The sequence below is a fragment of the Ochotona princeps genome, chromosome 13 (genome assembly GCF_030435755.1).
Source record: "Ochotona princeps isolate mOchPri1 chromosome 13, mOchPri1.hap1, whole genome shotgun sequence".
In the NCBI taxonomy this organism is placed as follows: domain Eukaryota; kingdom Metazoa; phylum Chordata; class Mammalia; order Lagomorpha; family Ochotonidae; genus Ochotona; species Ochotona princeps.
The window spans coordinates 40,112,708-40,184,796 of NC_080844.1; the positions used below are offsets into that span (position 1 = coordinate 40,112,708).

General features: G+C 45.3%; 1 protein-coding gene across 1 annotated transcript; it reads left to right on the forward strand.

Moving 5' to 3' along the window:
* The first annotated feature begins 14,026 nt into the window (after positions 1-14,026).
* Positions 14,027-48,411, forward strand: LGI1 (leucine rich glioma inactivated 1). The gene is made up of 8 exons (XM_004580055.4): positions 14,027-14,518; positions 14,969-15,040; positions 30,315-30,386; positions 30,478-30,549; positions 40,662-40,733; positions 43,257-43,426; positions 44,341-44,505; positions 47,218-48,411. The coding sequence occupies exons 1-8, from the start codon at positions 14,304-14,306 to the stop codon at positions 48,051-48,053; spliced, it is 1,674 nt and encodes a 557-aa protein (XP_004580112.2). The 5' UTR covers positions 14,027-14,303; the 3' UTR covers positions 48,054-48,411.
* The last annotated feature ends 23,678 nt before the right edge of the window (positions 48,412-72,089 follow it).

Genomic DNA, 72,089 nt, shown 5'->3' on the forward strand with positions numbered 1-72,089 from the left:
CCACACCACTCTAGAGAAAGGGCAAGAATGAAAGCAAGGTCACGGTGAATGGTCACTGCTTTCACACTACTGTAAAGTTGACAAACCACAAGTTGAGCCATCACAAAGATCAAAGATTGTCTGTACCACAGACTAGCTGGCTGGCTTACACAACAAAAATTCATTTTCCCGGTGTTGTGGAAAGGCCAAGTGTTCTGGTAGTCCAACATCAAGGTGTTGACACTGTTGGTTTCTCCTAAGGCCTTATGAGTTGGCTTATCAACATTTTCTCCCTGTGTTTAACAATGACCTTGTCTTGTGCATGTATGGGCCTCTGGCATCTCTCTCTCTTTTTCTTTTTCTTTTTTTTTCCCCCCTAAGGACAGCAACCCTATTGCATTAAATCCTGCCCTGCAACCTCATTTAACCTTAATCACTTTTTCAAAGGTCCCCTCTCCAAATACAGTTTCATTGGAGGTAAGAGCAATTCATGAAATTTATATCTACAGTTTTAATTTTTATCTGTATTTATCTTGAAGGCAGAGTGATACAAAGAGAGAGAGAGAATTTTTTTTCATCCATTGGTTCATAGTCTAAATGACTTCAACTGTCATGGCTGGGCCAGGCTGAAGCCACGATCCAGGGACTATATCTCCCATGTGTGTTTCAGGGATAAGGAACTTAAATCATTGTCTTCTGCCTCCCAGGAAGCTGGATGGGAAGCAAAGTTGGGTCTTAATCCTAGAAATTTTGATACGGGGTTCCAAGTGGTGTCTTAACTCATGCTCCACAAAACATGTTCCTCAACAAATAAATTAGAACAGGAATGCAATTCAGTCCATATTGTTTATTTGGCACTTTCTTACTGCTAAGAATTTCTCAGTGCTAAGACATACAAGTGTCTTGAATACTTGAATCTTCCAATCTGGAGAGATGAATGCATTTCACAGGTGTGACTCGGGGGTTTATAGCTGGCCAAGATCACCACCCATGTAGCAAGTGGCAAGGCTGGTATCTGACTCCTGGGAGACCACATCACCAGCAGTCAAAAACAAACTGGGATGTTCATGGAAGTGCTTGGGAAGGTTCCACACCCTCAACACTCACATTCCTTACACACTCACACGGGCTATTGGTTGTAATCCTCTGACCCTTAAGATATAAAAGGGCTTAGGATATTGCCTTCCAGGACAGCATCACCTGGAGAAGCCATAGCAACAGAGACACAGGTGCAGGCAGTGTTGTACGAATGAGGGTTTCAGGGTCCAGTGAGAGTGGTGGAAATCAGTTACCACGCTGTAATGTGGGAGAAGGGCACAGGCTGCAGGCCTGCGATTGAGGTTGATGGGGGAAAGCCTGTAAGGGTTCTGATAAGTGGGAGAGAGTCTGAAGCACTTTCTTCATTCCCTCCATTCCTCATACTCTCACTCCTTTAACATTTATTGAGCTCCTTCTGTTGAGAGCGCTGTCAGCTTCTGGCAGATTTCTGACTCCTAGCAAGGATCTCTTAGGTTATTCTACTGAAAAATGTCTTACTGGAAATAACCGCATCTCCCACTCTTGTCTCTGCAACAAGTGCCCTTGGTAGGAAATGACTGCGGGCACTATCTTGTGTTCAAACACTACTGCTTTTGGCATTGGCTAGGTTGATGACCTATTTATTTCACTTCTGCAACCTGTTTCCTCATACAGAAAATGGACGTATCCATAATGCCTGCCCCACAAAACCTTCAGGAGAAGTAAAGGACACAGTGTAATATTTGTACAAAGATTCCTAGCACAGTGCTTAACATGCACACACACCCCAGGCAGGCATGGCAGCTTCTTCTTGTTTGTCATTGTTTTCCTTAGATGTCATTTTCAAAACACTTGGTCTTGTTTTGGGGAATTCCTAGAAAGCACACAAGAGTTTTCCCAGCTTCCTTGGGGAGGAGGAAGTTGAGGTGGGACACCGGTCCTCCTGCTGTCACCTGACACATTATAGGGAGGCTGTCCAGATCGATCCAGGAAAAATCGGAGATCTTGGGCTTTCCCAGGCAGTTTCCCAACACCTGCATCGTGACACTGTGCTTCTGGAGCTGTAGCTACCGCTCCCCCGCCTGACGACGCCCTTCAACACACGTGACTTCCATTTGGTTAATTGCTCTTTGCCATCAGACGATGGAAAGATTGAAGGCAGGAACTCCCTGGGTCTCATGCCCGGTGTTGCCCCATGCTGCACATAGAGGATGCATTAACATCTGTTGAATGAATGAACTGAGGCAATTCCACAAAGTGCAAAGTAAGACTCAACTTGTTCAGTTTAGAAACAGATTCAGAGCTTACTTAGCTGGGTGTTGAGTGCCATAGTTACAGGCACAGGTGGGATGATGAACCCATATCCATAATTGTTCACTTTGACCTTGGCTCAAAAGTTCAGGACCCGGGGGATGCTGTCTTCCCCTGTGGGCTTCAGCTGAGTGTGGAGGCTCTCATTCTGGAGCCCCTCTGAGGCCAGGCTGCACCCCAGAAAAGGGATGGAGGAAAACACTGTCCCACATTGTGTTTCTCCAGATTTGCCTCACAGCACAAGAAGAGTGCCTACTGCAGAAACTCAGGCATCAACAACTGGATCCCACCCCGGCCTAGTTTCTCCTCCTACTTCCCTCCCTTGGTTGTTCAAGCATCTTCTGGAGAGGGCGCTGATGTCACAGGGGGCTGTGAACAGCAGCAGACAGGTTGGGATAACAGTCACTATGTGTTGTGCTTTCTTACATTATCTTCAAGGCAATCTCTTGAAGCAAGCACCCATGTGACCAACCTCCTTGCTATCCATGAGAAATTGAGGACAAAAAAGGGATAAAAACTCGCCCAAGGTCACTCAGCGGTTACACGGCAAATCTGGGGCTTGTGCTGAAACCCCCACACTCAGCTACTTTCTCCGGGTTGTGGTGAGCCAAGCAGTTCCCCAGGCATCCCCACAGAGAGCCTCTGGGGCCAGAATAGGACTGGCTTGGCATTTCCTTGCCCCAAGCATCATATAAACAAAGCATACTAGACAGACATTTCAAAGGACGCTTGCTTTACATGGAGAAGGCCGCCATAACTGTCTGTAGATGTATCCACTTCAGAAATAAAGAATCACGAGATGAGCATTTGGGAAACAGAGAGAAGTGGGTTTGAAAACAGAATATATGGTCTTGAGCAAATCATCCAAGCTCTGTAAGTCTCCGTACAGTTGAGAAGACATGAAATGATCAACCGAGACAGTGTCCGGAGGTCCTGCAGGTCTCATTCAGCCCCCTCCATCACTCTGTATCTGGGAATAAAGGGCAGTGGGGTCAGCTGCGGGGCTGGGGCAGAGATCGGATGCCTCCCCAGCACCTCACACCCAGCCCGGCCCCAGACTCAGAAGCGCTAATCCCATGCTCATTACCACTTCTGTCATCTCTTGGCTATTTTCTGGGGTCAAATTCCTAGCTTCATTCCTCCCCAAATTAATAGGCGCAATGCAGGTCACAAGTCATGGGCAGCAATGGAAAGCTCTTAGTTCTTCCAGAATGAGAGTAGAAGCTAAGCCAAACAAAATAGAATCCTTCTAAAGGCATAGGACAAAAGCCAAAAGCCTGAAATTCAACATCATGGAGTTCAAGTTTCTGAAGCATGAGCAATCTGCATGATTTTTCATTTTTACTTTCAGAATCTTAAACCATAAAACAAAAGAAGAATGTAATGGTCCTAAAAGAATTAAGGCACATTCTTTAAAAAAAGAAAAGAAGTGTCCAAAACTATTTTGGGAATGAGTCAAGCATAAAGTAGAAGAAAAAAGAGTAAAAAAAAATTAATATTATATCTCGAAACTAAGCCCAACTTGAAGGTAATGCCTCTTAGAGCACTGTCCATGTGGGAAAAGAAGATCAAGTTCCTCCTGGGTCCTGACCCCTGCCTTCCATCTGGCCCAATCCCTGCAGTGGGGTTACAGTCATCTGGGCGGGAGTAAACCAGAGACAGAAGCTGTGTCAGTACCCACCCTGTGTGTGTGTGCGTGTGTGTGTGTGAGAGAGAGAGAGAGAGAAAGAGAGAGAGAGAGAGAGAGAGAGAGAGAGAGAGAGAGAGAGAGAGAGACTGTCTTTCAAATAAATAAGTAAATCTTCAAAAAAAGAATCAGGTCAAGCATTTGGCACAGCAGTTAAGACACCACTTGAAAAACCTGCATCCCATTTGGCAATGCCTGGTTTGAATTCCAGCTTCCTGCTTAAGCACCCTTTGACGCAGCAGATGACAGCTTGGGTTCTTGAGTCCTTACCGCACATGTAGCAGGCATGATTTGTGTCTGGGATCCTGGCTTCAGCCTGCCCTAACCCTGGGTTTTTTTCTTTTTAAGATTTATTTATTTAGGCAGATTAGATTTACAGACAGAAAGATCTTCCATCCACTGGTTTTCTCCCCAAATGGCCACAATGGCTGGAGCCCATAATCCAAGGCTGGAAGCCAGGAGCTTCATCTCGGTCTCCTAGCGGGTACAGGGTCCCAAGACTTTGGGGCCATCCTCTGCTGCTTTCCCAGGCCACAAGCAGGGAGCTGGATGGAAAGTGGAGCAGCCAGGATATGAACTGACACCCATACGGCATCCTGCTGTTTGCAAGGTGAAAACGCAGCCATTGAGCCATTGCGCTGGGCCCCAACCCTGGATTTTGCAGGCATTGGGGGAATGAACCAGCAGATGAGGATTTCCAATGAAACAAACAAAAAAAGAATAGAAATTAAAATTTATTTTAAAAATCCTGGGCTCCCTTGATTCTATATACTTTTTATTTAAACCTCATGCTCTACCTTTTGGTTAACCTTACTTGTGTTTTGTGTCCGCTTTAGCAGAATTCGGCCTCCTGGAGCTCACTGATTAGTTTGCAGAACAATGCACATGGGGCCTGCTCTGTTCTCCACTGTGAACACTTCTCTAAGTGGAATCCCCGAGCGTTTGGGACAGCTTTCAGTGAGTGCAGAGGTCCCCAAGGGAATGGCAGGACATTAATGGTTTCCAGCCTGACAAACTCAAGTAGCACTTCCTAGCAAGGATGATGAAATGGTCCACTGTGTTTCTGAGCAACTCCCAAAAAGGCTATTCTGCCAGGAGCTGCTATCCACAGCATCTAATTGGGATTCTGGGCTCAAAGCAATGACAAGCCCTCACCCTCCTGCTTTCTCTGGGTTCCGCTCCGATGACACTTGCTCCACTAATTTTTCCTTCCTTCTTTGGAAGGTTCCGTAGGCATCTAGGAATAGTCACAAGTGACATTTATCTATTCACCAGCCGCAGGGTTGTGGCGCACGATAAAGTAGGAGGCAATGAGCTTTCCGGTTTTTCTGCCTCTATAGCTCTACCTTCCAAGTAAAATAAATTTTTTTTAAATCCCACCCCAGATCAATTAAACCAAAATGTCTAGGAAGATGACCCAGGCATGAGGTGTTCTTTTACATTCCCGAAGTGATTCCAAAGTGGATCTAAATTCGAGAATTATACTGTAAAACACACGTATTGATGTTTCACTGTACATACGTAGAAAAAAAGTCTTTTCAAGGTGGGCATTGTGGCACAACAAGCTAAGCCACCACTTGTGACGCCAGCATTCCGTATCAGAGCAGTAGACTTTGGCTGCTCTGCTCCCATGCACGTTCCCACTGATACACTCGGGAAGGTGACAGGTGGTGGCCTAAGGCTTGCACCTGGCCACCCATGTATGTGGCCACCAGGATGGAGTTCCTGACTCCTGGCTCATGCCTGGACCAGACCTGGCTGTGCAGTCATTCACAGAGTAAACCTGCTTCTCCCTATTCCTCTCAGCCTTTCAAACAAATAAATATTTACAAAAACTTATTTTCCATTGTAATCTTCAATATTTTCCTTTCAGTACTGAAAATATGGAAGAAATTTTTTAACTAGAATCATATCATTTTCACTACCTGCTGCATTTACAACTGCATTCATGCCTCCATTGTATGATCATCCTTTAGGAAGGTCAGATTTTGCCATTAAATTGATTTATCCTAGACCATGAGGAATGTTTGGCAAAGAAGGGGTTAAGATAATAACCAGTCTAGCTGCATGTTGGGAGTTGTAGTACAACCCTGATGCCTAGCCAGGGAGGCGCTATTGGCTGCCAAAGCAACACAGCGTAGACCACATTCCACAGACCTATGAGAAAGGTAACGTACAGCAACATTTAATGCTGCTGACGTCAGAGTCAGGATACCTGGATGAGGTTCCGGCATCCACTCTGCTTTTGGCAGCTGTGCTAAACTTTCCTTGGAGGAACCCTCCCTCTCCTATCACATCCCTTTAAATGGCATCACCAGTTAAAGTGCCCTGCTTTCTCACAGAGAACGGGCAGGCATCTGGCCCAGGCTCAGCCCACCAAACTGCATTCTTGGGGGAATAAATAAGGGATGAGAATTGGTTGGACTGAAATTTATAAGAAAAAAAATGAAATTCTACCATTTGCAGCAAACGGATGCAACTGAATCTGGAAAGACAACCACTGCACATTCTCTTTTACATGTGGGAAATTAAATTTTAAAACCAAATCAAAAAGAAAATAAATGCCTGTGTGTGTATCAGTATTGCTGCAAGTATGGCTTTGTAAAACGTTATTTTGTGTATTTGTTCAATCAGTGATTAAGAATGTCAAGGATCTGTGATTAATTTGAAATTTACTGTATGTGGTAAAATGGCCATTTTTTCAACTCAACTACTGTTCATAGGCATGATGTGTATATCCACTAGACTAGAGTCTTTTTGCCTTGTACTTGTTAGATTTCTTTTCTGGTGTAATAAGCCTTTTTACTCTGACAAAAATTTACAAAATCTCACAAACTGATGAAAAAGAAAGAAATGGAAGGCGGATGGGAGGGAGGAAAGGGATGAGGAAGGGAATATCACTGTGTTCCTAGGATTGTCTATACATGACACTGAATATGCTAAAAACTAATGTTACGATAAAAAAGGACATTGGAAAAAGGTACCATTTGGTCAGGATTCATCTGTGGACACTGTCCATTTGCTGCAACCACCTGGTGACCCTGCTCTCCTGAGTTCCTCCATTCCTAAGTCTTGGCTTATCCTTCCTTGGATTCCGGAGTCATTCCATCACCATGACAACAGTTCCTTTTAAACTTATCTTGGCACAATTTGTCACGTAAAGGCTCCTAAGGGACAGCCACGCCTAAGTAATATTTACTTGAAAGCAGAGTTACAGAGAAGGGGGCAGTGGGGAGCAGGGAGAGAGAGAAAGGGACAGTTTTTCATCTGCTGGTTCATATCTTAAATGGCCACAACTCTCAGCCCTGGACCACATGGAAACCAAGAACCAGGAGCTTCTTCCAGGTCTCCCATGTTGATACAGGGACCCAGGCATTTGGGCCATCCTCTACTGCTTTCCCAAGTGCATTAGCAGGAAGTTGGGTCTGAAGTAGAGCAGCCAGGACTTGAATTGTTGCCCATGTGGGTTGCTGGCACTGCGGGTAGTGGCTTTACCCACTACATCATGACACCAGCCCCGCCCCCCAAGTAATCTTAAAAATCTGGTCCTTTGCTGTTTGTCCTTCCCACTATATTCTATGGAACTGCCAATAGGCGAGTGCTTTCTTTGTGACGTATCTTCCACATGCATGATTACTAATCCTAACATCAACACAAAGATGACATTCGCAAGTCTGCTTAATCAATGAGGCAAAAAAAGACACAGAGAAGCCAAACAGCTTGCCCAGGCACAATAATATTCTGATAAGTAACAACAGAAACAACAGTACAACAGATCTATTCGCTGCTGCCAATCCACAGTTACTGGAGTCAAGGTCCCTGTGTCCCTGATATTTCAGACTTCTTGGGAAGGTGAAGATCTTCAGCACCTTCCAACGTATTTGCCTTTCTTTGTTTATTTTTCCAAGGTTGAGGCTTATAAATTAATAATAAGAAACAGTTACATTACAAGCAGGTATGCACGCACACACTAGAAGAATGAAAATAAAGGTGACACAGAGCAACAGCATACTCATAGGGCACTTCATTTCATTTAAAATGGTTTCATTTTTTGTATAAGAAAGATTTATTACATTTATCTGAAAGGCAGTTACAGACAGAGAAGGAAAAAGAGAGGGAGATCTTGTATCCACTCCTCAAATGCTGCAATGAGGACTGGGCCATGAACCTAGAACTTCCAGCCTCTCACCTGGGCACAGGTCTAGGCACTTGTCGTGTTCCATCGCTCTCCCAGGCAGGTCAGCAGGGAGCTGAGTGTGAAGTGGAGCAGCCAGCACTTGAACCAGGGTCCATATGGCACGCCGGCATTGCAGGTGGTAGCGTTACCCACTAAGCCACAATGTGGATTCCTGAACAGTTTCATTTTCAAAGTTGTACTTGCACCCACTACACTGACTTCCTGTCACACATTTGCATTTGACCATCAACTTCACACACCCTGTTCCAAGGGTGGGTGCACGCCCTAGCAGGCAAAGTTAGGATGCTGGCTACAATGCCAGACCTATAGTTCCTGGTTTCTATTCTTAGTTCTGGCTCCTGACTCCAGCTTGTACCTGATGCAGACCTTAGGAGGCAACAGTGATGGCTCACAGCTTTGGGTTCCTGCCACCTGTTAGCGTTCCTAGCTCCTGGCTTTACCCTGGTCTAGCTCTAGCCATTGTGGGCATCTAGGAGTGAGCCAGTAGGTGGGAGCTGTATTTCTGTCTCTTTGCTTGTCAAACAAATAAAAAAAAGTATTTTAAAACCCTGATTTACTGAGAAAGCTGCCTAAAATGACGCTAATTTGCATGCCTGTGTGTTTGTAAAAGGAGGTAAGGCCAAGCTTGATCTTTTTAGCCTTGTAATAATGATTTGTTTACTTACACAGTGTGTGTTTCCTAGGCCACACCGGCCTGCAGGAGAAACACTGGAGTCAGAACCGCGGCACGGGCTGTTCCTCTCATTCTGCTTTCAATGACTTCTGCAGAACCATCAGTGCCTTCTCCGCCAGGCCTTGCTTCCCAGTGTCCTCACAGTGCTTCAAATATTCCCCTACACTCCTCAGATTACTTTCCTACTGCCCTGATTCCCAGCTGGGAGCACAGGATGGTCCCTCTGAGCTCTGCTGGGCTGTCACTGCCACATGGCCACCAAGGCTGCGAAAAAGAATTCCGAAGACTTTGCCGATGTCTGAGCCTGGGGTCAGCATGGGGACACTGTTTGGCACATCTTCACAGCAAATCCTGAAGCCACCAGGGTGCGTAGTGTGTCCTGAAAGAGACACACACGCAGTGCAATGGTACCCAATGATCAGAGAACTTGCTTTGTATAGAGATGTCAGTCTAGACTTTCTGAGTCCCCCCTTCATTTGTTGATGGCCAAGGGCAGGCAGTGGTCTGAGAGAAATCTCCATCCTGTATTTACAACCTTCCTTTTCTTATTTTGATTCTTGGACTGATCACTGGTGCTCTCACTTTTACCGTGACTGGCGAGCTCCCTCTTTCTCAAGAGGCCACCTGCTTCTTCTGATGGCTAGGCTCTTGGCAATACCAAGCCACCAGCCTGCTTCCTAAAGTGGACATAGACTCTAGCTAACCTCATTTCTATTTGAGAATGCTGCTTTCCAGGCACCGGGAGTCACACATTCAGAATTCAAGTCCTGTTGGAACCACCATGACAGTGAGGAGGAGGAGGAGTGAAGGGGGGAGAAGGAAGAGGAGACATCTTTCGCATGTGTCAGACCCCATGCCAAACACTTCACACCCATTCTTTCACTTCCTTCTCTCAACAAGTCTATGTGCTATGTACCGTTACCATCCTCACTTTACAGAGGAGAAAATGGGGGGTTAGCAGGCAAGCTAGGCTTGCGGTGACTTGGCTGGCAGGGTGCAGAGCCAGTCCTAGCTGTTGCACAGCTGCTGCTACAAGCTCAGCCAAGCCTCCCAGCACTCCTGGGCCTCCTTCCAGCTCAGCTTCCGTGCTTTCTGGGCTGCTCTCCCGAGGCCCTGACCATTATCCACAGGTGTACTGCCAAAGCTTATCTAAAGGTTTCCATGTTGACGCAATGCTCTCAGTCCCCACCCTCCCACATCTCAATCTGTGTGTGCTCCCTGGGCTTCCCAGCCTCTGCCTCCTCTCCTGGCCTCTTAAGAGCACCACACAACAACCTGCCCTTGCCTCCTACACCCTCTCCTCAGAACCATTCCCAGAGCCACAAGCAAGTTTCTGGTCCCCAAAAAGAGGCCAGCACCCCACATGACATGGTTAAACTTTGGCCTGACCTTAGTGGGTGTTTTGACTGAATAAAGAATTCAAGTCTGGGCTTTGAATGCCATAGAGCAATAAAAAGTTACTGTCTTTCCAGAATGGCCATTGTAATCTGACCTGAACATCCAGTCCATCCATCCTGCCCTCTGCCCCCTCCCCCTGAGAAATTCCCCCCTGAAAAATTTTCCACTGACAAACTGAATTATGGTTCAACTGTGGCCAGATTTCTTACCCTTATCCATTTGCCCTCTCAGCTTTACCAAGTTAAGACTGAAAGAGAGGGGCCAGTGCTATGTGCAGGTTAAGCTACCATCTGCAATGCCAACTTCCCATACCAAACGCTCCACTTCTGATCCATTTCCTTGCAAATGTGCCTGGGAAAACAGTAGAATGTGGCCTGACTGCTTGGGACCCTGCACTCATAGGGGAGACCCTGCTAGAGTTCCCAGCTTCAGCCTCGTGTAGGCTGGCTGTTGTAGCCATTTGGGAAATGAACCAGCAGACAGCAGATTTCTCTCTCTCTCTCCTCTTCCTTTCAGGGAAATAAAATAGAACTTTTTTTAAAAAAAAAGATTTGTTTATTTTTATCTGAAAGACTTTTACAAAGAAAGGAGAGACAGAGAGAGAGGTTTTCCATCCACTAGTTCACTCCCCAAATGGCTGCAGTGGTCAGAGCTGAGATGATCTGAAGCTAGGAGTCAGGAGCCTCTTCTGGTTCTCCTATATGTGCCATTGCCGCTGCTTTCCCAGGCCATAAACAGAAAGCTGCATCAGAAGTGGAGCACCCAGTGCTCTGCCTCCCTTCCAGCTTGCTACTTGTGGCCTGGGAAAGCAGCAGAGGACGGCCTAAAGCCTTGGGACTCCTGTGCGGGACCCCTGGAAGATGATGAACCTGCCACCATGACACCCCAACAAATCTTTTTCAAAGTATGTTTACTAAAAAAATAAGAGTCCTAGACTGCTCACTCTTCTCTGACTTGTGTCTACATAGCACACAGCTAAGGGCTGATCAAACAATTTGAATCTGGGGCACACATCTCATATCCACGTGCCCGGTTCAAGACCCATTCCACTCCCAGTCCTAACTTCTTGCTAGTGTGTGCCCAAGAAGGCAGAAGGAGATGCCTCAAGTAGCTTTTGCCTCCTAGCTTTTGCCTGGCCTACCATCAGCCACTGCAGGCTTTTAGGGGAGTTAACCAGCAAATTAGAGGACTCTGTCTCTCACTTTTTCTCTTTTTAAATAAATTTCTTTTTATTTGAAAGTAATCTTCATAATTTGATATATCTGAAAGTGCAGTGGAGGGTATGCATTATTCTATTGGACAGTACTGCTCACTGTGACCAGGTATCTGCCACGGTGTCTCCCACGCAGGGTGACGGCTCTGCCACTGATTGTACCACCTCTACGTACCTCAGTTTCCCCATTTGTAATGTGCAAGGATTGGATCCAAGATCTCTGAGGTCCCCAAAACTTGTCAGAGTTTTTATCCTGAAAACACAAGATGCATTGTTTACAATTCAGACAATTCAGGCAGTAGCTACTTGAGTGAAGAGGATCCCCGGTAAAATTCTTACCCCCTCATTCTTTTATGGAGCAAGTCTGCACTGTGCACTTGAAGCAGAATCTCATTTACAAGCGTCTGCCTTGCAGCCAGCATTCAGTGATATTTTCACTGTTTGAAGTGAGGCTTGACACAGGTCACAGTCCATCATCACCAGCACGGCCTCCCTGCTCCTTGGAGTCCTTGCCAGCAAGGGAGTCATGGAACCTGTTTTAAACCTGCAAAATACATTCACAACCCTTTGGAAACTGGCCTGGTGTTAGCAACTTACAAGTCGTTTGGAAACACAAAGTAGTGAGAGGACTGCTTGGCCTGAACCTTGGCTAAGGTACCCCTTGCTCCCCACATTGAGGGCCAGCCTCTGTGCCTGCTCTTCCCCCACCTGGTACATGCTCACCAGTTTCCTGTGTCATCCCTCCCTGTAGGGGGACTCAGGTTGCCCCCTGCTGCTTCAGGGCATTGTCCCCTGACTTTTCTTGACCAAGCCATGGCTCTGTGTTACATCACCAAGATGCCAATTGCAATTCCCTTGGACAGGTATGTGGCTACTCCGCACAGCACTCTGTGCACCTTGCTGGTCCCTTGCATGCTAGACTCCATCCAGGTGCTGGGTTCCTTGCAGTATCTCCACCTTCCTGGAAATTATAGTCTTCTTGGGTATGCAGACTATCATGAAATAAGGAAGGAACATGACTCCCACTGACTTGTCCTCACAGAGCTGAATAGAGAATCAGACCCAGGCGAAGGTTAAGTATGAGGCCTGGTGTCAGAAACACAGGGTAGATGGCAATGTACCAAGTTCCAGAACTGGAGGAGTTTGTGTTATATGCACACATTTGCCCAAACAACCCTAAAATGTTCATCCAAAGAAGCAGGAGGAAATGAGGCTGGCTCAGGGGGCTGGCCAGCTAAGCCTCTGCCTATAGCAGTAGCATCTCATATAGGCACCGGTTTCAGTCTTGGATGCTCCACTTCTGATCCAGATCTCTGTTTATAACCTGGAAAAGCAGTGGAGGAAGGCTTAAAACTTTGTGTTCCTGCGCTCACATAGGAGACCCAGAAGAAGCTCCTGACTCCTGGCTTCAGACCAGCTTCACCATTGCAACCATTGGGGAGAGTGAACTAGTAGATCTCTCTCTCTCTCTCTAACTGTACCTTTCCAATAAAAATAAATAGAAAGTAGGAAGAGGAGCATAACCGGCTCTCATCCCTGCCTGGCTGTGCCCCTTCAAGGCTGGCCTCCTTCAGCAAGGACCAGTGTCTGCCACTCTAAGGGTCTTTTCATCCTCCTAGACTAGATCAGTCCCACTGCAAGATCAGGGCCTCTTGGTTTTTGCTTCTCTGAACGCATCTCCTTTTCCAAGCATGCAGCCTCCTTCCAAACACCGTCTCAGTCATGTCCCCACACCTCCATCCCAGCCTCTGTCATTCTATTAACATCCAGAATAATCACAGCCCATCACCAGCTCACCTCTCACAGACAAGGGAGCAGGCTCAGCTAGTTCACAGCACAACTGGGACCTCAGAGCCAGACCTCCAGTTCTCAGTCCACCACTTTCCCCACTATCTCCCAGCCCCTGGAGGCGAAGGCAGGCCCTCTTCAGAGCCCCTGGAAGCCGAGGTTGGCTGTCTCCTGCTGGCAGGGCATTCCTTCCAGCCTTGGGTGTGGCTGCCAAAGAGGAGAGGACGAGGAGGGGGCGGGCACCTGGAGGGGCTCAGCATCTCTCATTTCCTCCCTCCCCATGCAAGGAAGAGATGGATTACACGTAGGGGAGGGAGAGGATTATGACAATCAATAATTCGTGTCAGCTGATAAGTGTCAGGAGTGTATTCACTCACAGGCAGTCCCTGACAGTCACATTCTCCATGTGTTCCTGTTTCATTTTTTCAACGATGGCATCAGCCAGGTGGACTCAGCAAGCAATCCCGAGGTTTCAGCCAAATGCTTCGGAGAGTTTCATTGAACTTCATTTTTGCAGTAGGGGCTGGCTCTGATGCTAGTTTTCCTTCCTAGGTTGTTTGCTACTCGGAAAGCAAATTCCCAGAGGTTTCTGCGATTGCCGACATCCAATGCAAGAAGACTGCTCCCACCCACCCACCCACCCACTCACTAATAAGACATAATGCCGTCCTATTTTTGGTAACAATGAAAGGGCCTCCCGGTGCAAGCAGCGAGCTGTTTATCTTCTGTTACATCACTTTGCCTTCGAAGGCTGGTCTGGGCTCAGTGTTTTCGTGGTGATGCAAGCCGGCTCACTCTCACTTCAGCCGTTGGATCCCTCCCATCCCACAGCACCTCACAGGTCTCTTCCCCCGAGCAGTGCATTGCTGGAGCGAGGAGCAGCTCACGAATCAGCTCCAGGTCCCCGTTTTGAAAAAAGCAGAGAGACCCAGAGGCAGCGCAAAAGGGTGGACTCCAATGTGACCTGGTCGTAGAGCAAGACAATCACCCTCCGAATTCCAGAAGCCCTGTTCATGTTTTGGGAGCTTTTTTCGGCTGCATGGAATCAGAAAGAAGCCAGAGGATGGGAAATGCCTGCATCCCCCTGAAAAGAATTGCTTATTTCCTCTGTCTCTTATCTGCGCTTTTGCTGACTGAGGGGAAGAAGCCAGCGAAGCCAAAATGCCCTGCCGTGTGCACTTGTACCAAAGATAATGCTTTATGTGAGAATGCCAGATCCATTCCACGCACCGTTCCTCCTGATGTTATCTCATTGTAAGGCCCGTAAGCATTTTGATATCTAATTTACGATTGAAAGATTCCAGCTGGTGTATTTGGGGCTTTGTATGGCTTGGTGGAAGGGCATGGAGAGAGAGAGAGAGAGAGAGAGAGAGGGAGAGAGAGATTCCTCCTGCACGCTTGGCCATTTGGCAGAGCTAACATTCTGCTGCATTTAGGAATTTTTTTTTTATTATTATTTATTACCTGCTGCTGAACACGCTTCAGAGACTGCCCCTCCCCCCAAGCCCCCGAACATTATCATAGGAAACCTGTGGCAGATTCGTCTCTCCCCTTCCTCGGGGAGGGAGCAGTATCTTACTTCATAAAATAGTGCCAACATAGTGACTGTTATGCTAAACCGGATTAACATAAGGTTTGTTCTCTCTGTGTGTGTGTCTCTTTGTGTGTGTCTGTCTGTTTTGTTTCTTTTTTGTTTTCTTTCAGATCCTTTGTGAGATCTGGTTTTACTGAAATCTCAGAAGGGAGTTTTTTATTCACACCATCGCTGCAGCTCTTGTGAGAAACATTTATATCATGACTATTTTTAATATGGCATGTATTCGGATAAGCCCTCTAGGAAAGCGATCTCAATATTCCTTTCTGTCAAATGTGATTCTGTGGCCGAAAGGAAAGAGGGTGGCAGGAAAGTGAGAGGGAGATGGGTTTGCTTGCGACTTCACCCCAACGGTGCAGGTTGATTCTTGCAATGGTAAATTGACTAACCTGTTATGCTGTCTGCGTGAAGGGCTATTTGTGAAGTTGTTGAAATATTGCAACCAAGATCGCAACGCTACTCAACTCTTTTACTTTCATTTTTAACTTGGGAACTTTGGTTATTTCACCCTGGAGTTTCAGAACTAGTCAATACAGAGCTCGGCTAACAAATGCACTCAAGATGTTGTCTCCGGGGACTGGAGGCAGGCTGCTACTCTGTATGATTTACCATGAGGTAGGGCAGCAACGTGATTCTTTCTAGGTAATTCTTTAAAACACTAATTCTCAAGGGATGCTTTTCTGATCTCATCTAATTTATAACTAGTCCCTATGATCAGGAGGTAAAGAAAATATTAACATAGAAAGGCGGCAGGCATTACTCTTTGCTCTCTGTTTAAAGCTGACCACAGAAGAGTCACATATTCCACATTCGCCTGAAAATGTTCTGAAAGATAATATTTGATGAAGAAATGAGATCTCGTCACAGGTGTAATGGAACAGGGCTCTTGTTCTCAGATGTGTAAGGTTCGGCAGCTGGGGCTCCGGTTCTCAGAGCGGTATCATGTGGGGCTGACGGAGCTCTATGGGCCCAGGTCTCAGACAGACGTAGGGTGCCAGGGACTGCCAGGCAACTGGGCTCCACTTGACTGTGATGGAGGACCCCCGATTATGCTTGTTTGGTTTTCTGTTTCTTGCCTTCTGGCCATTTTGGCTGTTTGAGATTACGGATGCATAGTCGAACAGCATGGGACAGAAACTGGAGAGGCTGTTGTTTAAATCTTATCCCACTAACCACACATGAAAACCTACATAGTCTTGTGCAAATTACTAATCTGACTGAGCCTCAGTCTACTTATCTGTAAAGTGGGACTGACAAAACATGCCTTTTCTCCAAATTTCTTGGAGATAAATCAGGTGTAGGCAGATGCAACATGGTGTCCAGTATGGCAAATGCTGTAACATTTTATAAGTGGCAGGATTTTAAATGTTTACCAATAGTTAAAAAGCTCAGTTACTCAATCTGTTGCTTTGCCTACATGAAATCCCAGAATAGGTTTGACTATTTCCCTGAATTCACAAACTTGATCAGGTGTTTTGACATTATATAACCGTGTTGGCTCATGTCCTTCCACTAGCTAACACCTTCAAGTGATGAACAGTTCCTGCATCATTCCTATGGAGGATATCTGTTTGACTGATTGGCCACTGGGGTGATTAGGAGATGTGTTAGCACATCAAACAAATCCCCAAAAGAAAACTCATCCACACAGAAAAGGGCAAAGTTTTAAAGGCTGGGATCTTTCCACAGGATAAGAATTTGCTGATTCTGGGAATGTGGCAAAATGTGCTTATGCTCTTCATTTGTTAAATAATAAATGGCTCTCGTTTAAAAGGCATTGCTTTGATGTGCTGAGACACCCCACTCCCCTAGGACAGTGATACAGAACAGTCCTTCAAATTTGAGAAGCCACAGTCACACAACTACTCAGACACTAGATGGACATTGGCTGGGACACAGAAAGTCTGGATAGATCAACCACAGGGGTTACCACATCTCCACTTTGTGCTTTGGGTGGGCCCGGCCACAGCAAGCACAGATGCAGAGCCGTGTTATAGAAATAGTTCCCGGCTGCTGCAGGATAATGTGATTACACACATTTAGAATACTGAGGGAAGCCAAGGGATTGGTTTTTAAATAGCCCACACCGAGTATGTGCTATGCCCATGTCCCATGCTCTGAGTTCCTATGGAACATTCCAACCCTTCTAAAAGCAGCTTAAGTTTCAGAAATAACCAAAGGGCAAGTAATTCTTGCCCTATGTGACCTTAGTTATATTACTCACGTTGGCTAACCTCTGTGCATACACATCTATGCCAGGCTGATCTGCAAAATGGTCAGGGCTCCAAGTTTGGAGGCTCCAGGACACTGTTCCTGAGGACTTTGCTCTCGTCCTTCCTGCCCAGTGCTCTCTGCTTCTTTCCCTGCTCTTACCTAAGCAGGAAGTGGATGAGAGGGCTCTGAATGTGAACTGTGTCGTCATAAGAGCAGGTGTGCGGAGGCATGGATTAGTTCAGAAAGAGTTCTGCTGTGGGATGGGGTCGTCAGTGGCCTGGAAGCCCTGCATGGGCTGCCAAACTCCCACTGGGACTCCAACATGAATGGGCCTGCCTTCGGCCACCCCCTGAGGCCTGCAGGACACCAGCCATGACTTAGGGTTTGCAAAAAAAGTTCCAGCAGCATTTGTAACCATGGACTTTTAAACTGACCCATCCTATCCCAACAAGAGACCTTTCAGAGTCCGTTGTGCATGGTTGGTACATGAAGACAGTAGTTTCTTCCTGTTACTGACAGCAGATTGCCTGACTCTAATAATTCATCTGGGGCCCTGCCTGCTTTTTCAGACCTTCTATAGGGGCAGGATGAGCGATACTTTGGGAAATCTTAGCCTGGAATACCGAAGAAAACAGATGCTGCCCAAGACCTAGGAGTTACCTGCTGTGTTTGGGAAAAGGTCATGGTTGGCAGGCTGTGTTGGCAAATAAGATAAACCAAAGACAGAGAGAAAATAAAATGATCTGGTGAGAGCTCACTGGATTAGTGGTACACAATAGGTTTTAAATCTCATTGAGGGTTTTAAACAACAAGAAGAAAACCTTTCTTAAGCAAGTTATTTGTGTTTTCTGAAGGACCAGTTTTGTGAAACACAGCCAAGGAGAACAGTTATGTGTTCGAGTTTGCTGTAGTGGTAGGGAGTGGTGCTTTTAATGAATGCAATCTAGAGGGAGGCATTTTCACACAGGACAGCCCTGATTCCTTCTCTGCTATAGAGGGAGACCCCCGCGACACAGGCTCATGGCGTGAATGAGATTGAAATTTCAGAGGAGAATTTGTGCCTTCATCACTATTGACTTACAACATATTTTAATGAACTCAACCACTACGATTCCTAGAATTCCTTTTGCTGGGAGTGAATTCCAGGGCTTTTTTTTTTTTTTGTATCATGCTGGAAAAGCAAAATCTAAACCCACAATTATATGTTAGAACTCAATATGACAAGAAATCAAATTATATTTACTCCAAGGAGAGTTGGTCTTGTTTGAAATACAGAATTGAATTTTCCAGGAGAAAGCAGTATATTAAAAAAAAAATCCACCATCAACATAGAAATACATAGTCCATAAGAAATGAAAACCTGTGGGAGCTGGCATGGCACAGCCAGTCACGCTGCTACCTGTGACACCAGCATCCCACAGGAGCACCAGTTCAAGCCCTAGTTGTTTTGCTTCCAATCCAGCTTCCTGCTAATGTACCCAGAAAGGCAACAGAGGAAGGCTGAGGAACCTGGGTCCCTGCCATGCATGTGGGACACCTGGATAGAGTTCCACGCTCCTGCCTTTTGCCTCGCCCAGTCCCAGCTGTTGTGGCCCTTTGGGGGAATAAACCAGCAGATGAAAAATCTCCCTCTCTTTCTCTCTGTAAATCAGCCTTTCAAGTAAACAAATAACATTTAAAGAAAGAAAACTAAAAATGAATAGCATGAATGAGAGAAATAGTATATCATCTTTACTGAAGCTGTAACATTTAGCCATTTAAAAAAAATACTACTTTTCAGGAAAAAAATGTCCAGAGCCTACACTATGTCACTGTCCTTTTCACTTTTTCCTATTCTTCCTTACATTACAAGAAAAAAATAACAATCTTCACAGACTATTCAAGCCAGGTCTATTAGCTCGGAGGGCACTTAGAGGGATTATTAACTGGTCATAGACAAGCAAGTTCTGATTTGTGTTCACCTGATGTCCACACAATGGGTAAAGAACTTTAAAAGTGCGTTTCCTTGGCTCTTTACCATTTTTCCAGTGACACATAGATCTGCTTTTTAACTTTTTAGCGAAGTCATTCAAACAAATGTTTTCTCTGAAAGTATATATTTCATCCTTTCAGTTATTCCATTTTCAGGGTCATTGCCCCTTCTCCCTTGCTGTTTGCTTTCAGTTGGACAAATCTGCCAGCATCTGTGTCTGCCCCTGCTCTGCGCCCAGCTCTGTGCTCAGCCCTGAGGCTCCCCTCCTCCTGAGGTGTGGGTAGGCTGCTACTGCAGATGCTGCAGCCCCACTCGCCCCATTTCCAGTTCCCATTCCACCTGTCTCCATTCCTGCTATATTCTCCTGAAACACAGCACTCCGTGGCACACCTGGGCTTGGAACCCTTTAATGGTATCTCAAAAATGGGAAGTTTTTTAACACCTGGTTGGAGATTATAGCATTTGGTTCTTTCCTGCTTGCTTAGAGCTATAACAAGCAAATAAGAGTATCAAGGATGACATGAACTTTTTTCTCTGTGTGTCCATATCTCATTCTCTCTCTGTCCCTCTCTCTCTCTCTCTCTCTCCTCTCTCTTTCTACACAAACACACACACACATCCTCCATCCAGTGTGTCCTCCCAGATTCTGTAGACTTCACTGGTCTCTCCAGGATTGTGTGCTTTTAATGAGGGTTGTTTTCACTATTTGTGGTGGGCAATGCTGTCCACCATAGAGGATCAGAAAGAAGCCATGGTTCTGGGGCAGAACCTGGGAATTAAGCCCAGATGATCTTCCCCATAGACAAGCATTTTGGCACTTCCTTCCATGCTTCCACTGATTTCAAACTCTTTTGTTCCTAGCTGTCATGGTCATGTTCACACTCTTGGGCTTGGCACACTCTATGTAATTTCACATACAGCAATGGTATAGAGGTCTGGGAAGTGACCTGAGCCAAAGAAATATGAAGAAAGATTTGCTGTTGAAGTTACAGCTTCAAGCTTTTCCAACAGAGATTTGAGCATGATAGTGAGAAAGCCTCTAAGCTTTCTTTCCCTCCTGTCCCTTGACTGCTCTGAACTCCCCTGGCACATCCTGGCTTTCTGGTTGGCCTCCCAGGTTCTTAGATTGAAGGCAGACACTGTCCAGTCTCTCTTCTATGAAGTATAAAATTCTGTTTTGTCCAGTTTGATAGGACATCTAAAGAAAAATGTTAGTGAAGCATTAGCCAGGCAGAAAATGTTCATAAACAGAAAGATAATATCCATCTTGACATATTTGTATCTGCTTAGCTAAAACAGATGTCTGTGTGTTATCTAGTTGCAAGCAGTAATAAAACACATCATTTCAGCAAACACAGGTTGGGGTTCTGCTGGTGGTAGACACAGTGTTGGGCTCTATGAGGCACACAAACACAAGCGACCTGTTGTACTTCCCCACCCCGATGTGGCATCTCTGCACTGGTTATGGCTTATAAGAAGGTAAATTATGCTGTGTCTGTCTTTGAATGTATTTTGAGAAGCTTTCTCTTCATGTTCAAAATAGGACCCAGTTGGTCAGGGATGATGGCGATGCCTGCCAGTGTCGATCCCATGGCTAACATGAGCCTCACAGTGATTTCTGGGGCTTTCCCACATCAGCCAGGCTATCAGAAGAGCTGACCCTGGGGAGCTAGCAAAGAGCAAAAAGCACAAGGTTTGTGGTGAGACCAGTGTGGATTCAAATCTCTACTCTTTTGCTTCCTAATGTTTTAGGGCAAGTTCAATCAAGCTTTCCTATCTCTATGTGCAGAATGTAGAAAACCCACAGTAACCATTACATGGGATTACAGGATGGATTAAAGGAAACAATGTATGAAAAATTCTTGGCACAGGTCCTGTCACTGGATAAACATTAGCTTTTATTATAGAATCTGAAAAATTCACTTGAATTTCAACTACTGTAACATCAGATTAGCATCTGATTGTATAGTCTTGGTTTACCTACAACCCTGGTTTTAAAATTTTGTGGTTCTGCAACAGGTCTGTATCTGAACCTGCTGAGAAAACTTTCTTTCAAGGACTTCTTCTGGGAAGCATGAACTATTTACCTTTCAAAAAAAAAAGTAATCTTTTCAGACACTCCTAATGAATAAAACAACTGGTACCACATTTTGTAAACATGTCAGATTTTGTTTAAAATCATTAGTGCTGGTTATATTCAGATGAGTGGATAGAATGAAAATGGAACTGAACTGGAGTTCAGGACACAGAAGTGGAAAATCTAGTTTGACTACCCAGGGGCCGTGTAACCTTGACCAGGTCATGAAATATCATTAGACCCTAGATGTTGTATGCATAAAATACTAGAGATAAACTAAAGTATAGCTTTCAAACTCAAATGCTAATATGGATTGGGGTAAGGACATAAATGAAGGAAGTAACTGAGTAACTTATACACATCAATAGGGAGTGGTGGTGACTAGGGTAACCCAGAGAAGCAATGTCGTGACATCCTCAGCTCGATTGACTTGTTGATGACAAGGAGCCAGCATCTTCCTAATGTTGAGAAGATGGCAGATTTTAAGTAGACTAATATCAGTTGACATTTCAAAATCTTCACATTCAATTACAGAAACTCTGTTGTGTTCCAGTCTACAATAGAGTTAATGTAATCTGATATAATACAGAAAATGGCCTTGTTAAAGAAATGGACTATTTTATTAATTCTAACAAGCAAGTAAGTTAGATTGCTAATTGAAATAAATCGAAATGAAATTGAAAAAATGAAATAAATTGAAAAAGCCTCATTACATGCAATTGGCTATTTATTATTAAAAATTATTAAAATTATTAAAATAATACAGTAATTTTCAATCTCCCAAAGAGGTCTAAAGAGACCTTACCAGGCCCTTCGCATGGTAGCTGATGTTTCAGTATGCTTCCCTTAGGGCAAGGATTGTAAATTAAATGTTGGATTCACTTGTCCAGCTCAATGGCAGGTGTTTGTATAAAATGTAATTAAAAAAAAGGGCAGTGACTCTTTTAAAATATATATGAACAGGATAAAATGTGTAAGTGCAAATAACTCTGGACCTACCAAAAATGTCTTGTGCTTCTACGGCTGAAGATTTTTGGGCCTTTCTTCAAGAATGGTTCTCACTGTCAGTTTACAACCTTGCAATAAAACCAGGCAAGGTTTTGCTCAGGTCATCCATCAGTTCTGTACTGTCTGTGGCTAAGGACTTTGTAGCTCCCAATGTTTTTACTTCATCATCACAATAATCTTCTGAGAAAGTCATGGTTCTTTCCATGTTATACATGAAAAACAGTTCTAGAAGTTAGGCACCCTCCTCAATGCCACATCCCTGTTAAGTAGCAGAGATGAAGCTAAACCCTCATCCTCACTTTTAACTACTTCTGCTTATTCCTCTCTGAATGTGAATCATTGGGCTTGACTTTGCATCGTTTTGTTCCCAAAATCAAATCGAAAATCAAACCTCTTAAAGGGTCAACCTTTGCCATTAAAGAGGATAGTCAAGGGGAATGTGTCCTGGTTCCTGGAGACAATAGCTGAAAGTGAATTTCAAAAGTGCTTTGAAAGAGTGGCAGCATTGCTGGCAAGAACATCAAGTTCCCCTAGGTTTCAACTCTCATTTGTATGTGTAAGTACTGGTCTCCTTGCTTAAAAAAAGAGAAATACAGACAAAGCAGGAGAACAGAAAGAGGAGGAAACTGTCTTATTTATTTTAAAGTTACACCTGACTCTGAAGTTTTGAAAAATCGTGTCCCGTGGAGCAGTTGTCCTGAAAGAAAAAGAGTTCTGTGCTCAACTTCAGGAAAACGCATGTATGCTTTGTCCCTGGTTGACTAGTCACAATGCACCATGACACAGAAACATTTTCAGAATTATTTAAAGTTGTTTCACCTTTTCTTTTCCATCATCCCACAGAATCCTGGTTCTATAGAACCCACCTGAGTATGTGTGCATGTGTCATTCATTGTATCTTTTCCTTTAGTTATTTGTATCTCACTTTGGCCTAGAGAGGCTCGGGATGCGGATCAGAGGCAGGTGGGAAGAACACCACACTAATGGATACATTAAGCCAACTGTTTCCATGTAAGGACCAACTTGGGAAGATTTTGCTAGTATGTACTTGTTAGTGTAATGCTGGGGCTCAGGCCTCTCCACCAGGCTGTCCACGTGGTCTGGCAGCTTGGCACATACCTCTTTTTAGGGATGTTCCGGTATTGGCCCCTTCTTTTTGGAGGAAGTAAGATGACCACTTGCAGCCCAGTCAGCCTGAGAGAGAATCCTCAGAGTACTGGGAGCAAGTTTCTTCGCAGCTGTTTTTCACATGGCTAAATCAGCATTTCCCTGAGTATGCTCCATGGGCAATGATTAAAGTATTCCATTATCAATAAGCTTTGGAATTGCTTGTAAAGGATCTCCATTTACTTAGGAGAGATTCACATGGAAAAGACTGACCCACTTTTTCTAAATTTATCTCCACATTGTGGTTTCTTTTTTGGGGGTGTGTGTGTGAGCTTCCCTGATGTTCTTGTGTTCTAGAGAATACACTCTGGGATATCCTGGGCAAGGCTGTCCTAGGTTTGCAGCAGATCCTGGGCAGAGTCGATAGAACTACAAAGAGGAAGCTGGTTTTGCTTAAGGCCATAAGTGAGTCCCACTGAAGACCAGGCCTACGCTTGGAACTCCAGCTCAAAATATCTTCTCTGTCTGTATGCTTTACATGAAGAATACAAGACTTATGTTATTGTGCTCATTTGAAAATGAAAGTGAGATACTGAGCTGGCTGCTATAGATGAGATTTGGCAGAGAATAGGAAATTAGACAGCATTTAAGTCCCTTCTCTTTGGTTTGCAGGACCAGGAGATAAGTGATGATTTTATAGAACCAAGAAGAGGGTGGAGTGTTCACTATTTGTGCCAATTTTTAAAATGCAAAACTTTGTACTGGAGGAAGAATAATGCATCATAAAATGAAGCACTGGGGTCTCAGTCTTCACCAGTGTGCATGCCGAGGGCTTCCCAGCAAATGTTAAACTTACATGTAATCCTAGCTCCGCCACTGACAAAAGACATGGCCTTGATCAATTCACTTACCCTCTGCCAGCCTCAGTTTCCTCAGTGGTAAAAAGGGGAGTTAGACTACATACCTCTCTGGAGTATCCTCCCACTCCTGAATTTATGTGGAGCCAAACTGAGGCTCTGCTCAGTCAACGCCGATTGCAGAGGTGGTAGTCTACTTAAGGATCTACTGAATTACACTGAAAATGTTTTTCAAGGATGAGAGTCAAAAATAACTGTCAAGTGTACTTGTGTGATACTTCCCACTTTAATGCCTTCCTGTCTTAAGAGCTTATTTTAAAATATTCAAATGTGAATTATTCACATGGTACATGTACTTAGAATGTGTGCATTTAACTACCATGAATCATCAGCCTATTATTAATTATCACTTAACCAGCTTTGTTCTTTTGGATAGATAATATTAGGCACAACTAGAAGAACTGAATCATTTATGCAAAGTCAGCTCCATACAAGTTGGCAAGCCCTTTGAGCTGTGCCCCCTTATCTTCCAACAGATGTAGCCTGTGTGTTTCGCATTCTCAAAGAGTTCATGGAACTATGAGAAGTACTAGGCATGAATTTCACAAGTTTTTGCACCAAAATAAATTTATCTTTAAATTTCACGTTCTATGACCTTTTTGAGGTGCCTTCCACATATTTATCCATCTACACACAAAGCCTTATACATTTGGAAGTATGCACACTACATGGCTGCCTGTTATCCTGGACAATGGCCATCCAAGTCATCATGGACTGGTGACACCCTTCCTGGGTCTAAGTTTCCCTAAGCAGTAAAACTGAGCTCCTTTGCTGGGTCAGAGTCCTTCCAGCTCTTACATTCTCCGCTGTGTTCTTCGCTTAGCTATTTCTTGGTTGAAGCACTGGAGACATGGTTCCTATACATTATGTCACATAATTCTTAGAATCCTCCAAGAAGTCTTTTTGTTATTCTGAGTCCTATTTCAACAGCTGATGAAACAGATTCAAGTACTTAATGCATTGAGTGCACTAACAAGCAGCAGCTACCGGCCTGGAAACCCAATTCTCTGGTCTCTATCCACTCAGTGTAGTCTCAAATGACAGCCTGGTACTGGCTGCTCATTCTCCAAGGTGATGCTCACAGGAAAGGTTATTGGATGGCAAAGCTCCCTACATCATAGTCATGGGAACATGCTCTGGGCTAGAAGATGGAATAGACGCCACTCATGGGCAAAGTAACAATTCTGATGCCAGTCAAGTTGTTGCAAGTGACTGGAGGGAATTAGAAGTGTCATTGGATCCAAGGGACTTGGCCTAAGGCCAGATAAACAGTCTGGCTTGAGGCATTGGGAGATTTTCTCAGTAGGGGTCACCTTCTGGCCACCATTAGCCATCTGCACCACAGCTTCCCTGCTCCATCCCCAACCCCTCAAGCCTACTCTTGCATGAATGAAGACTGCAACGCTGCTTAGCATAAACTTTTGTATCTTTAGACCTTAAAAAGATCTCAAAAGAGATCTCTATTGCAGCCCCTCACTCAACAACCCAGGGAGAAGTGAAGTGCATACTCAAAACCACACAGAAGATTTATTGCCAAATGGGCATCAAGACTCGGGCTTCATGGTTCTCCCTTCAGTGTGCTGCTCCCCTGGCCCCTGACAGCAACTTGAAGCCAATGCAAAAGATTGCATCAGCAGCATTTTCCAGCCTAGATCTCTCACTCTGATGCAACTGCCTCAATTGCACCTGGAGCAGGACTTAGCCCCTTGTAACCACATCTGCCTCCTTCAATCACCTGCCCCTTCATTCATCTCTTTGAGGCTGACCCTAGTCTCCCTCCCAATTGGAGCTCCATACTAATTCTGTCATCCATTTTTGTGTTCCTTTTGAATTCAGTTCTGCCAGTCCTTGGTTTCAGTCCAGTCAGGTTTCCTCTAACATCTCAATGGTCTCGGTGCTAAGGTGTTGTTGCTGATGAAGAGGTATGACTCACCCTACAGGCAGCTGGAAGGAGGAACTGGAGCTTGGGACTGGCACATGTCTCACAGGTCATGTCCTCTGATTATATTAATAATAAAATTATGGGACCCGGTGGCGTGGCCTAGCAGCTGAGGTCCTCACCTTGAACGCGCCGGGATCCCATATGGGCACCAGTTCTAATCCCGACAGCTCCATTTCCCATCCAGCTCCCTGCTTGTGGCCTGGGAAAGCAGTCGAGGACGGCCCAAAGTCTTGGGACCCTGCACCCGTGTGGGAGACTCAGAAGAGGTTCCTGGTTCCTGGCTTCGGATTGGCACAGCACTGGCCATTGCAGCCACTTGGGGAGTGAATCATCGGACGGAAGATCTTTCTCTCTGTCTCTCCTCTCTGTAAATCTGACTTTGTAATAAAAATGAATAAATCTTTAAAATAATAATAATAATAAAATTATGAACTGATTTTTTAAAAAATCATCAAAAGGAAATCTCAAAATTCTTTCAAATTCCTGTTGAATTTGTTAGAGCTGTATTATTGAAAAATTGTCATGAAGTTTTCATGATAAAATAAGTCACTGAAAGGACCCCAAATGATATAAAATTATTTTCTCGATTTTTATATGAATATATTATATATATGAATATATACATAAATATAGTACATATTATGAACATCAGAGAATTGAGTAGTATGACTACGGTGATCTTTATTTTATTCTTTAGCTTTTCTGTGTCTTCCAGATTTATTACTTGTACACAGAATACGCCAAGCTGCATTCAAAACTGGAAACTTTTTACATGTTAAATGTAGAGATTGATAATGATCTTGGTGTCACTTGGAGGCTGCTTGCATTGATAAACTTTTTAAAAGAAGTTATTATTTAATCATTATGCCATTGTATGACCTGAGTCTATACTCAGAGGTCACTGGACCTTAGGACCTTGGCAGAAGCCTCTGGCTTCAGTTGTCCCTTCTGTCAAACATGACGTCTGCTCTGCCACATCCACAGCATTGTTCCAAACACCAGTAAGAAGCTCTGGGCAAAAGGATATGCTATGTGGGCTCTTGTGAAAGCAATAATGTCATCTAAAGAATGAGCTAGTGCTTCCCTGGAATTACCTGCCAGTCTGCACTCTTTCTAAATATCTCTCCTGCAAGAAAATAAACACCTCCTTGGTCACAGAGGAAACAAACCTGAGAGAGGAGAGAGCATATATTCTATCCCCTGGTCCATTCTCCCAAATGCTTGTAGCAGTCAAGCCTGGGCCATGAGATCAGAACTTTAACCAGGCCTCCCACATGGATAGCAGACTCTCAAGCACTTGAGCCTCATTTGCTACTGAGCTGGGACTAGAACCAGCACTGTGTTGTGGGATTCAACTGTCTCCAGTGGCTGTTTAACACACTGTACCCCTAAGGAGTTTTACAATAGTCCAGGCCACATTTCTATGTATGGAATTTAACCAACATCCTTTAGGATGGAAATCCAATACCAGTATGTCAAAAAGTCTGTGAAAATTGAATTAAAACATACGTTTATTTAGGCACAAATATATTAAATCCATGTATACAAGGAGTCTTCAGAAAGGTCATAGAAAATGTATATTATGAAAAACCTCATGGATTTGAAATGTAAGCTAAAAAAAATACAAAAGGTGTAATACCATGGATAACCCACTCAGCTATATTTAGAATGCTAGTGCAATTTTACATATCTCATCCATAGGAACTATGAATTTAGAATGAAAGGATTATGGTGTTCCAGAGATATTTTTTAGCTTTTGTAAACATTTTTTGAGGTATAGAATACATAAAGGCATTCATATCTCAAGTATTTATCCCAACTTCTTACAAAGTGAATAGCGTTGTTAGACTTACCCAGGTCAAGAAGTCAAACAGGAGTAGCTGGGAGTAGCAGTTTTGCTTAGTGGTTAAGGTGTTCACATCCGATATCAGAACCAGGGTGCCTGGGTTCAAACCCCAGCTCTGGAATCCAGCTTCTTGCTAATGCAGACCCTAGTGGGCAGTGGTTGATGGCTCAGTAATTAGGTCACTGCCACCCACATGGTGGACGTGGATTGAGAACTTCCTGTCTTCTGCCTCCCACTAGTGCAGAAATCTGAGGAGTGAACCAGCAGAACTCCCTATCTTGCCTTATAAAATAAATGATAATTCAAAAATTTTATTACGAGAGAAAGAAACCAAACATTATTCTCACCCTAAAGGCACCCCTTTTGTTCCCTTCTAGTTACTACTGGCCCCCAAGTACAACCTCTTTGTTGATTTCTGCCAGCATAGATTAGTGTTCCTACTTTTTTATACTTCATAAACATGCAATCATATAGGTTCTATTTTATCGTGTTCTGGCTTTTTTCCCCTTAAATAGTCATCTTTATTTTTGCACATAGCTATGTTCCTAGCCAAATATTTTAGTTCTTAAAAATCTAGTTCAACATTTTTCAACCAGGAAGTGTGTACTCAGAGTTGGAGACACAAAATCAGAAAAAGTTACATCCTTGTTGTAAGAAACATTCAATCTACTAATCTGGCAACGATCAGAACTTAAGTCAAGTGAATTCCTCTTTGTTCAACAAATACTTACTCAGTTTCTACTGAGAGATTGTTGCTGTCACAAGTGCTAGGGCTATGTAACGAACAAGCAGACAAAGTTCTAGTGCAAATACTCTTGTCTATTTCCATGACATGTAGGCCCATCTATTTTGCACTTTGGCATCTCACTTAACATCAAAAGAACTAGGAATGGAAGCTATTTCTTCTGGCAAAGTGTCTTGTGTGATTATGGAGCCATCAGTCTAACTATAGGGCAGTTTGCAAAACAGTGATCACGGGAATCACTTCTCTGTACTTGTTTTTGCCTTATTCCAGTCTCTCCATTCCCAATGCTGCCTATATAGATGCAATAAAAGTCTAAGAAGACCTTTGGAAGTGGTTTATCTTAGAGTAAGGCTGCTGCTTTCCAGAACGATGAAATCAAGAGTCAGTTTCCAAAGATGATGGAAATCACAAGCTTTAAAATGTGTTAGAATGACCGTGGAACTCTAATACTTATCACTAAGCCTCCATGTATAAAGCCATAATTTTGGAGAGGAGAAAGAGTACAAAAAAGTTCAACAGGATTGAGGGTTGAAGAAGAAATACAAGAGATCATCTCATTTTGTTTTGTTTCGTTTTTTCTTCACTGTTACGGAAAAGTAGTAGAGAAAGTAGTATAATTCACTCTCATGCATTTTTCTTTAAAATGAAAACTATCCACTCCTACCCGATTCATCCTTATCCCGTTGCTGCACCCCTCCCCTGATTCTTTTGAAGCAATCCAAGATGCCAGATAAATTACTCATAAGTAATGAAAGTGAGATCTCCTGGATTAAAAGTCACTAAGCAAGTTAGAAGCAGTTATTTTTAATCCCTACATCTACAAAAGCAAAAGCCACAGGTTTAACAGGAAGATTATTTAATAAGAGTTATTATCATGACACATGTTATTAAAATTTTAGGTATATGTTTTTACATTATTTAGTCTCTTTTAGGCCTCTTAGCAGACAGCTGGGAAACTCTTCAAGGACTTCAACAGGGTGTGGGGGTAGCCAATTGATGTTCTGTTTCATCAGTAATTACAAAACCAAATCTCTATGGATTCTAAACTTTCAAATAAATTTGTCAAAGTGCTTTTCCAAACTATGTTTTAATGAAATGGATCTGAGACTCATACTAAGCCCCATTGTTTCCAATCTTCATCCTGTTCTGTTTTCAAAGAAGCTTGGTTGATATTCCCTGAGCCAGTGTCAATGACCTCTCTGCTATATCACAGCACAATCAGGGAGGAAACTAAACTTTTCTAGGTTTTCCAGGCTGAAAACCCAAAAGTACCAGTCAGGAATGTTTCTAGCGAAAGCAAAAAAGTATGAACTACTAATGTCTCTGTTATGAAAATGGGGGAAATGTTGGCTTTTATACCTGTACTGGTTGTCTCTCAAAAAGTTACGCAGGACATGTGACAGGCATCATGGTGAGGAGAGAGGCCTCAAAGCACTCCACAGGTGGATGTCTGTGAGGAGAGACTCAGGAGTAAAAAAGCTGTAAAGATTTTCTGAGCAAGTGGTACTGTGGAAGTCTGGTAGCCAGAGTTTGCTGTCTACAACCCCTGCATGTTCCTCTGAGCAGTAAAAGAAGCAGCTCTTTGGCTTGTCAGTTTAACCATTTTCCTTGTGTATTTTCCTGGGCAGGTTGTTCACATCGAACTCCTTTGATGTGATCAGTGATGACGCTTTTATTGGTCTTCCCCATCTAGAGTATTTGTAAGTAGAAAGAGTTTTTCACATGTTGATTCGGGGAAAGAGTGCTCCGGTTCCGGCAGCTGTCTGACAAAAATATCATAACCTATTGCAGATTCATAGAAAACAACAACATCAAGTCCATCTCAAGACACACCTTCCGGGGACTGAAGTCTTTAATTCACCTGTAAGTATGGATGCTACTATTGTTTCATAAAGCCATTAATGGGCAATGTAGTTTGATCACCAGGGATGAAAGTACCCACGAAAGTTGAAGAGACTCAAACGACTCTTCTCCATGCAATTATGCCATCTCTCCTTGTTATCTGTCAGTGATGGGTTTCAGAATTGAGTATTATTAATATTTTTAACCTATACCAACATCCCCTAGCCACTTGCATATAAGTGTAATATTTATTATGTGCTCAGTGGGGGATTAGAACTGCAGCAGTAATTCCACAGAATTGCTACAAGTTTGCCTCCCAGAGAGCATTAGGACCTGTCTGGAGAAAAGTTTGGTTGTCACAACTGGGACACAAAACTGACTTCCAGTAAGTAGCAGGCAGAAATGTTCCTATACATTCTGTAATACGCAAGACAGCCCCACCTGCAGCCAAGAATTTTCCATCTCATTGTGGTGAGGTTACGAAATCCTAACAACAGGAGCAAAGCCACCTGTCTTCTCTAGCTTCCTCATTGTAGCGTGCGCGCGCGCGCGCACACACACACACACAGTAATTTTAGGAAAGCTAACAGAGCATGGGAAGAAAAGGCACTAACATTTATTAAGGGCCTGCTGTTATGTTGATTGCTGTGCTTTACATTATTTTTCATTTAATCCTCTCAATAATCTTGCCAAAGCGATGCAATAATCCTCATGTCAGAAGTGAGGAAACAGAATCCCGGAGGGGGATTATACGTGGGATTATGAGAACTGAGTTGCACTGGCTCTTGCGCCATTCGGTGACTATTCTTAAGGGCCTGTGTCTCATTAACATCAGGTAAAAATGCAACAGATCTAAGTGTCATGGTTGTTCTTTGAGCTTGAACTGGGACCCCCACCACCTCATTCCCAGTCCTCAATCCCAGGATAAAGCAGAGAACAACCAACCAAAAATGCCTGCCCTCTGAGCCCACTTTCTACTTTTTTTTTAGTGGCTCAGCAGGGGAGCTCTCTTTAGTTTTGATAATTTTTACATATTTGATTAGGATGTACAGGGTCAAGGGTTAGAGGAAGGTGGGTGAGACCATTGTTTCGGCATTCTCTCTTTTCCTTCCCGGGGTGGGGAGAGATAAGGGGAGAAGCCAACCCAGCCTCCCAACCATCCCAGGGTCCCTGATGTGGGGCATGCTCTGAGGGTCCTGTGCAAGTGGTTTGCCTGCTTTCTGTTGTAACCCCATGCTGCGTCACCAGGTCCCAGCCTCTCTTGCTGTGTGGTTTGCAGCAAGGGAAATCTGAAAGCCAAATTTATTTTATAAGATCACAACTTTGAAGGCTTCTTGTACGATTATTATAATAATAAACCCTGATTTACAGTGCTACTCTTCCTGGTGACTGTGTACAGAATGAGAGTTACACATCTGTCACAGAACCCAGTACTCCTGAGATTCGTGTTTCAGACAAAACTAAGTATGATAAATACACATAGTCAACATAGACGGTAATGACCTCAACATGAGCGCCATGCAACTCACGTAGATCCCACTCAGCGTGGTTTTTGTCCAGCACGTCATGAGGCGCTGGAGTCGGAAGGTAAGACTGAGGCATCCTCTTTAAGAACCTGGGATTATGCCTTGTGGTGCATCTCCTCTCCAGCTTAGAGGGCTGGCGAATTACAGAACAGGGGAATGTTATCCCTACCTCACAGGAATAAAGGGAAGGAAGGCTGGGGCAAGACACAGAAGTATGTGAGCACTCAGTAAAGAATATTAGTTTGGTTAAAGCCTAATATGTCCATCTAATGAAATGGAAATTTAAATTCAGAGCATAGAAAAAGCCCCTTCTTTTTTATTTAAGATTTATTCTTTTTTTAATTATTATTGGAAAGTCAGATATACAGAGATGAGGAGAGACAGAGAGGAACATTTTCCATGCGATAATTCACTCCCCATGTGGCTGCAATGGCTGGAGCTGAGCCAATCCAAAGCCAGGAGCCAGGAGCTTCTTTCTGGTCTCCCACATGGGTGCAGGGTCCCAAGGCTTTGGGCGGACCTCGACTGCCTGCCCTAGCCACAAACAGGGAGTGGATGGGAAGCAAGACCGCTGGAACATGAACCAACGTCTATATCGGATCCTGGTGCTTGCAAGGCAAGGACTTTAGCCACTAGACTATTACACCAGGCATTAAAAGCCCCTTCTTTAGCAGTATGAAAGTGTTTAAGTGGTATAAACCAGTAGACTGCTCTAGCATATATTTAATATCTAGAAATGTTCAAGGTCAAGAGAGCACCAACAGCAGCCTTCAGAGAGAGAGGTAGGAGTGTTAAGGGCCATGCAGTGAAAGGGAGGTCCCCACTGAACTGGTGCTGGAAGTGGGAAGGAGGCTAACAGAGCAGAAACATGGGAATTTACAGCTGCTGAATGAAGAAGCCCCTTAGGCCTCCTGCCTTTTTATCTGACAGTGATTTGGTTGACTCATGGGACCATTGCTAGCATCAGACTGCTTTCTTTTTTGGGTTATGGTCCATCTTAACTAATTTCAAGGGTGTGATGCATATTTACAAAGAGGAAGGCCCACAAAGAGGAGCAAGATACAGCTCCACCCCAGAAGCACTTATTCAAGTACAACAAATCAGCCTGGTGTTTCTAAGAGCCTGGGTCCCAAGTCGTGGTTTCCTAGATAATCATGCTTTCCTTCAAGGAACTTTCCCTTCCTTTCTGTCTTGTCCAAGAAGAGATGGGGCAGAGAGGATTTGAATCTCAATGTTTCTCAGCCTGCTCAGTTCATCAGGTTCATTTTTGCAGTATTTACTGTTGATAGTCTTGCCATTTGCTGGCGCCACCCTTCTTCTTTTTAGATTTATTCATTTTTATTGCAAAGTCAGATATACAGAGAGGAGAGACAGAGAGGAAGATCCTCCGTCCGATGATTCACTCCCCAAGTGAGCACAACGGCTGATGCGCACCGATCCGGTGCCCAGGTCTCCCACGTGGGTGCAGGGTCCCAAGGCTTTGGGCCGTCCTCAACTGCTTTCCCAGGTCACACACAGGGAGCTGGATGGGAAGTGGAGTTGCCGGGATTAGAACAGGCGCCCATATGGGATCCTGGCACATTCAAGGCGAGGACCTTAACCACTACACTATCGCGCTGGGCCCCATGGAGCCACCCTTAAGACTTGAGGCTTCCAAGAGTTCCCACCCCAGAACAATTCTTCCTAAAGGCAAACATGAACATTCAAGCTGTGGGGAGTTGGCCTCTCTCCCTCATCTACCTGCCCAATAGGAAGCATTTTAAAAGCCTTCTCATGTCCTTGACCTTCTTATTGGCTCCTGGATCCCTGATCAAAGAGACGGAGTAGCAGTCCCAAGGTTGCTGGTGAATGAGAACAGAGAGGTTCTGAGCTCTGTTCTGAGTTTAAGCTGCTCACAGTCAGCAAGCATTAGATCCGCAAAGTGCCCCAGGTCCCTGATGAGACACCTAGTGCTGACTCTGCCTCTTAGAGCAGGACCAGAAAGCTTTTCTGGAACTGGTCGAAAACTCCCACGAAATGTGATTCGAGGAGCAAATATGACTCAACAAGAAAGAGAAGTTCCTGAAGAAAGGAGCCCCAGCCTTGCTTTTAGCCTTCAAATGCAGACGGTTGGGACTGTGCGTCTACATTTAGATCTGGCTGGTTCTCATGCAGGCCTGACATTAAAACTGCTCCAAGGGGCCTCTTCAGCATTTCTACTAATTCAGTTGTTCCTAAAACAGGAATGACAGTTTATCACCTTCTTATCTGTCTACTCTGGCAGACTTATCTTCTGAAGATGTATCTGCAGACAGTTTGAAAATTACTTTCTATACCTATTAGACAAAACAGCTTTAAAGAAAGGAGAGAGGAGGGATGGAGCTGGAGGATGGGGAGGAACAAAGAGATCCGTACAGAGCCTGTCACGTCCTGGGTCCCTCTCTCAGTTACTGTATGACAATTCCTGTCCCAAGGTTGTGCTTGCTTAGCTTCAATGTTTGTCTAGTTTGCATATTTCAGCAAGATTTGAATTTTCTGATAAATGCATCTGATATAATATATATCAGCTTATGACCAATAATGATAAAATCTCTTGACAGTATCTTTCTGTCTCTGTTAATACCCATGAGCTTTTGGATAACAATTCCCTTGATATCACTGTGGCTAAAGTCCAGGGGAGCCAGCACTGTGTGCATGTTTATATAAACATATTTGGGGAAGAGTGCCATCAATCTATTTGTCTTGTGGAGTCTTTTCTGCTTGCTTAGCATTTTGGGGACACAAAACACTTAGGTGACAGCCCCCAAATTCAGGATGCCCATGTGCCCCCAACCAATCCAGCATCATGTCTTTATATTAGCCTCACATGTATGTAACGAGTTATCGTGATGTAGTGGGTAAAGGGGTGATGTCTACTGCTGACTTCCTGGGTTCATGGTCTGACTTTGTCCCCTAAATGTTATGGGACTTTGGTGGATCATTTAGTCTCACTCAGCCTCACATGGCTCATATGCAAATTGGAAATCTCTGAAAACAGGTGTGACAGATAAAAAAGAGTATCTGTCTCCTGTTTTCATATCGAATGTGTTAAGAGCTGTCAAGGGCTTAAAGCCAAGCAGGGCAGGTAGTAAGCCCCATGCTTACTAGGAATAAACCCAGGAATAAACTCAGCCTCACTACCTAACCTTTCCTCATGCTGATCAAGAGTCCAAATGCTGCACTGTACTTCATCCCCTTTCAACACTTCATATGAAATTAAAATAACTGTACTTGGAGCACCACAATTTCAGTGAGACACAAACCCAAGCTGAGAAGTTGCATGTAGGGGGGCTGGGAGCACCCCAGATGGCTGTGGGTGTTGCTTTTTTAGCAGCAGAGTCCCGTGGCGCTGAAACAAACGTGCTGTCTGAGCTGAGCTGGTCTGCTTTAGACAGAAGACCCTGATTATTGGCATTCCACTCCTGCAATGCTCTCAGGTAAACCATGAGATTGCCAAGGTGGAGGAGTGGTCGGTGTTCCTGTTGGGACGGGGTGGCTATGTACCGTTGAGTAGGACGGATGCTCCTCAGCTGGTTTCAAGGCAGCTAGATGTGGCATTGGGCAATATCCTGGGTGTTCAATGTTACTGAAGCAGGCTCTGAATCAGGACCTAGTGGAGAGTATTTGGTCGGCGATGGGAATTCACAGGGATCCGTGTTTTCTCCCTAACTCAGTGCCTTGCACAGCGATCTGACAGAAGCATTCCCTGCTGTTCTCTTTGTCTAGATTGGTGCACTTTCTTTCATCCATTCCAGATCACCTCGTTCATTCATTCACTCACTCATTCATACAAAGTATATATTGAGGATTTATTTTGTGCCAGGCATTGCATAAATCTATCCTTCCAGCTATTGGTAAAGAAACATTTTCTCGAATTGTACTGTCCTTATGTACCTTGCTCTTTCAGTCAATTCCACTCCTCCTCATTAGCTATTCTGCTGTGTTCTTTAACCACAAGAAAAACATATAAGCAAATGGATTGACTCTTAACTATTGGCTTAAAATTCTTCATCTCAGCATCTGATGATAAAAGCTTCTCATGGTGAGAGGTATGAAGATGTGATTTAACAGCAAGATAGAACTTGGAGATCATGTCAACCAAGTGATCATTTGCTGTAGAGGGAAGGAAATAATCCATGACTCCAACCAGCATCCCCTTCCTAGGCCATGTCGTTCATCACACTCGGCAGCTGTGCTCAGAGCCCTAGAGCAAGTCTGGCAGGTGAAACGGTCAACAGAGGTCAAGGTTGGAACCTGGTATAGAGCCCTTTATCCTGACAACTCTGCTGGTTCTCTCTGCCTCTTCCATCCTTGTTTGTACTTCTTCTTACTCCTAGGAATGAGGCGTCCTCATGCATACTACTAAAATCCAGTTCTGATTCTCCCCTCACCCTTACCGGAGTATCACAGCTAGCCGAGCTGCAAGCAGATTTTTCTAGAATCCATGGTAAAGATGTGTATACAAAAACAGTGGTAGCTGTAGGTATCAGTTCTCATAACAAATAAAAGTCATATCCTTTTTTTAAAGATGTACTTATTTCTATTGGAAAGGCAGATTTACAGAGAGAAGGACACACAAAAACAACTGGTTCACTTCCAAATGGCCATAATGGCCAGAGCTGAGCCAATCCAAAGCCAGGAGCCCAGAGCTTCTTCTAGGTCTCCCACTGGGTACAGGGTCCCAAAGCATTAAGCCATCCTCTACTGCTTTCCCAGACCACAAGTAGGAAGCTGGATGGAAAGTGGAGCAGCCGGGACATGAACCAGTGCATATATGGAATACCAGCACTTGGAGGTGGAAGATTAGCCAGTGCTGGCCCCCAAGTTCATATTCTTTACTAAGTTTGCAGATGTCAAAACAGATTAACTCAACTGATTGAGGGCGCCCTCCTGAGAGCAATGAAGTTCAAATTTAGTAAGTTGTCTTCAGATGAAGCCAGCTCCTAAATTTCAATACTGCAGGAAGTAACACAGGAAGTTAGTGCTAAGATCAGTTTGACAAAAGACACAGCACACATTTCAGCCAGAGCTTCTGCTGAGAAGAAGGGAATAACAGCATTAAGTCATTATTCACTGAAGTTGCAAGAGAGGTAGCAGGAAGGAAAAAATTAAGAAAATTTAATCCACTTGCTTTTGCTTACTGGTACAGGATTGGAATACGAAAAATCAGTCCTAACATCAACCCTACCATAACCCTGATCTTAACTCATCAAGTGCTGTCATGATACATTTAGCTGCCCATGTAGGCCAGCTCATAGGCATTTGTTCTCTGTCCTGCCTGTGCAATGAGCAAGCGCTGAGCAGGTCTTCAGAGATGGCCACAGCACTTGTCCCTTTGTCCTCCTGGTAACCCTGGCCCCAGTGGTCTCCAACAGATGCCCAGAACTATTTTGGCAGCCCACGTCTTCCACACAGCTGAGTTTCAGCTGGCATGGAGAACCCACCACCCAGGCTGACTGTAGTCCCAAATATGCCTTCCAGGGTAGGGGAATCATGCAGGAAGCAGGGCAGTCCCAATTGCAGTTCTCCTGAGAGACACTGGCATGATTGGAACTCTCTGTACCCAAGTCGGACCCTGAAGATTATTCCCACTCCCACCCTGGAGCTTTGGGGCCTGATGAATGCATGCAAGTGGTAGAGGGTGACCGAATCCTCATGGGACAAAAGCACATATGTAGTAAGCAATAGGGCCCTTGTCTTCAGATTGTGAAATTGTAACACATGTTTAATGATTAGAGGCGCTCACCATCCTGGGGCAGACTGTCAGCCTGACAACTAAAACACCAGTTTAAGACAGTGCATGGAATGTCACAGGGCTCTAACTCCTGATATCAGCTTCCTGCTAACGTGGACTCGGAGACACTGGTGACAGCTGACATAGTTGAGTTTTCATCCACATGGGAGGTCTAGATAGAGTTCCTGACTCTCAGGTTTGGCCTGGCCCAGGATAAGCCATCATGGTCACTTGGGAATGAACCAGCAGATGGGAGTTCTTCCTTTCTCTCTCTGTATGTGTGTCTATTTCTCTTTCTCTCTCTCTCTATTCATATATATATATATATGAGTATATATATTGTTATACATATATAGCAAAAGCCCTCACAATTGAGATATTTACATATAAAAAGTGAAAGATTTCATTAATCGGACACCAAACTCTAACTTAAATCAACAGTTTTTATATCTCTTTCTAGAGAGATAGAAAACTTTCTTTACACATCTACAGACATGCATCCTGCCTTCTTCACCTTCCAGTTCCCAGAGGGAAAGCCCTCTCCCCACTCTCCCCACCCATCCCAGGCAGCCCCAGCAAGCTTCTGCCCCATGCGAGAGCCAGACCAGCCTGTTTTCCTTGGCTGCATCTTCCAGTTCTGGTGAGTTAGAAATCCTCCATCTTGTCATGCAAAAATAACATCTCTCTAGATATATATATCCAAAAAGCACCGCAGCTCTGAGTATCCGGCCGGTTGCTTCCACACTCAGCCTTCAGCTTGGGCCTGGAAGGCCTGGAGCGCCACTGTTCTGCATGGAACCTCCAGATTTACCCATTCTTTAGAAGAACCCCCGTTGCACACTAACACAAACAGGGTGCTTCTTCCTGTGTAACCCTTTGGAGAGCTATAATCAAGAATTCAATGTTTCACCATTTCCTAACCCACTATCCAGTGACTCCAGCCACCTGCAGCTCCATTTAGGATTAACTTAGCTCAATAACTGTAACACGCATTATGCCAGAAAATATATTGAGACACATAACTTGGAAATGACTCTAGGCCAACTCTAAACATTTGAAAATCTTTGCAATCCAACACTAGCCAATAAGATGAATAAGGGAGGAGCTGGCTTTTTGATGTTACAGGCTAAGCCTCTGCCTGCGGTGCCAGCTTCCCATATGGGTGACCATTGAAGTGCTGACTGCCCTACTTCCAATCCAGCTCCCTGCTAATGGACTTTTGAAAGATGGCCCAAGCCCTTGGGTTCCTGCATCCATGTGGGAGACCCAGAGGAAGCTCCAGGCTCCTGACTTTGGACCAGCAGAGCATCTGCTATTGCAGCCATTTGGGGAGTGAATCAGCAGATGAGAGATCTCTGTGTAAGAAAATCTGCTTTTCAAATACAATGATTTTTTTAAAATAAATTAGAGAGAGATTCTCTGAAAGTCTTCTTTAGTTGTGTTTTAGCAATGCTGCTACATATGGACAGCCATAAAAGTTCATTTGTATGGTCATTCTCTGAATGCTGTCTCTTGGACAATGTGTGTGCAGAACCTCTTGCTTCCCCTCTCTCTACCTCTTCCTATCTGTATTAAAATATGTATGAATACATAAATATAGATATAGTTACTTTGAAAGGCAGAGGTATTGAAAGAAAGACAAATAGATCTTCCATCCATTGACTCAGTAGCCAGGATTGGTCTAGGTGGAAGCCAAGAGCCTGGAAATCCATCTGGCCTCCCACCCCTCCGACTTCTTACTGAAAATAGTTCCAGTATCAGGAATCATCACGGGTGATTTTCTCTTTTCAGTAATCTTATGAGATAGGGCACTGTTATCTCCACTTCATCCAGGAGAGTCTTGGAGAAGATACATACCAGAGGCATGCAGCCAGAAATGCTGGAGTTAGACGAAGCTCGGCCTAGAAGGACTCCAGAGCCACGTCTTTCATCACACAAACGTGTTGTCACTGAGACTGCAACTTTCTGGTTCAGTTTCCAGTCTTATATTCCAAGGTTTATTGAAAGGAATGTTCCCATCTAGTAGTAATTTCCAAAATCCCCCTCCACCCAAGAAGACTATCATAATTAATTTAAAAACAAATCCTAAAAGTCTTCAGTGTTTGCATTTGAGAAATTTCACATTTAATTAGAGGAGGCCGAAAACACAGAAGACTTCTGAGAACATTTTAAAGGAAAACTGAGAATTTTTGAGAGCTTAGGAGACCAACAGCAAAGGCTCTTTTGTCTTAGTTTTGTCCTTTAATTTTTGCAGTGAAAAGTCAAAAAAAGAGCTTCCTAAGGAAATGGCACAGCCATGTATGTGTGGTGTCGGCACCACTGCAGTACACATTTGCCTACCTTTCAGAACTACTTCCTACTAGCTAAAATTGACAAACGATTTACGTAAGAACAAACAGAAAGGACAACAATTTCTGTGATGACAGGGCAAGACTCAGAGGAAAGGGGAAGTGGGAGCTGACCACAGGGAATGGCTGGACGCGTGGGTGTTGGCGAAGGAGTGTCTTTTGTGTGGAAGGGTCATTGAAGATGCTGGAGGTAGACATGGTCACCAGCTTGGGCAACGTTTATGAGACTTCCCCACATGAGAATCGCATGTTCAGTTCTAAATAGAATGATCAGTGCCCAGGCAACGTCTTATTGTGTTTGTCCTTGCAGTTTTTAACCAACATAAAATGATGCATAAATACTGAATGAGTGTTGAAAATACAATGGCAGGAATATGAGTAGTATCTTTAAAATATGCAAGTAATTTAGTAGCCTGGAAGTGACAAAAGGCACTCATAAAAGCTTCGTCATTAAATGCATTTCCTGACTTGCTCACTGTGGTTTATATCTTTCTTTTTTTCTTCTAGGAGCCTCGCAAACAACAATCTCCAGACACTCCCAAAAGACATTTTCAAAGGCCTGGATTCTTTAACAAATGTGTAAGGGGACCTAAAAAAAATGCTGATTGATTCATTAATTTGCAATAATTAATAAGGAAACTTGGTTTTGATGGTTAGATTTTTTTTTTCAAATTGGCTATAAAATGAAAACAGAATTTTTAAGTTCTCATGTTAAATTGGCCTAAAATTTAAATTTTTGTGGAGTGACAGCTGAGTCTTCCATGGTGTTTACCATCAGAAATTCCGAACACGTTGTACTCAGGCACTTCTTCGACAAAGTGTGTGTTTGCACACGAGAGGCGGTAAGGGACTGTGAGGGGGGTTGGGGCCTGGACAGGAATGTCCAGATCCGTTCTTCTCATGAAGTCCAGGAAATTGGGGCTATGGAGGAAAAACATACAGGAGTCTGAGAAAGTGGCCGAGTGAAATGAAAGGTTATACCCATGGGTTGGTCAGTTGGGGGAGAAATGGAGCAGGAAGTGGGGGAGGGAGGAAAGCTTGCCTTTTCTCTCATTAGGACTGAACAACAATTTCTGGGCTTAATCCCTAGGAATTTGGCTTAAACCCCAGGAAGGGAATGAGCTTAATTATTTTTGACCCTTTTTCAAACAAAAGAGCTTTCAAACTTTGACTTTTAAGCCTCAGAATGAAAGATCTTTGCAAGGAATTTGTATATTTTGCTGTAAGCAAAGCAAGCACTATATGCTGAACCCTCTCAAAAGCAATTTGGTTTAATTGCCTTCCAGAGCATGAGCAGGGTATTTAAATGTCACAAGGTAGAACACAGGAGTAAATGAAAGGCTATAGAAGAAGGGTTTTTAAAAATTTATTATTCAGATACTATGTATTCAAAACAACTTTTCTACAATAAGGAAAAAGCAATCTGTGCAGCATTTTCTTCTTAGCTCAGTATTTAACTTCAGATCAGGAAGCAAATGAAACACTTTCTTTGTTCCTTGCAGTACCCCCCGCCCCTCCTCCAGGCCCGTCGCCCCAATTCCTGAGAGATGGTTTATTTCCTTGTGAGTGCTAGAATCAAGACACTTCCAAGAGAGACTGGGGGAGACCACAGTCACGTGTTTTGGTTTACAATAGCCCAGAAGAGTGGGCACTCATTACTGTGGGTCAGAGGACCATTGGGAGATGAGGTCAGTTCTGGAGATGTCTTAGAAGTTAGATGATGCTTCATGGCCCCTTCGGGAGCTCCTTGGGAGCCCTTCAACCCGTGCCTGGGTCAGTCTGCACCTCAAGAACATTATGTAAGGAAAGGGGTGATGGGAGGGAAATGCCTGACACTGGCTTAGTAGGTATAGCGGCCTAGGAACTCTCTCATAGCAGCCTCAGCCTCTTTGGTCTATGCTGGTATGCCCAAATCAAGGATTATCACAGAAGTGCCAGGGTCCATGCCTGCTTTGTGTGTGTGTGTGTGTGTGTGTGTGTGTGGATTCCTTAGTTTTGTTGAAAATATCCCTTTAATTTTTTTTTTAATGCTTGGGCTTTTAAAAGTTATTTATGTGTTATGTACATAGAAGGCAGCACCTATCTTAGGAAATCTGTGTGACCAGAAAAGGAGCTGGAATTCTTGAACATCAGCAAGGCACATAAACAGAGACCTTGGAGAGCCAGGGTCATCTGTGGAACTTCCAGCTACGCTCTGTAATCTATTACAGGCGTGAGCTATTGTATATCTGCTTTAACCCCTTGTGTAAAAGTCATTTCCTGTTAAGATTGAATCTGTAGACCACAGAGTAGGATTGGGATTAATTATGTCTGTGAGGAAGAAGAAAAGCAAATAGATCACTCAACTTAATTAGACGCCATATTATAACCACAACTTTTCATCCTCTCTCACCTTAGCTGTATGCCACGAGACACTTCAGTTCACTGAACATTTGAAATGCATTCCTAGCACGTCTGAGGAACTGAAGTTTAAATTTTTCTTAATTTTCGAGAAGCTAAATTTAAATTTAAAAACTTTCTCCACTCAATTGAGAAACTTTCAAGTGTGTTTGGAATAGCTTCGGCGCACAAATTCTTTTTTTAATTCTAAATTTTAGAACATCCAGCTACAGGTTACATATTTCTGATGCAAATTTAGAATCTGAATGAGTTTGTAATTACAAAATACATACTGACCTTCAAAGACTCAATATGAAAACAAATTTAAATTGTCTCAATAACGTCTGTCTATATTGATTATATGTCAAAATGATGACATTTGTATTAGATCAAATAAACAAGTTGCATATTCTATTCAAGGTAATGACATCTGTTTCCTTTTTCTTTGTTTAAAATGGCTGTAGAAAGCTCTGAATTACATAAAGGTTCACACATTGTTATCGACAGCGTGGCCCTAGATTGAACTGCCGGTACGTCCAGAAGGTAGCAAGTGAGGAGGCTCCACTTGCTACTTGAGGTTATTCTCTGAGCCAAAAGTGAATAATTAGCCAGGTTCAAGGTCAATTCTGAGGCATGATGTCGATGAGGCCAGTCCATGCTGATTTTTGTTTAGGTAGAAGTTGTGCCCTTGTAGTGCAAATGCAGCTGAAATTTGTATTTCAGGGACCTGAGAGGGAACTCCTTCAACTGTGACTGTAAGCTGAAGTGGCTGGTGGAATGGCTCAGCCACACCAACGCCACTGTTGAAGACATCTACTGCGAAGGGCCCCCAGAATACAAGAAACGCAAAATCAACAGTCTCTCCTCCAAGGATTTTGATTGCATCATTACAGGTAAGCAGCTTAGAATCATTTTATGTCATAAAATCAAAATAAGAGCTATCCTTTTTTAAAAAAGATTTGTTTATTTTTATTGGAAAGGCAGATATACAGAGAGGAGAGACAGAGAGGAAGATCTTCCATCCAAGATGGTTCACTCCCCAAGTGGCCACAATGGCCAGTGCTGTGCCGATCCGAAGCCGGGAACCAGGAACCTCTTCCGGGTCTCCCACGCGGATGCAGGGTCCCAAAGCTTTGGGCCGTCCTCGACTGCTTTCCCAGGCCACAAGCAGGAAGCTGAATGGGAAGTGGAGCAGCCGGGATTAGAACCGGCGCCCATATGGGATCCCGGTGCGCTCAAGGCGAGGACTTTAACTACTATGTTATCATGCTGGGTCCAAACACACAATGTTTTAATGGTTCATAATTTTAGATATGAAAAATAACCAGGTGGCTTTGAGATACCTAAAAAAATCAGTTTCTACAAATGCAAACAAAAAGTATAGCTCTGGGCCAGGCACAATAGCCTAGTGGTTTAAGTCCTCTGGTTCTAGTCCTGCCAGCCCCACTTCCCATCCAGCTCCCTGCTTGTGGCCTGGGAAAGCAGTTGAGGACGGTCCAAAGCTTTGGGAGACCCGGAAAAGCTCCTGGCTTCGGATCGGCACAGCACCGGCCATTGCGACCGCCTGGGGAATGAACCATCTTGGATGGAAGATCTTCCTATCTCTCCTCCTCTGTATATCAGCCTTTCCAATAAAAATAAATAAAATCTTTAAAACAAAACAACATTCTGTGTTTAAAGGAAAAGTACAATTAGCACTTTTGCTATTTCTATAAAATAATTATGTTTCCATGGATATTTGAGATCTAGCTGAAGAAAAAGGTACCAGCTCATGGTTACTCATCATCATCATTTCCTGTTTTTGCAGAATTTGCCAAGTCCCAGGACCTGCCTTATCAGTCACTGTCCATAGACACTTTTTCTTATATGAATGACGAATATGTTGTCATTGCTCAGCCTTTTACGGGGAAATGCATCTTTCTGGAGTGGGACCACGTAGAAAAGACCTTTCGGAATTACGACAATATTACAGGTATGAAAAAATCAGCTAATATTCTGAACAGCTTTGGCCAAGGACAGCAGGAAACGATGAATGGTGTGAGGGGTTGCTATGAGCAGCTCAGAGACATTCAAATTCCGACTTCACAATTAGGAAGTGACCTGCTACTTACCTCCTCACTGATGAAACAGGACTCATACCTAACTCACAGGCTGGTTAATAAGATACCGTGACCATGTAGTCCAAGAGTTTACCCGAGAATTTAGCATTCTAAATAAATAACAGAAGTTGGATGATTTTTCTTCCAAGTAAAATCAAAAAACATGATTGTGAATACTAATAAGATTCTGTCATTATCAAGCTGGACCAGCCTCACCCACCCACTGAGCTCCCCTTCTTTCTTTTCTTCTTTTTTACAATTTTATTTGAGAGGCAGAGAGACAGAGAATAAGGGCTTTCATTTGCTCATTTACCCACCAAATACACGCACTGGCCGAAGTCAGGAGCCAGAAAATTCATCTGGGTTTTCTACGTGGGCGCAGGGATCCATACACTTGGGCCATCTTTTACTGCTCTGCCAGGTCCATTAGGAGGGAGCTGGACTGGAAGTGGAGCAGCCTGGACTCAGACTGGAGCCCAGATGGGATACTGATGTCGTTAGCAGTAGCTTAGCCTGTTGGAGCACAACAGTGGCCTCTGGATGAGTCTTTAGATAAGCGTCTGAAAGAGAAATGAACCATCCATTTGCAAACTTTCAGACGGCACCTCAGAGCTCATGCCTTAGTCCATTCCTGTATTACAGCAAGAATACCTTAGGTAATTTACACAAAGCAGACATTTTTTTTTTTCCTTGCGGTTCTGGAGATTGGGAAAATTAAGTCACTGGCAGGATTGGGTCCAGTGAGGGCTCATTCTCTGCTTCCAAGATGGCACCCTGGGAGGGCAATGAGGCACAGTTAGGTTATGCCACCGTTTGGGACAACCTTGTCCCACGTTTGAGTGCCTAGTCTGAGTTCTGCCCTTATTGCTGATACAGATTTCTGCTAACGTGCAGCCTGGAGGCATTAGGTGATGGCTCAAGTACCTGGGACCCTGCCGTGCACACGGGCAACCCAGATGGAGTTTTAGCTCCTGATTTTGGCTTAGCCCAGTCCTGGCTTTTGTGAGCATTTAGAGGGTGAACCAGCACAAGGAAACATTCATTCTCACTCTTTCAAGGAAATGCACTTTTTAAAATGACTAAAAACTTAAGAACTAGAAGATGGTGATATCTCCCTGTCCTTATATGACAGGCAAAAAAGGCCAAACTCTTTGAAACTGTTTTCTAAGGACATGAGTCAGTTGTTACAGATCTTCCATCTCAACACTTCTGCCATGGGACAAGTCTCAGCTTGAACGTGTCAGACACAAGCATTCACAGCGTGGTGGGTAACAAACATGCCGTACAGGCAGTCGCTCATCACCCTCCTTCCTGAGACAGACATAACTCCCTTATGATGCTGTTTCCTACAGAGTACAGACCCAGCCACGGAATCCTGCACAACACAAACCTCCAAGTAGTCACCACCAGTCAGTCAACACGTATTGGTACATATGTTGAAGTCTGGTGGCCATCCTGATCCCATCGCTCAGAAGAGAAGACTGACCCTTAGTGAAGTTGAGTTCAGACAATCAAATTAGCTCCAAAATAATTTGTCATGGATAGAGTCAGTAGCAAAAGTTAAGATATAACATTTTGCCTGAGAGTCCCTCGAACTTCCGTGGGAATAGGCTCAGAGGTAAAATTTTTCCTGCTTGCTTTGTATTTGCTAGAATCAACTTCCCCTAGGAGATCAGAGTTCATTGATAAACACCGAAATCTTACCAGAAGGATGCCAAGCTGGCCACTGACAGGCCTCACACCATTTTTTGAGCTTTCCCAAAAGAAGTTTATGGTGCATCACCCATGGTCGTACCCATCTCCCACATTTCCCAGCAATGCCTCTTCTTTTTCTTCTCTCCTGCCACGAGTCACCTAAGCTGAGAAAAGTAACAAATCGCCTGTTGTCCTTCCTTCCTTAGCAAAGTCTAGATCAGAAAGCAGCTTACACCCAGGGCAAACCAATTACAGGTAAAGCTATAGGCTGTCCAGATCACAGCTCTGGTCTTATCGGATAGTTCTAGAACCTTCCAAGATCCTATTCCCAAAACAAAACAAAACAAAACAAAACAAAACAAAACAAAACGCCAAGGTGGTGAAGCTCTCCCCAGGCTGTCTCTTGCCTAGACATGGTGGCAGGCCTGGGTTTGAAGCCCAACTCTGCCTTCTGCTAGCAGGACTTGGCTCATTTGAGCTTTGGTTTGCCCATCAAGACAAAGGGAAATAGTAATGCTTATCTGTTAAGATGATTGGAAGATTAGTGAGACGATATGATGAAGCACAGAGTCAATATTCAATAAATGGGAGTCTTTGTTGGAATCACTGTGACTGACTTAGATGGGTCAGAGAAAGCAGTGCTTGCTTCCTGCAGGAAATAGAGTAAAGGCAGGTTGCAGCCAGGAGTCTGGGACATCTAGAGCTCAGCTTTTGGTAGTGAGGGGCAAAGACAGAGGTATGCAGGACGCTGCTCCATTGCCCTGGAGGTCAACCCTGCCTGATTATCTGAGGAACGTTGCTTCCAGGATGACTTTCATGGGGATTGCTTGGCCCCAGCATGCTGCCAAAGAGGAGGGCCACACAACTAACTCTCCCTTGTCTTTTCCCAGGCACGTCCACTGTAGTGTGCAAGCCTATAGTCATTGACACGCAGCTCTATGTTATCGTGGCCCAGCTGTTTGGTGGCTCTCACATCTATAAACGAGACAGTTTTGCAAATAAATTCATAAAAATCCAGGATATTGAAATTCTCAAAATCCGAAAACCCAATGACATTGAAACGTTCAAGATCGAGAACAACTGGTACTTTGTGGTTGCTGACAGTTCCAAAGCTGGGTTTACCACCATTTACAAGTGGAATGGGAACGGATTCTACTCACACCAGTCCTTACATGCCTGGTACAGGGACACTGACGTGGAATATCTAGAAATAGCCAGAACACCTCAGACACTGAGGACGCCTCATTTAATCCTATCCAGTAGTTCCCAGCGTCCTGTGATCTATCAGTGGAACAAAGCAACACAGTTATTCACTAACCAAACAGACATTCCCAACATGGAGGATGTGTATGCAGTAAAGCACTTCTCTGTGAAGGGAGACGTGTACATCTGCTTGACACGGTTTATCGGTGATTCCAAAGTCATGAAATGGGGAGGCTCCTCGTTCCTGGATATTCAGCGAATGCCGTCCCGAGGATCCATGGTGTTCCAGCCCCTTCAGATCAATCATTATCAATATGCAATTCTTGGCAGTGATTACTCCTTCACTCAAGTGTATACCTGGGATGCGGAGAAAACCAGGTTTGTGAAGTTTCAGGAATTAAATGTTCAGGCACCGAGATCATTCACGCATGTGTCCATTAATAAGCGTAACTTTCTTTTCGCTTCCAGTTTTAAGGGGAACACACAGATTTACAAACATGTCATAGTTGACTTAAGCGCATGAGACACCAAACGTTGTGGCTGCCATCAGAAACTTTCTACAGTCCGTGACCTGGATGAACTCAATGCATGATGACTGTTCTTATCACACTTGCAAATTGAATGCCTTTCAAACATTGAGACTGCTAGAACCAAGCACTACCAGTATCTCCATCCTTAACTGTCCGGTCCAGTGGTGTGGGAAGCTACCTTTTATAAGATGAAACTTAATCGTGTAACTGTTCTTTGCAGTGAAGATGTGTAAAAAAGCATTTAATGGTTTCTGTTACTCCAAAAAGAAATATGAATATGTAGTTTTCCATTTATTTATTCATGTGTTCAGAAGCAACTGCCAAATAAAATGTTTACATTTTTCTTTCATATTCCAAAGCCGATTATTATCAGGAGCTCTTTTAGTCTTGATGATGGTACGTTGAAGAAATAATTTTATGCAAGAGGATTTATATTTGGATGAAGGGTTTTTAATATTTCTTGTTTGAGAGACAGGCAGCTCCCATCCACTGATTCAATTCTCAAATGAGTACAGTCGGGTCAGCCTGACTAGGACCACAAACTGGAAACTCAATCCCCGTCTCCTACCTGGGTAGCAGGAGCCCAGTTACTTGAGCCGTCATCCGCTGCCTCCCCGGGTCTACACTAGCAGGAAACTGCAGCCAGGAGCCGGGGCTGGGAATCAAAGCAGGCACTCCAGGGCAGGCCACAGGCTAACTGCTAGGCAAACTGCTGACTCCTGGGGTGAGCCTTTATGGTGTCAACAAGGAATGAAGATAAAACCACCGGTTACCCATAATTTACGGATAGGTTTATCTGTGTCTGTTTCAGCTGATTTTGAAACTCCCAAACGGCCAGGGCTTCCAGGAATACTTCAAGGTGAAACAGTAACAAAGTAAAGGGAGGGTAGGGAGATCTGTGCCTTCTTACACAGAAAACTAATTAGAAATAAAGAGTATTAAGATCCTTCCTTTCCTGTTTGAAAATCACAGCTAAAAACATCAGTCAAGCAACTCATAGGAGCCTTTAAAACCAAGATCTAGGATTTTAAAAAGCTTAGTCCAGCGCTTTCCAAATAACCAACTCTAGAATCGTCCTACAGTTGATGGAGGTTTGTAACCTTATAGCTCTGGCCTCAAGCGGACCTGCTACAAAGGCCTCTTCCTAAATGGATGAAGGATGCTTCGCTGCTGGCAACCAGTCTCCACACTCCTGACCTGTTGCACGGTGCCCAGAAGGCTCATATTTGTTTCTACACCCCTGTTCCTGGACCACATGGGTCATGAGCAGCTAGCACAACGCTGTGGGATCGTCTGCTCTCAAAATCTGTTCTTGAAGAAGCACATTTCCTTCTGTTGTTACACAATAAACTTTATGAGGTCCTTTGATCTAAGCAACCATTATTTATTGAGCACAACTTAAGATTGGGGTCTTGTTTTGAGGGGGAAAAGTGATACCAAGAAAGAGTAGAGCATGGTCCTTCCCTCTGGGGCCTTAGAAGACCCCAAGCACCCCTGGGACACCCCAGACTGGGAGAGACTGTCTAGAATGACTTCCGGGAAGCCACAATCTTCCTTTGAACCTAACAGAAAGATGTGATTTCAAAAGGGGATTATGGCAGAGAAGAAATTCCTGGCTTGAACTGACCTTGTGTGCTGCCTTTGCAGAGGGATCTTGCTCCTGTCTGTTGTCCCCCAGACTTACATGCCTGGCACACATCTGGCCAACGTGAGGCCTCAAGGGTAAACACAGCTTGGGAAACAACACCCTGGAGTGTTCTACGTAGGAGCCAGGTTGCTTCCCCTAAGTAGGGAAGACACTGATTGTGACATCAGAGTCGCAGGGACAAGGACACTCACCCACTCCTGGTCCTGCAGAAAGGGAGGTGTGGTCCTGGAATGTCTCTGGTTTTCTCAGTGCCCTTCTGCTATCGACAGCATTCTGTGCTCTTGGAGAACACCTGCTTTGTAATGACTTTAAGACAGTTTTGCCAGGCCTACTGGCTTTGTAAGCGAATTACTTAGCCCCTCAGGATCCTTGTGTGGAAAGATGCACAATAACACCTACTTCCAAGCACAATGCAGGGATTAAACAAGAAGGGGCCCTTGCTGCACATGGCATTTTCCAAATACAGTCACCAAAGTATGTCCTATCCTGCATGCTCTGGGAGAGCCTGCTGCCTACCCATCTCAATGATCTTTAAATATGAGTGGACTTTTGACCCACTTATAACCCATAAGATATGGCAGGAGGGCCCGGTGGCGTGGCCTAGTGGCTAAAGTCCTTGCCTTGAATGCGCCGGGATCCCATATGGGCGCTGGTTCTAATCCCGGCAGCTCCACTTCCCATCCAGCTCCCTGCTTGTGGCCTGGGAAAGCAGTCGAGGACGGCCCAAAGCCTTGGGACCCTGCATCCACGTGGGAGACCTGGAAGAGGTTCCTGGTTCCCGGCTTCGGATCGGCACAGCACTGGCCATTGCGGTCACTTGGGGAGTGAATCATCAGACGGAAGATCTTCCCCTCTGTCTCTCCTCCTCTTTGTACATCTGACTTTCTAATACAAAATAAAATAAATCTTTAAGAATTATGTAATTTGACATCTGAAGTCAGTTCATAAAAGCAAGGAAGTTTCTGGGACATTTGGGACACATGTTCTGGGGGCTCTGAGCATCCGCCACTTTCCAGGCTTCCTAGAGAAACTGCAGATGGGTGTTTTGCTCAACAACCACAGCTGAGATCCCACCTGAAGCCATCATCAGCTTCCAATCCTATAAGTGACAGTGTCTCTGGGGGATTCCTGCCCCCAGCTCTCAAGTCACTGCCTGATGTCAGACCTTCCCAGCTGAGGCCCCTGACAGCAGAGACAAGGCAACCCCCTGGGACCCTGTTCAAATTCCTGCTCTGTAGGCTCTATTACAAAATAAAATGGTTGCTTTGGAAGGTGAGGTTTTGGGTCTTTGTATGCAATCAGAGGCTTAATCCAGGGCACACTGAACACTCAGCACAGTTATTGCTCATAGCTGCATCCCCAGAACGCCATGCACATTGGGTCACACTCAAGCTTACTGTCTTACAATGATTCACTGTCACACTCTTTTTAAAGGTGTTACAGCAAGATGTTCTCCATCTTACTCCATGTTGAGCATCGTGCCAAGTTCTCTGAGACTGAAGGTCTCGGAGGACAGAGATGAGGAGTGAGCAGGTAGCCTGAGAAAAGGAATTCAAGACCTAGGAGGATGACACGCCTCAGGTCTGCTCTGAGTTGTCCCCTTCTTCTTGTAACCTTCATTTGCCCTCTCCTTAGTAACTCTGTCTCCTCTATGGCTACAGTTGATTGGAGTTGGAGAGAACTCTCAGTCTAGTGTTCATCCTAGAATCAGCCTGATGCTGGCTGGTTCTCTCTCCTGGATCTCTGGCCAGATTTAAGGATGAGGGCTTCACATAGGACCCACTGGGAGTGGAGAGGTCTGTTGAGGGAGTGTCCTCAGGATCCACCGGCAGGGAGTGGGAGGAGCAGTCTGGGGCAGGGGAAGATGTTACCCAAGGATGCTGGATGTCTGGCCTCAGCCTGTTCCCTCGGGGCCCTCTAGAGCACCAACTATATGGCAGGTGTGTCCTGCCTTGGGGCTCTGAGGATGGGCAACTATAGACCTGCTTCTGGCTAAAGTGGGGCATGACCTGTCCAGTGGCTCCACGAGAGAAGGTTCCAGCTGGCTGCTCCTGCCCAGTGCCCAGGCAGCTGCAGGATGCTAGGCTGGCTAATGAAGCAGGGAGTGGCAATGGCAAGTGCCTTCAGACATTGTTCTGGAGCAGCCTTGGCAGCCCACACAGCAGAGGAGCACAGGAAACAACTCAGACAGAAACAGGTGAGAAAGGACAGAGTCAGAGAGAGGGAGGAAGGAGGGAGTTTACATCCAGGGAAGAAAGAGGGGAGAGAAGGCGTGGGTGATTGGGGAGGAGGGGGAAGAGAGGACACAGAGTCAAGGAGAAGCAGCCAGAGAGGGAGGGGGAAAAGGACATGGAGATGCGTGTCCAGATGCTGAGAAACTCTTGTACAGGCATGTGTTAGGGAGGACTCTTTCTTTTCTTTTAAAGTCATCTTTTTTGATTTTGACTTTTGCTTAACTTTTTCATCACCTAACAAATGACAGAATGAGATCCACCTCCCATATATGCATTCATTCTCTAGATACCCTCATAGTGGCTGAAGCTGGGCTCCCAGAGCCAGAAGCCAGAAATTCAACCCACGTCTCCTATATGGTGAGGGCAGGCGTTGTGCTGGATTTGGAGATCCCCAAAAAATCATTGAGTCTGAAGTTGGTGCTAATGCATAAAGGCAGTTTATTCAGGTTAACCTAGGTCTCCCAGCCGCCCCCTCCCAGCCCTGCAGGGCTGGGGAGGGAGGGGCAGCCGCAGCCAAGGCTGCAGCAGGAGCAGCAGGGCAGAAAAAGAGGGCATGAGGTTGAACAGCACAGAGTTCTTACACATTTCAGGCTAATAATCATACTGTCATTATTGGTCAGTTTACTGTTAACTTTCAAAAAGAGCAAGTTTGCAGGCTTCCATTTGGTGGGTTTGAAGCAAGCAACTTTCAAAAGGTACAAACTGATGGGCTACAGGGCAGTGGGTCTTATCGAACACCAGGTACCTCCTTCCTGAGGAGTGCTCTGCCTACGTGATGTGCCAGGCGCCCTGCCGGGTGTCACGTAGACTGTCAGGCCTGGAGTTCACACAGCCCCCAGCCACGCAAGTAAGGCAAAAATCACAAAAGCAGGAAACACCTAGGTTCTTCACAGGCACCCAGATATCCAAGCCATCACTCACTCCCCAAGGTGCACATTAGTAGGAAGTTGGAGTCAGAAATGGAGCCAGGACTTGAACCCAGACACTCCAACATGGGGTACTAGAAGTCCAAGCAGCATGTTAACTGCTAGACGAAATGCCTGCTCCAGTTGACACATTCCTTATGTCGGCACCAGGGAAGGGGCCACGCCGCAGGACTGGGCAGAAGCAGCTCAGCTGCAACACCCCGTCATTCTTGTGGGAGCTTGAGGGCCGATGTGCACCTTCTCCGCCGTCCCAAGTGAGGGCAGGGGAGCCCAGGCTTCACGGACACCGGGCCCCTGCGCCTCAGCCCTGAGCGGCATCCCAGAGCACGATCTTTGGGGAAGCTGGCTCTTGAGCCCGTGTCTGGGAGCTCTCCCGGCAGGAGGGGAAATGCAGCCTGTATTCGTGGGGGGGAGTGGGCAACACACGTCCACTGGAGGAGAGGGAGACAAGAGGAGGAGCTGCCTCAGTTCCTGGTGATTGAGCATTTCCTGCTCGACCCTCCGGAGAACCCTCGGTGCTTCCCAAATTCCCATTTAAATCTTCTAGTAAATTTCAACCCACCCTCAACCCACATTTTGTTTTGTTTTATGTTACCTTGAGTGTATCTGTTCTACCGGATCAATCATTTCCAGACCGTATCAATCAAGGTAAGACCAGATCAATCAACTTCGGACCAGATCAATGATTTCCAGGCCAGATCAATCAAGTCAAGACCAAATCAATTAAGGCCAGAGCTGTTCAGACCAGTTCAAACCGGTTCAAACCGGATGAAACCAGTTTAGACGGTTTAAACCGGTTTTAGACCGGATCAATGTGGTTCAGACTGGCTCAGACCGGTTCAAACCGGTTCAGACTGGTTCAGAAAAGGAAAACCGGAAAAACTGGTTCAGACCAGTTCAGACGGGATCAATCATTTCCGGACCGGGTCAATCAAGTTAAGACCAAATCGATTAAGCCCAGAGCAGTTCAGACTGGTTCAAACCAGACTAGACAGGTTGAAATTGACACAATAGCTCAATGGCTTAAGTCCTTACCTTGCATGTACTGGGATCCCGCATGGTTCTGGTTCGTGTCCCAGAGGCTCTACTTCCCATCCAGCTCCCTGCTTGTGGCCTGGGGAAGCAGTCGAGGACGGCCCAAAGCCTTGGGACCCTGCACCCGTGTGGGAGACCTGGAAGAGGCTCCTGGCTCCTGGCTTCGGATCAGCTCAGCTCCAGCCATGTGGCCACTTGGGGAGTGAATCATCACATGAAAGCTCTTTCTGTCTCTCCTCCTCTCTGTATATCTGACCTTCCAATAAAACAATAATAAAAATAAAATATCAAATAAAATAAATCTTAAAAAAAGAATGTCAATGTACTTTTCATCGATGTATTTCCAATTGCATTGCAAACCAGTATTTTTAGAAATTCAAATGGAAGGAATTACTAGGAAAACGCTCATAGGCTTGGTTGTCAAGGCAATGGCTCATGTTCTGTACTCAGACCAATTCTAAACTATTCCTGGACTGGCTCTGATCCTAGGGCCACTTCTACCCGAACACCGAGCAAGGCAACACAGCTCAGCTCACTCGGCTTGGTTCTTACACGTCAGCCACACTGTGGGACACAGAGCACAGGATCATGATTGCCACTCAGGGAGTCGGGGCCTCCGGGATATCACGTTGGGAAGACCTAAAATACCCTTTTGAAGTGCTGAGAATGAAGGTTAAAATGTGGCCTGACTTTGCCAACCCCCAGCACCCTCGACTTCAGCCCTATCCCACACAGGTTGCTGGGGCCTCCTCCCACGTGCTGTGCGTGTTTCTATGCCCCGGGTATCGCTGACCAGCTACGACACCCTCTCCCAACTTCTCTACCTTTCGAGATCTTAGTCCTTGCTCTCGAAGAAGTTAGATTTCTCTTTTCTCTGGCTTTCTTGGCCTATTGCTGTGTCCACGGGCAAGGCTCACACTTCATTGCTCATGGACTCGGCTAGTTCTAGGCATACCCTTTTCTCCCACCAATTCCACATCCCCGTGGGTCTGGATTGTGTCTTCAGCGTCTGTGATTCTTCCACCCATGCAGCCCTGAAACTTCTAGATAAGTCCTCCTTTGTACACCATCCATAAAGTTAGTGGAAACCAAATAGCTTAAGCCTGGCAGCTTCGGTGTTCCTGTTTACATATCTGTAAAGTGGCTACATCCCAGCCCCACGATGAGTCACGGCCACGGATTACTCTGAAAGAACAGGCCTGCACAGGCGGCTGGCTCCCCAGGGAGAACCGGGGTGGACGTGAAGATGAAAGAAACATCGTCTATTTCCTGAGTAAATCCTTATTCAAAACACACACTAAATATCTCACTAACACTTGGCCCACCACACTGAAGGATGGAAAGGATTCCGTTAATCCACGCAGAGCAACAAGGGCAAATGCTCCTTATTAACACGTCCAGAGGCCACCCTCTTTGAAACGTTATCTGTAGGTCAGCACTACACAAAGATACCCCGGGGGAACCACTTTCTCTTGGGAGAACCAGTTTTTCTGGAAATTTTTTTTAACAATAATTCTTGGCAAAACCATGTCCCAGAAGGTGGTCCTCTTGGCAGGGCCAAGTCCCAAGCCCTTGGTCTTTCATCTCTGGACCCTCTCTATTCACATATGTTTAACAATTCTAAATATAGGATCATTAAAATAGGACAAGTTCTTCAATACCTTCAATATAACAATTGGTGATATTTATTGAGCACCCACTAAAACCAGCCACCATACTAAATACAATCTCTGTATTTTCATTCTATCCCCAATCATTTTATATAGTAGTATTATACAGACAAGAAAGGAATCTTGGAAAAAGCTAAGTGACTTAGCTGTATTAAAGAATAAAGATTCAATTTACTATGCACGTTGTGGCACTGTACTGTGGAAGTGCTTAAGACAAAATGCAGCTTAAAATTTTACAGCTCTGGGGCCTGGGTGTAATGACTCAGTGGTTAAATCCTAACCTTACAAGCACCAGAATCCAATATGGGAACTGGTCTGTGTCCAAGCTGTTCCACTTCCCATCCAGCTCCCTGCTTGTGACCTGGGAAAGTAGTGGAGGACGGGTCAAAGCCTTGGGACCCTGCACCCACATGGGAGACCCGGAGAGTGTTCCTGACCCCTGGCTCCTAGCTTCAGATCAGCTCAGCTCTGGTCACTGCGGCCATTTGGGGAATGAGTTAGCAGATGGAAGATCTTTGTCTCTTCTCTTTGTAAATCTGCCTTTGCAATAAAAATACACAAAAACTTATTTTATTTTTATTTAAAATATTTATTTTTATTGGAAAGGCAGGATTTATGGAGAGAAAAAGAGATGGAAAGAGAAGGTACTCTATCCTCTGGTTCACTCCTAAAGGGCCACAAAAGCCAGAGATGAACTAGTTTGAAGCCAAGAGCCGGGAGCTTCTTCTGGGTCTCCCATAATAGCTACAGCATCCCAAGGCATTGGGCCGTCCTCTACTGCTTTTCCAGGCCATAAGCAGGGAGCTGAACCAGAGTGGAACATCTAGGACTCGAACTGGCGCCCATATGGAACACTGGTGTCACTGGATGGAGGATTAGCAGCTACGCCATCGCAACAACCCCAGTCCTTCTTTTTACAATGGAGAGATGCTTAGCATCACATCTGCAAAGTTAGTCCTACTGGTTTAGCCATGTCAGCAGAAAGACCTGGGTCTTTGCCAACAGCTCAATCAAAAGTTCAAGGTTGATGCCCATTGGCTCAGTGCCCATCTCTGAAGCCATTATTGTAGCTAAAGAGGGAATATTCTGATTGGCCAGTCTCGGGTCATGAAACCCTGAACCCTTGGAACCCTCGCATGAGAAACATATGGATTAAGAGTGGGATAAGGGTGATTCCCTAAAGCAAAATCAAAATGAAGGAAAAAATGCTGCCAAGGCAGAACAACACACAGCACCAGAGGGAGGTCTGACCTCCACTGAGAATTTGCGCTTAGAAAGCCAGCGTGTGTAAGAGCAGGCCACACCCTCAGACGTCCTGAATCCCCTCACTCACGGATGCCAGAGACCCCTTCCGGCTCCCATTTTGTGAAACTTGAGAAAACAATAATCTCTCATGTTTATTAAATTATTTGTAATAATTCACTGTTTCATTTTCCATGGACATTTCAAAATTATGCTGTCTCAACTATTCTGCTTTAACATATTTAAATGGCTATCCTTTGTTTCAAAATAACACTTTTCCCCAAGTGAGGTCAAGCTGCCAGTTCTGCCTTAGCGGCCACCCATCCCAGGGAACGCAAGGACCAAATGTTCCCTGCTCCTCCTGGCTCTGCTTCCACTTCCACTCAGTCTCCATCTGCCAAGGCCAGCAGGGACTGCCCTCTCTCCCTGCAGTGACTACCTTCAAGTTGGCTCCCAAGATGAAAACCCCAGAGGCGCCTCAGCGGCCTTGGACTACTCCCTGCTCAGCTTTCCTGGCAGGCCTCTAACTATCAGCCAGAAATTATCCTACGCCTGCCTTGGCGGAGAGCAGGAAGTGAAACACCAGCTTGTATGAATGACGGCTCTCTCGTCTACGTGCTGGCCACCATCACCTAGATGCAGCTTCCTTAGGAGCCTGCCGCATAGCTGCCACAACAGAATTTTTGTTTCTAAAGTGGGACGTAGGCATTTTTGTTTTTAAACCTCGCCTCGCTGATTCTGAGGCTGACAGTCCAACACAAAGGCGCTACCCAGGGTTGGGGAGCCTCTGAGATAAACAAGCCACACTGGACTAACAGCTGCAGCACCCAGAACACCAGGTCTAGAGCTGGAAGTCAGCCAGCGGTTCTGAGATGTGCTCACTGAAGTGGTTATCCTAGTTAAGACATTCCAGTTGCTGTGGGCTCCAGTTTTCCGTAAAATGTTGGAACCGGGCCAGGACATCCTAAAGGTCCCTTCTGGCTCAGAAAATTCTCAAATCCACTGCTATAATGTAGGGGAAATAAACAGCTTGGAAGTTTGGAAACCCAGAAGCAATACCACCTCTTTTTTTCTTAAATTGCAGATGAGTTCTTTATTTTCATAAACCCGACAGGTTCTAAGGTTAAAAGAAAAAAAAAGCCCAAGACAGTCTTTCAGAATCATCTGTGGAGATGTGTGTGCAGTACGAACAAGCTAAAGTCGAACTCCATTTCCTATGGACTTGAGTTTGCAGGGTTGAGGATCTGCAGGGAGCATTTGGTATGTTGGTGTTCCATGGATATGACATTTTGCCGCACCAAATGGAAATGGAATATTTTTAGCACAGACTTCACCAAGGTTTAGCAGCAAGGGACAAATACTTTGGATAGATGCTACATTATAAGACTAAGTACAAAGATGCCTTTTCTTCCATTATCACAAAATACATGTAGGTACACGTATTTTCACCAACCTCCAGCCAGCTGCTGGCTCTCCCACGTGTCCCTTTAGATGCCCTGCGTAACTATGTTCAGTACGGTAAAAGCAGTGATCACTACAGGCCGTAAGCTGCCATTGACTGACATTTACCATGTTCAAGACGTGTGCTGAATATTTCACACGGATTTAGTCAATTCATACTTACAACGATGCTAAACAGTAGCCTGAAAATCCACAGAAACAGAGTTCGAACCTAAAGGAACTGGACATCACGGAGATCAGCATGAAGCACATCTTGAAAACACATGTGTGGTCTGAATTCTTCTACACCAAGTGATCCTCTTCCCTCACCCTGCTGCTGCTGGAGAGGACACTTTTACAAGAACTTAACTTGGGAAGTTACTAGAGGATGTACTCTACCAAAATGAGGAAGTAAACCAAAATTGGGACTCAACACAGATGAGTAGAGGCATCATCAGGATGAGTGCCGTGAGGCTGGCAAAGACAGCAGGTGGATCAGACAACACAGGTGAACAGGGCTCCTGGAGGGAGGTCCCTGGGAAGAAAGACCGATAGATACCTTGGTGTATTTTGTATTGCGAGGCCTTGGTTTGACTCTGTCTATCATCCCATCTACCTATGAGCTGTAACTGTCAACATATTGTCGCAAGGCGACTGAAGCAAAGAAATTCTAGCACTTTCTCCAAGGCCCTAGAGTTAGAATTCAAGCCTAAGCAGCGACCTCATGCTCCAGCCATGCAGGAAGAGAGGAGAAATTTGGGGGGTTGGGGGGGCAGGACTAGAAGCTCATACGGCAGAAATTGAAATCCTCCGCAAATCTGATGGTGTAACCAGCAGGTGCACTGCTCCGACGAGTCACTGGGAAACAGCAGCCTCTGCAGGCAGAAGAGTACATCACCAGAAACAGCCGAACGCATTTGCCTCAAGAGAATGAGGCTGTTGGGGATCAGAGGCCCACAGTTCTTACCGGAATTCCCTTAGCTGATTTTTACAAGTACTTTTCACATGAAGCATGGATAATCTTTTTAAGGGAGAGAGATCCCCCCACAAGAGACACTAAACGGGATTAAACTCCCTGCGCATCCCACCTCAGCCATCTCCTGTTGGATGAGGGTTTCATTAAACGGAGGCCAGAATCTCTGTAGTCATCAGTGATAGGAGGAGCCTGATGTTTGTGTGTGTGGAATAGCTACACTTGCACAGGGACAAAGTAGAACCACCTAGAACACACCCACCTGTGAAACTTTGGAAACAGCAAAGAAGCGACAGATCCTTCCAGAATCCCAACCCGAACTCTACACCACCAACCTGCTGGCCCAAGACTCTGAGGGAAAAGTCTATAGAATAAAATCCTGCCTGTATTACTAACCCTGAATCACCCTGCACAGGGAAGATGTCAACCCAGTCCCCTCCACTGCCGTGACGTCGAGTTTCACCTCCATCAGCACTTGTGAATGCTTCTTTCACAGTTGAAAGGGTCATCTTCATGCTGATGTTGGAGATTTCTGCAATTCTCAGCCGCTGCTTCAATCGGACTATGGCAGGTGGAGCTCAGCAATAACAGTTACTAGTATGCAATAGCGAGTGGCTTGCCGCAGGCAGTTCCCTAAATAGGAACTATCACAATAGATGTGGGGATGAGGTCAGGGGATCCCATCTGACAACAAATCGAACAAGACCGGAGCCATAGGTGATGAGCTCAGACATCTCTGTCCATACTTCAGGGTTCTTCCAAGAAACAACCCATTATCCATTCGAGAGCTGCCAGAATCACTCACCCAGGCACGTTAAAGGAACTCTACCTGGACATTGCAGCTTGGCTTGGTGCCGTGCTTCAATGACTCGAGGGTCTGCTACCTGTTCAGGAGTGCCGAGGCCAGGGAGGCGTGGAGGACAGGAGCTGCAGGCTTTGAAAAGGTGACTGGACCCAATGACTCCCATAGAGGACAAGTCTACTGCGGAGGGTAGCACCATCACTCCAACTTGGTGGGCTGGCTACACCAGGAGGTGGAGCCAGGAAGGTGTGGCACTACCCACGATCAAGGACTCGGAGGGGTCTGGGTTGTGCTGAGTAAAGTTGGGTGAGGATTCTGCTTCCTCCAGATGATACGGAAGGCAGGAGGGGCCAGAGGAAGGATGACACTAAAGGAAATGTCTCACTAGGACCTTGCTTTGCTATTCTAAATAGACTTTCCTCAACAGAAGAGAGTGTGCACTTTTTAATAAAGATTTGTTTTTATTTGAAAGGCAGAGTTACACAGAAAGAAGGAGAAAGACAGCGAGATCTTCCATCCACCGGTTCTCTCCCCAAGTGGCTGCAACAGCTGAGCTGAGCTGAAGCCAGGAACAAGGAGCTTCTTCTGGGTCTCCCACGTGGTTGCATGGGGGCCAAGAACTTGGGCCATCCTCTACTCTTTTCCCAGGTCACAAGCAGGAAGCTGGATGGGAAGTGGAGCAGTCGGGACACAAATGCTCCTGTTTGACGATGGAGTCTATGAATGACAGCGTCAACACTGTCACAGAAGAGAGTAACATGCCAGCTCCCTTCCTTGCATAACCTGGACAGGTTGCCCTGCACCCCAAGCCAACCTGGAACATTCCCTAACTCATAGAACCTCAAGTCATCAGAAGCCAACCCCGCTGGCAGTACTCATCAGAAACCACTTTTCTGTCTGCATTGCCCATGTCCCGCGCTGGATGTGTCCTGTGCTGCGGCTCGGGGAGCTTCCCCTCCACAGGGGCCTGCACGGACTCTGCCTCCCTCACCTGACCAAGCTGGTGTTCTTTGTTCATTTAATCCCTCGAACTTCCAGAACTGGAGATGCTCAAAGAAGGAAACGCTTATTTATAGCCACCAACCCAAGAAGTGCAAACCGCCTGTTCCACTTCCACCACAGTAGGAGCTGGGGTCAGCAGAAAGAGGGGAGAGAAAAATTAGCCCAGGAAGGTTTGCTATCCGAGTTGCGGGAAATCTCATTCTTTCCCTCCCCTGCTCCCTCCCTCACCTTCTACCCCCCTGCAGGCGGGTCAGGGCGGGGAAAACAGAGGGAATCGGAACTCGCTGGGGGCGAAGGGCTTGGAAGCAGGCTGCGGAAACAGGTCCTCGGTATCCATAGTGACGAGCCCTGCAGAGGGAGGACAGCAGAGAAAGGGGAGGACACCAGGTCGGGCAGTGAGGGACAGCAGCCCAGAGCAGCTGAAGCTAAATTGGGTTTTTAAAGGATCAGGAGTTCCTGTGCAATTGCACCTACGGTGGCAGGCGGGATGCATGCTGTGTTGTGGGCTCCTTTTACATCTAGAAAGGTGGACCGATGAGTCCTGGGAGTTTAGCTATTTTCGGAAGGCAGGACTCCGGGTGAGCGGCGGACAGTGGAGGGGGAAATGGGTGCCGGGAGGGTTGGGGTGGAAGGGACCCCAGGGTGCACCGCCCTCTTGCCTGAACGTGGCTCCCCGCTGCCCCCTGGCGGCGACCGTCTGCTACTGACAGGCAGCAGTTAGGTGGCCAAATGACCTATTCAACTTGAACGTCAATGAATAAGATGTTTGTGTTTGTTCCAGAATAACTCTGATAAGACGGCACACGCGGATTACATTTCTCCTTCCCTCTCACCACTTGTACACAGGTGCCCCTCCAGATGAAGGCTCAGCTAGCTGTGAACCAAAATTGTGTGGGAAGAAAGTTACACCTGTGCTGACCAGACAGACAGACTTTCTTGTTTTTATTTCCTAAACAATAAAGTATGACAACTTATATAGCATTTATATCCTATTAGTCATGAAGTGTGTGGGAGAACAGCAAGGTTATGCCCAAATACTACCCAGTTTGACATAGGAGGCTTGGGCACCCATCCATTAATTCACAGGGGATCCTAGAGCAAACCCTTGGATTCAGGGGGACAACTGTATTTAAAAAAAAAAAGGCAAGGAAAGCAGGGAGGGAGGGAGGCCCTGGCCCTCTGAGCGCCTGTTCATGCTGTCCACTCGTTTCCTCTCACTGGTTCCTACCGCCACAGGGGTCTCCTTCTGGGTGCTGGTTGTGTATCCTGATCCCCCTCCCGGGCAGCCTAGGCCACGGTCAGTGCCCGCTCACTGCAGCTTCCAGACCTGGATGTGCCAGTCCACCCCACCTCTGAACTCCCAGCTGGCACTGTGTTCAGGTCCTTGGCCGAGAATAACGTACAGTTCTTAAAACACTCGCTAATTAAGTGCCCAGTAAGTCACTAATTAAGGATCAATAAACCTTACCACAGTAATATTTCCAAGATGTGTTCTACAAGCTAAGAATCAATGCTGTGGTTCAGGACAATGCTGTGGGGTACTGGTGTTCTCGCACGGGTTTTCCTCACACAGGTCACCTCAGCTCCAGCCAAGGCCAGATCCCCGCAGCCCTAACTGACAAGTCCAGAAGCAAGGTGATGATCGACCTCTTCAAACTGCAGTCACACCATGTCCCTCTGGCCCTGCACCCACAGGAGAGAGCGCACCCAGGCCCACAGGCCCTGCACCCACAGGAGAGACCTCAGCCAGGCCCACAGGCCCTGCACCCACAGGAGAGACCACACCCAGGCCCACAGGCACCCACAGGAGAGACCACACCCAGGCTCCAGCCCCAGCAGTTTGCAGCCATTTGGGGGAATAAACCAGCAGATAAAAGATCTCTATCTGTCTCTGTCTTTACAATAAATTAATCTTTAAAATACATACACGTATGGGCCCGGCGGCGTGGCCTAGCGGCTAAAGTCTTCACCTTGAAAGTCCCGGGATCCCATATGGGCGCCGGTTCTAATCCCGGCAGCTCCACTTCCCATCCAGCTCCCTGCTTGTGGGAAAGCAGTCGAGGACGAACCAAAGCTTTGGGACCCTGCACCCACGTGGGAGACCCGGAAGAGGTTCCTGGTTCCCGGCATCGGATCGGCGCGCAGCGGCCCGTTGCGGCTCACTTGGGGAGTGAATCATCGGACGGAAGATCTTCCTCTCTGTCTCTCCTCCTCTATGTATATCTGAGATCTACACTCAGATATGACAACAAAATCAGAAAATAGCTTTTATATGGCTCTGTTTAAAATACTCAAGGAGTGAAGAGAACATCAGTACAACCAGAGTTTGAGACAGTGAGCCTGGAAGGTAAAGACGTCAGAAAATCATCTCCCCACACCTTAGAATATACAGCAGACCGTAAAGGAATTGTCCTCCACCACATTGACACAAGAGGGCGATGTTGAGCTAGCTAGCCATGGTCGATTGCTCTAATCCATGAAATGCAAATCCCATACAAAGTGACTCAAAGGGTGAAACGATGAAATTCAAAGCACTTTATCTGCTGAAACACTTCCCAAAAAGTAACCACAAACAAAATTTCAAATGCGATTCAAATATTTGGAAATAGGAACAACCACCTTGAAGCACAAGCTCAAAAACCAAGAACAGAAACAAAGCGACAGGTAAATAAATACATCAGTTCATTGAACCGAGGAAAGAACAAGACAGAAATGATCACAGGAATGATGACTACGGGCCAGTGTTGTAGCACAGCACACTAAGCCACCACCAGCAAAAACTACCAGCACCCCATGAGCACTGATTGGAGTTCAGGTTCTCCGCTTCCAATCCATCTCCCTGCTATTGCTTCTGCCACCCACACAGGAGACCAGGGTGTAGTTCCAGGCTCCTGGCTTCAGGGTGACCCAATGCTGGCCTTTGAGGCCATGTGGGAAGTGAGTCTACAGACGGAAGACTCTTCACCTGGCTCTTAACTCCAACTTTTTCAAATAACTAACATTGGGTGCCGTGACCGGTTGGTTTCCCCGGGCACTTAGCCATGCACCTTGGGCCTTCGACCACTACCGGGATCCGACCTGTGAGAACTGCGATCTATGACTGTCTTCATCTGCACCACCGAGACTCGTTAGCAGCCATCAGAATCCATCTCCATCCGCTCACTGGTTCCAGAATTCATCTCCAACGGCCTGTTCCTGACTTCACCTTCACCTGCCGGCTCCATCTCCACCTCCACGTGGCCGTTCCTGAGTTCATCTGACCTAGCCGTGCTAGCATCTGCCTCCATCCAGCAATGACATAGCCAGAAGTGTGCTCCTGGTACCATCTCCACGTGGAGCACACGAGGTATTCCCCATCTTTCTGAAAGCTAAGTTTTTGCATGGATACACTGTTATAGGTAGGGTTCCCTCCCTCAGCCCTTGGAGATTTGGGAGTGGCTTGGCATGCTGGCGCTCCACCAACTAGGTCTGATTTTCCACTTTTAGGAGACCAGTCTGTAAACCCTGGCCAGGTGCTGTGTCTCTTAGTCACTGGGCTACAAGTCCCCCATCACTGGGTCACTGCGGGGCGGGGGGGGGGCCCTGTATTTCCTTTTTTTTTTTTTTTTAAGATTTATTTCATTTTTATTACAAAGTCAGATATACAGAGAGGAGGAGAGATAGAGAGGAAGTGGAGCTGCCAGGATTAGAACTGGCGACCATATGGGATCCCGGCGCGTTCAAGGCGAGGACCTTAACCACGACCACGCCGCCCGGCCCAGGCCCCCTGTACTTCTGGGTCGCTGCTGAGCTGAGTTAATGACTTCGGATACAGGTGGTGTTTTGGGACCTGGCTCGTCCCTTACGTAGGGGGTGACGACCTTCTACAAGAGCCAATTTTTCTGACCACTGGGTCGCCATGGACCACTAGGTCTGCTGTGGTAATCAGTCCTGAGTCGTAATCATGGGATCTATCTTCATCGCAGGTTCCTCCCAACACCCCCTTGGGCTATCTTCTCTCAAGTTTAGAAACCCTTCAACTGGCTAAACAGTAAAGCTCTACCACGCCTCGGTAATGTGGCTTGGCCCCAGAATTCCCTAGCTAACTCCTCCAAGTGGCCGGGTAGTGGCACTCTGGATCCGGACATCCTCCGGAATCTAGCTGACCACTGCATGCATTTGGAAGAATGGGGGGGAGGTCTCATGCCCTCTTCACTCTCAGCTTTCTGTCTTTTCCATAGTTTTCCAGCCCTCTTGCAGGGTTCTGGCGCCACGTGCTTGCCCCCTCTTATGGCATCTTTCTGAGAAACCCCCACCTTATCCTCCCCTATCCGCGGTCTCAGCCCCACCCCATCCCTCTGTCCGCCATCTTGCCTTCTCTCTCCCTTCCATCCCCCTCTGAAGGTCTCCCTTTGCTCTCCGCACTGGGTAGCAAACATTTCTGTTTAAACCTTTTTCTCTATTTTAACCCTTGCCCTAACTTGCTTTCCCAGTTTCTTTTGACTTAACCACACCAAGCCACCCTCAGGGCCTAAATTTCTCCAGTTTTCCCTCCCACTCCCGCTCCTTAGCAGAGAGGGGTGGGGTAAGAGAGAAGTGATTTAATGTTTCTTAAAAAAAAAAAAAGGGAAAGAAAAATGCAACTCGTTCTGTAACTTAATGTAGCAGTTATATATAAAAGAACCTGGTATAAAGTTGTCCTAACCCACTGTTAAATTACTCCAAAGCATCAGATAAACCTATGGGCTTGTTTTACAAAATATTTCCAGGTTAAAGTATGTCAAAGAAGGAAATGGCGCCGGGTCCAGGGCGGGATATTCGAATAACTCCCTACACTCTGCCTTTCAAATAAACATATCTTAAAAAAAAAAAAAAAAAGGAATAGTCAAGCTACATAGTGGGAGAAAATGCTCATAATATATACACACATAGAACGAAAGACTTGTCTCCAGATCCTATTAAAAAAAACCTCTCAGGTCCAGCGCAGTAGCCTAGCAGCTAAAGTTCTCGCCTTGTACACACCAGGATCCCGTATGGGCACTGGTTCTAATCCCAGTGGCCCTAATTCCCATCCAGCTGTCTGCTTGCAGCCTGGGAAGGCAGTTGAGGATGGCCCAAGGCCTTGGAACCCTGCACCCACATTGGAGACCTGGAAGAGGATCCTGGCTTTGGATCAGCTAAGCTCCGGCTATTACAGCCACTTGGAGAATGATTCAGCAGATGGAAGATCTGCCTCTCTGTCTCTCCTCTTCTCTAAGTAAGTAAATAAATCTTAAAAAAAAAAAAAAAAAAAAAAAAAAAAAAAAACCTCTTGTAACCTAGTAACAAAAAAGCACACACTATCCAATATTTGAAATGAGTAGTAAGTTTGAACAGTTTTGCAGCAGATAACAAATGTCCTATCTTCACATAAGAAGATGCTTAACATTATTAGCCCCTAGGAACCAACTGGGACCCTCATACATTAATGCTGAAAATGTAAACTTTGTAACCACTTTGGAAAATAGTTCAATTTCTGAGGAACTTTACCACACACTTGCCATATAATCCAGCAATTATACTTGTCCAAGAAAATGAAAACAAGTGTTTATATAAACACTTGTATACTCCAAATGCTTAGAACCACCCAATGTCCATAGTGAATGGATAAACAAATTATATCATACACTCAGAAATAAAATGACCAGGCAGCCTTCATCAAAGCAAGGGTGAATCCTGAAAATGTTATTGTAAGGCAGGTGAGAGAGGAGTTAGACTGGGTAGTAGGCAGGGTATTCTGGGCCCCCAAGTCATCATTTTTTCTCAAATATAAAAGGGTATTTTCCCCACCTTGTCTTGGGTTCACCAGAGCACATCTCTCCTGAGACAAGTGCATAGTTTAACAATCAGGAACACGCTTCCCCAAGAGACAAGGGCGACATTAACATACCAATTCCCCACCTGAAGGGCCAGCCATTGCCAAGGGGGAGGGTTCAGACTGGTCTCTTTATCATTAGAAAGGGACCAAGGAAGTTGGCCAGTGACACCTTTCTGGGCCTTTTGTCCCAAGGCCAGGTACCATGGAAACCAGGAATTCTCTTGTTTATGGAGAAACATCTTTGAGGTAAACCTTTAAAAGATGCTTTCCCGGGGCCTGGCGGTGTGGCCTAGCGGCTAAAGTCCTCGCCTTGAAAGCCCCGGGATCCCATATGGGCGCCGGTTCTAATCCCGGCAGCTCCACTTCCCATCCAGCTCCCTGCTTGTGGCCTGGGAAAGCAGTTGAGGACGACCCAAAGCTTTGGGACCCTGCACCCGCGTGGGAGACCCGGAAGAGGTTGCTGGTTCCCGGCATCGGATTGGCGCGTACCGGCCCGTTGCGGCTCACTTGGGGAGTGAAACATCGGATGGAAGATCTTCCTCTCTGTCTCTCCTCCTCTGTATATCCGGCTTTCCAATAACAATAAAAATCTTTAAAAAAAAAAAAAAAAAGATGCTTTCCCTACCACCACTAATACAGGTTTTTTCTTCCACTTCTCCTCCTGCCACTATGGCAGGGGGTAAGGGTCCTTTCTATCTTAGAGCCCCCTCCTGTCACTAGGACGGGAGTCTCCTTTCTCAGCTTTTCTAATAAATCTTGCTTTAAAGCTAAACTGTGTCCACATGAAAATTCTTTCCTGTGAGACAAGAATTGAGTTTGCTGCCTTATTCCGGGTCAAAAACCCTACAACATCCTGATCATGGTGATTGTAACATGAATGAATACATTGTTACAATGTACTACACTATGTAATTAGGAGAGGCATTTTTTATTGGTCTAAAATTCTAAAAAGTTAAATTAGAAAAAGTGCAATCTGACTTTCAAGATGACCAAATAGAAGTGCCCAGTTTTCTCTTCACCCTGCACAGAGGAGGCTCAACAAACAGATCCACGGCTGCGTCCTGAGGTGAGCATGCAAGGAAGAGCACGTGATCGTGCTGGAACAGCAGGGGCCCAGCAGGATCTGGGACGTGGGCTGGCAGTGGGCTGGCAGTGCACCGACAGCAACAGCCGCAGGCGACTGACACCTGGCTGCCTGACCGGGGAAACCCCAGTGCAGCGGGGAGGGCAACGGGGCGTCTCAGCAGAGTCCATTTGCTCAACTGCCACAGGAGGAGACCTCCCTTAACAAGGAGCAGGACCCGGTAAAGACAGCCCCCTGCAGATTCAGAGAGGAAAATCCCAGCCTCTTCCCCACAGCACCCAGGGCACAGCTGCAGTGTGTATCTTGGATGGCGCTGAGGAAGCGGTCACCGTCAGAAGCCATCCTGTCCTAGGAACAGAAGCTGCTGCACGTCCCCACCACTGAGGCCCTTGGGCATTTCAAAACACAAAGATCGGGGCTCGGCAGCGTGGCCTAGTGGCTAAGGTCCTCGCCTTGATCCCATATGGCTGCTGGTTCTAATCCCGGCAGCTCCACTTCCTCTCTGTCTCTCCTCCTCTCAGGATATCTGACTTTGTAATAAAAATAAAATAAATCTTAAAAAAAAAAACACAAAGATCATGAATCCGAGTAGACCTTCCAGAATAGTCCATGCCGCACTGTACGCTTCCAGAGAGGTGGGGGCACTTGCTGTTGGACTTGGGCCCATGCCTCCCCACTCCTTCCCATTGCTCTACCAACCAAGGCATCCTCACTGCCACAGGGACTCATAAATCCAACTCGTGAGTCCTGTGACTCTAAGGCTCCCTTGGTGCTCAACACTAGGCATGCCTCCCAGTCTGCAGCACCTCCTGTGTCCCAGTGCCAGTCCATAAGCTTCAAACCCTTGCATGGAGAGAAAACAAAGCTATGCATGCCAAGGACCTAAACAATCCCCCAGGGACCCAGTTCGCTCTCTCCTTCCCATTGCTACCATACATTACAGTGACACGTAAACACATCACCCAGCTGTAACCGCAGCCAGAGCCTGCCAAATGAGCATTCGTGTGCGGGCACGTCTTCAGAAAAGAAAACCTCCGTCAGCAAAAGCCACCCTTTGAAAACAAAAGAAACAAAAATGACCTGCCACATGCAGAAATATCAATGCAGGGATGCAGACAGCATGAAAAGCAAGGCAATGTAACACCTCAAAAAGGATCCTGTCCCCTAAGGCAGCAACAGGTTAGTAACAGATTGCAAAGAAAGGGAAATTGGAGCCCTGCACAATGAGCCAGTGGCTAAATTCTGTGCTGGCATGCACCAGTTCATGTCCTAACTACTTAAATTCCCATCCAGCTCCCTGCTTGTGGCCTGGGAAAGCAGTCGAGGACGGCCCCAAAGCCTTGGGACCCTGTACCCACGTGGGAGACCCAGAAGAGGCTCCTGGCTCCTGGCTTCGGATCAGCTCAACTCCTGCCTTTGTGGCCACTTGGAGAGTGAACCAGAGGATGGGATATCCTTTCTCTCTGTCTCTCTTCTCTCTATAAATCTGCCTTTCCAACAAAAATAAATCTTTTTTTTTTAAAGGGAAAATTCACAAATGCCTGAAAATAAACAAATCTGTATAAAGATATTCAGAGATGAAAAAGGATATATATGTTTAACTGAAACTAGAAAATCAATGTATGATATGAATGAAAAATTTGAACAGATCTTGAAAAATAACCCAACAGAAACCATAGAGATGAGGAGTTAAATATGTCAAATAAAAACACAGATGAAAACGTTTAACAACAGACTTACACAAAGCAGAAAAAAAAACTCACTATCTGAACTTGAAGAAAGGTCTTTGAAAATACCCCAGTCTGCAAACAAAAAAAAGGAGAAAAAGAAATGAAGGCGTGTTCTGAGATCTTGGGAACAACATTAAATTAACAAATATTTGAATGATGGGAATTCCAGAGGGTTAGGAGAAGAGCAAAGGTTCAGAAAATCTATGCGAGGAAAAAATTGCTGGCAACATTCCCAGCCTGGAGAAAGATGTGGACATCCCAGCAGAGGAGGTTCCTAGGATCCCAAACAGACGTGACCAGAAAAGATTCTCCATATCACATACCATAGCCAAACTAGCAGAACAAAGAGAGAATTCTAAAATTTTCGAAAGAAAAACACCAGTTTACTTGTAAAGAAATCTCTGCAGTAGATATTTCAACAGAAACTTTACAGTCTGGGAGGGAGTGGAAAGAAATTTTTCAAGTTCTGAAAGAAGGTAACAGGTAGCCAAGAACACTTTACCCAGTGACGCTTTCATAAAAAAAGGAGAGTTAAGGACTTTCCAAGCCCATAAAAAAGTGCAGAAACTCACCATGCCCAGACCAGCCTCAAAAATATACTTATATCCAACATGTAGACACATATACAGAGACAAAGAAACATAACCACTGTGATGAAAATACCTAAAGTATAAAACCCAATAGCAAGAGAACAAAACAAAGAAATATTGAAGAAAATGGTATGCCAAAGTCACTACTTACCTTTAATAACATCAAATATAAATGGACCATAATTCCCCACAGTTAAAAGATACAGACTGGCTGAATAAAAATGACCCAATGCTACGTTATCTATAAGAAAAGCATTTCGTCAGCAGAGAAACACACGGACTAAAAGTGAAAGAATGGAAAAAGATATTATATGAAATCAGAAAAGGCAAGCAGAAATATATATATACTGACATCAGAGGGGAAAAAATTCCTTTAAGACAGGACTATTACGAAAAGAAACAGAAAAGATCATTATATAATGATTAAGGGATCAACAAGAGAACAGGATGATTGTGAACAACACATTCAAAGTACACCTTGACTCTGTCCATTTCAAATTCCATATGCTTTATTTTAGCTCTACTAAAGGTTAGAAAGAAATTAGGCATGAGAAAGAATTATGGAAGAAAGGAGAAGAAAGCCTGAAGGGTTTCAGCACAAGAGGTGGGTCGGACACCTGCTGAAGGAAGCTGGAGAGGAGGGAGGCTTAGGAAGAGTCACTGCAGTGCAACCAGGTTGCATCCTCCTGCCAGATTCCTGTCCCTCTTGCTGGAAGAGGCTTGCCTTGGTCCCCGGGCATGCTCAGGCACAGGAGGGAGCAGCCCTTGGGGAAGAGGAATGGCACAAATGAATCCAGAGGGAAGAAACTGGGGCCAGTCGTTGCAATTTTGTTCTTCATAGTAGAATACATTTTTATGCCACTCCACATCCACATTCAGCCCCGACATTTGTTCTCCCAAGAATCATTTTTCTCTCAATCTGCGTTCCTCCTCTGTGAAATCAAGAGATAAAGAGAGTGAATCTCAAACATCTGACAAATGTGAGGAAGTTTGTGGCCCAAGGGGACCCCCTGAAACTTTATAACAGAAAAATATTACTCTCACTGCTGCAGGCTAGCAGGAGATGTCTTTGCATGTTCTCTGTCCAAAGGAATTCACTGACTTGAGGGAGTGAGCCTGCTGTTCTTAGAAGATTTTAATTGCCAGACTCACAGTCATTTGGTTCACCATTAGATAAGAAACTTTATGGCCAGTGTTGTCCTGGAGTGATCTGTGAAGGTAAATTCCAGATCTGGGCAGAATTACGCAACCTTCACATAACCCCTTGGCCAACTGGAGCCCACCCGGCATGATCCATGCCCTAAAGAGCACAGCATCAATGACCAATCAAAGCACTGTTGGCACGAGCTGACCATGCACCTCTCAGCTCCCATTTCAATCCACAAGAACCTGCACCCTTTAACTCCTTGTGGAGTCCAGGAATTCAGCAATAGCTACCTGACCCACTTTCTTACACCACTCCAATGTCAGTGATTGGCTTTCTGCAAGTCAGCTGAGCAGAACCAATCTGAGGGTTCTATAATAATGCCTTCAACCAGTTTGGAGTGTTGTTGGGGAATGCCTCCTTTTCCATAGTTGCACATCCCCTAGCATGATGCTATGCCTACAACTCTCGAGAAATTCTTCCCTATCCATAATGTAACAAGGTACATTAACAATCTGCAAAATCCCACACGCCACCATCAGCATGTGTGTGTGTGTTTGTGTGTGCGCGCACATGTGTTTGGAATGTTTTAAGTAGCTCTTTTCAGGGAAGATGAAGAAGATCTGACTATTATATCATAAATAGTTTCTGAAAATTGCTCCGGCCTATATGA

Excerpts from the sequence above, each read along its gene's own strand:
- LGI1 (XM_004580055.4), top strand. The coding sequence starts at position 14,304 with ATGGAATCAGAAAGAAGCCAGAGGATGGGAAATGCCTGCATCCCCCTG. Across the intron at positions 15,041-30,314 it reads ACACCATCGCTGCAGCTCTT|GTTGTTCACATCGAACTCCT; the intron begins GTGAGAAACATT and ends TTTCCTGGGCAG. Across the intron at positions 44,506-47,217 it reads GAATTACGACAATATTACAG|GCACGTCCACTGTAGTGTGC; the intron begins GTATGAAAAAAT and ends GTCTTTTCCCAG.